The sequence below is a fragment of the Lepisma saccharinum genome, chromosome 10 (genome assembly GCF_977018435.1).
Source record: "Lepisma saccharinum chromosome 10, izLepSacc3.1, whole genome shotgun sequence".
Taxonomy (NCBI): Eukaryota; Metazoa; Arthropoda; class Insecta; order Zygentoma; family Lepismatidae; genus Lepisma; species Lepisma saccharinum.
The window spans coordinates 67,377,868-67,448,293 of NC_139238.1; the positions used below are offsets into that span (position 1 = coordinate 67,377,868).

The window sequence follows — 70,426 nt, forward strand, 5'->3', positions numbered from 1 at the left end:
ATGACGAACCTACCATCGTCGGACGAACTGCAGGTTATTGGTAAAAGCGTCGCGAACATAAAAATTCAACTGGAGGCTTATCAAGATTTTGAACACATTCAAACCACCATCGCTACGCTTCAGGCGTCTCTGGAGTTGATCAACGAAGAAATTAAAAATATTCACGCTGAAGCAAGTATGTTGACGAGTATTCAGGACACGTTAAGCACGGTTCAGCAGAAGATCCAATATTTGGAAAACTTGAACGTCGAATCCAATCTTACTCATTTTCATCACGTACTGGACAACATACAGGGTGACTTGGAATCGTTACGAACGAGCGTGCCTTCGAGCGAAGATTTGGAAAAATTGAAAACGGCGGTGACGGCACTATCCGATTCGAGTGACATCAAAAATTCGTTGAGCGATCTCGAGAGTAGGGTGGGCAATCTCCCCACCTCCAAAGAATTACACGCTTTGAAAAGGAACATATCACGTATGCTGAAACGACTGGAAACGGAAACGGCGAACGTGGAACAGATTCGAGACGATCTTGCTTCGCTGGTGTCGACGCTGCCCACTTCGCAGAGCGTCGCCGACCTTCACACGCAGTTTACAGAGATGCGAATCATCGTGAATGATCTTACCGAGAAGAGCTTGAAATTGAATCAAATCGAGAACCTTCAGAACATTGTGGTCAACATCAGAGATCAAGTTGGAGTGCTGGAATCAACGCAGGAATCGACGCTGGCCTCTTTCGGTGCCAAGTTGCAAGAACTCAACGAAAGTTACAAGCAGTTGAACGTGGAAGTGAAAATCAAACCGTCATTTTCTACCGTAACGGATACCATAGTCGAGCATCTGGTGCCCGTACAAAACACACTGGGTCAGCTTCACAGCAACCTCGTTAGCATCGATACTAAATTCGCTAAACTCCATTCTCTGCAAGCCATCGAAATTAACAGCGTACCCAATCAACAGAGAATCTCCACGTTCGTCGAAGGTAACAAACTATACATGCTGCATCCTTATCATCCGTACTACAAGTTTCTCCTCGATGGCACGATTCAGGTAAACGAATTTTCGTACTGGTCTCACGGCAGAAAAGCTAGTGTTCCCACCATGACTTTGATATCGAATCGTGGTGTCCAGAAAGCAGGAAACATTCCTCTGGCGCGTTGGAACGAAACGCGCAACATATATGAAATACAGGAAGACGAAGACCTTACCGTTTTCGACGTGAGTGCCGGCGATAAGCTGATCGTTCAAAACACGAGCGAGGTGCCACCCTCTTTGAATCCCATCACGCTGGTGCTTCTCTTCAAACGTAATCTCTAAAAAAGAATGTCAAGGCAAGCCATCGTCCAAGAATTGCATAAACCTGCACGCCGCAACTACAAACGTTTGGCTGTGGTAACCAAGGGAATCGACGACCTCTGGGAAAGCGACCTCGTCGAAATGAGTAGCGGCAAGTTAAAAAACCTACATCAATTGAACAAGGGCAACAAGTACCTCCTCACCGTCATAGACACATTTTCGAAATTCGCATGGGCTCTATCTACCTTTGAAGGCGAAAACGGGAACGTGCGTCACGGAAGCATTCAAGACAATTTTTCGCGAAAGCGGCGGCAGACGACCTCGGTTTCTGCACACGGACAAAGGGAAGGAATTTTACAATGCCGTATTCCAAAAGTTTATTCGGAAACACAACGTTCAACATTACTCGACCTTCAGTGACGTCAAGGCCAGCATCGTGGAAAGATTCAATCGCACTCTGAAATCGCGCATGTGGTCACGCTTCACGCTTCAGGGAAGCTACAAGTGGGTCACCATTCTTCCGGAACTTGTTAACAACTATAATCACACACGGCACGGAACGATAGGCATGAAGCCAGCTGACGTTACCAAGTCTGACGAGCAACGTTTAATTTCTAGCGTTTACTGTCCAAAGTACACGCCCACGACAAAAAAAGCTAAATACAAAATTGGAGAACAGGTGAGGGTCAGTAAATTGAAGCGAACGTTCGACAGGGGTTTCACACGAAACTGGAGCACTGAACTTTTTACCGTGGTTCGAGTTCTACCCGGAAACCGTCACACGTATATAATAAAAGACAGTGGCGGTGAAATTTTATTGGGGCGCTTCTACGAGGAGGAACTCTCTAAAACTAAATACCCCGACACGTACCTTATCGAAAAAGTTTTGCGCAAGAGAGGCAACAAACTTTTGGTGAAATGGCTGGGACTTCCGGAAACAAGTTGGATCGATTCAAACGAAGTGATTCTATGAGTACGTGGAATGTTGTGAAACGTTTACCTAATTCGGAAAGTGGAACGAAGAAAAATAACGGTGAATTGCTCCCCGACAGCATCCGCTGTCTGATCGTAGGACCTTCGGGGTGTGGAAAAACGACACTGCTCGTGGACAATTTTCTCCTCGCACCGAATTGGTTAGATTGGAAGAACAGGCACCTGTACGTGTTCTCGAAAAGTTTAGAGCAATCCAAATACCAGCAACTGATGAAACTGTACGATGGTCTGGACATTGCAACGTTCGCCTCGGAAATAAAACCACTCGACGATTGTCGTGAAAATTCAGTCGTTGTGTTCGACGACGCCATCCTGGAAAATCAAAATGAAATTCGCAACTTTTTCACGCAAGGTCGTCACAAAGGAATGGATTGCTTCTACCTAGCTCAAACGTTTTCCAAAATTCTAAAACAGTTAGTACGCGACAACGCTAATTTCATATGTTTGTTTCGTCAAGATCACACCAACCTCAAGCACGCGTACAATGACTACGTAGGCGGAGACATGAACTACAATCAATTTTCGGAACGCTCCTGCTCTACTTGCTGGAACGGTGACGATTTCGGATTCGCTACGATCGACATGACGAGGAAACCCAACGACGGAAAATACAGAAACAAAATCAACGACTTTCTAAACGTTGCAAGGTTGTGAGAAACGACGTGTATAAATAACGTCATGACGAAACGAAAAATCGAAGACGAAAATCTCAAGCTTCGCGATTACCTCGCGAAACGCTTCAAAGGTTGGAAATCCGAGAATCGCGGATTCTACGAAGAGAAGAAACGTCAGGATCAACCTGTGATCGATGCCATCAGCGGTCTAGGTAAAGAAATTAAAAGTGTCACGGAACAAAATAAAAATTTGATCAACGAACTCGTGCCGCTCGCAGCTAAAAGTTACGCCGTACCCACGCCCATTTCGAGCATTCCTTCGACACCGTTCGAACTGAAGGATGCACCGGCACGACGTCGAGCTATTGGTAGCACGTCGTCGTCTTCGGATAAAATCGAAGTAGTGGTATTGACTGTATTATAAACCCGAGAAAGGAAGAGCCCCCCTCAAGCAGATTTGCTACACTTAAAACAGGCTCAACATGCCCATATGAGCTTTTTGCTCTAGTGTGGAACCCCGTCTAATCCAAGATTTTTGTAAAAAATGCCCTCGGGAATTTTTTGTGAAAGGAAGAGCCCCTCAGATTGATTTGTCTATACTTACAAAAATTGCATCAGCCAGATTTTTGTCCATAAATTTGTCAAAAATTGATATTTTTTTGGCCACACCAGAAATTAAGCAAAAACCCATACATATACACACATACACACACACACCCACCCATATACACACATATTCACTTCTAGTTTAAGTTTAATTGATAAACAAGGGGTTCTGGGTTCGAGTCCTGATAGATTGAAATATGTATGGCAAAATAATATTTCCATACGTGAGATTTTGAGAATAATTACTGCTAGTTGATAGCTCCCAGATCTGAAAACCTGGTAAAAGTGTTATACAACAGAGCCTAGTTAATAGCTGTTGTCTGGGTATAAAATCATATTAACTGCTGTTATATTTTTATGAGGCAAAAGTCCCTGATCAATACAATGGAATAGAGGTCAAGCAAACATAATTAATTGTTTGCATGTTCTTCTAATCTTTTAATCAATCCTATGTTTTGGCCGACAATAAATTATGCTTGCCCGGGAAAATTATATTTCTTTTATGCCAGCAGATATAATCTACACTGCGTCTTTTCAGAGAGAAATAACATATTATTCATCATCAAAGAGTAATTGCCTTCTTTCTGTATGCCAGTAGATATAATCTATATTGTGTCTTTTCAGAGAGAAATAACATATTATTCATTATCAAAAAGTAATTGCCTTCTTTCTGTATGCCTGGGAGATTTTATCTGTTGGCTTAACCTGCACTATGTTTTTTCAGAGGGAAATTACATGTCATTTATCATGGGACTCAAAGAGAAATTATTATCTACACTGTACCCCTTTCAGGGACCATCCATCATATTGAGGAAATTCCTAGTATTGGCTTCATGGATATTTGTCATGCAAACTGAATTGCAGGTTTGGTTTTGTTGCAATAATATAGGCTCAAGTCTTTAACTTACAAAATATTGTATATTTCTGTATTTCAGCTTTTGGCAGATGTGTTGTGTTTTGGGTAAGTATAAAAGCTTTTCTGCCACGAGCAGAGGTACTATAAAATTTGGGTAAGTAATATATTTCCTGACGGCAAAGTGTTGTTTTATAATCAAGGGGCTTCTGTGTTTGAATCGGACCTCTAGAATTGCTCTGTGACCCTCTCATTTCTTACATCATAAACATATGATTTTTCACCTATGAGAATAACACTACATATGGTGTCATCAGGTAATGCCTCATGGAATTCACAGATAATTTTAATGTTTGTCCTGTCATTCACCACAACTTGTTTCCTTTTTGAAGTGTTGATTACAAACATGGGTCTCTGTGCTTTGAATTCATCTGGAGTGTAATACATGTCAGTATTGCCAGTAGTGACACGTTTGAAGGAAGAAAATGCTTCATATAATTTAAGGAAATCATTCTTGGACATGTCTAAATTATAATTTTCTCTAGGAAAGACCTCATTTCTGCCATTTTTAAGATATATGTTCTTGATGTTGCAGTTATCAAATTTGCTTGAATTTTTTTCCTGATTATTGTGTCTTCCAGTCTGAAACAATACCACCACAAAATCAGGCATGTCATATTGTATACTGGAGAATGAATTTGTAGCATCAAACTCATAATATGTGCCAGATGCGGGCTTCTGTACACATTGATATGTATAAAATTGCAGAGGAATCTGTGGATTTTTTATTATATCAGCTTTGTATTTAAGAGCATAACTGGCCTCATACTCAACAACCGGGATTCTTAACTCCATAGTCTGAATAATGCATTTGCCTGCATCTGGTAGGGTATTGGGCAGAGCTTCTCCTGTAGGGTTTATTGCACTGTACCTCATCAAAGCATTATTATCATTTGCAGCTCTTCTAAATGTAATTCTTAACCCACCCTTCCACATAATTTCTTTGTAATCCGAGAAGAATCCTGGCAACAGGCGCATCGGGAACAGCACAGTGTGGTTCTTAGATAATATTTTATCACCAGCCTCAAATCCACCTATTTTGTAGTATTAAGCCTCGGTTTTGGATAATTTTAGTGTGGCCAAAGCTGTGGAGGTAATGCCGGGATAATCCACTCTGTTTATAACAACACCATGCTTTCTGACCTCAATTTCAGAGAACAGATGTGGCACAAAATTATCTACCAATCTTATATTTGAATTTGCCGGATAATCTGTTCCATCGAGCTTTACAACATCAAATTTGATGTATAGATCTGCTCTGTGGGGGTGTATAAATCCATCCCCAACATCAAGATCAACTTCAATTTCTGTGTTGGGTTGATTTAAATTTGCAAATGTCCTCCTGTTTGGGGAGAATGATTGTAGCTCATAACTCTCAATATTTTCCATTGTATGTATTTTTATTTAAATATTAATCTCTATGATTGCAGTTGTTGTGGCTCCAGCAAAATCAACTAATTCTTCTTTTTCATTAGTGACCATCAATTCAATATAATCTATTCTATTATGGCACACAGGAAAATATAATGTTGGGGATGGATTGTAGATGATTGGCTCCATGAATTCGGAATTAGGTTTGAATGTTGCAATGATGCCTGTTTGTTTGTGAGTGCCTATGCCATTTGATTTGGTGATCATACCCTCGGCCACATTACAGTGAATATTCAGAGTCTCTATGGCCAAGAATTTAGGTATATTAAGAGCAGTGTGTTTGATGCCTGGTTCAAGTTTTGTGTTGTTCTCAAATCCTAACAGCTCTCCTATAGTACCCAGATCCACTGTTTCTGTAGCAGATACAATCTCTACTCTGTGAGTGACAGAATTTTGACTTAACACTACACCTCTGGGTAATTGAGCATTTAGAGTGGATAGATTATACTGCCCTGGAGTGATGACAATTTTTTGATCCCCTACTGCAATTGTGTTGTTGTGGTGTGTAATATTAGGGATCAAGTACATGCCATAAAATGCTCTGAGAGCTATTGTTTTGGGATACACTATGTCATCATGCAATTTGAGTTTCAATATTGAATTTTGGCTGGTGAGATGGAATACCCCCATGATGTTTCAGATACCACAAGGCTTTTTGAAAATTTTCAATTGATGGTTTATTTATTTGAGACAGATATCTAAGAACAGATAAACACAAATGTCCGCAATTAACATCTTTGAAGTTTTGAACACGGGCATTATTGTAATAAAGATTAGCTGAATTTAGATATTTTATTAAATTTTCAGGTGGAACACCTCCAAATGAATCAAACACAAATGCCTCATTGTTTAAATATTTAAGATAACAGATCCAGTGAGTGCCCTGATTTTTGTACTTATCCAAATTAACAATGCCACACTCTTTGTTGAGTGGTTGTTCCGGTAAAGAATCAGACATGTACACACCTCTAAAATGTTTGATGCCCAGTGGCTTGATTAAAGCTTCAATATCTTGGTTTGTAAGCGGCTCTTGTTTTTTTTTAAACTTATTCATGGCTCTCTTAACACCTTTGCCTTGTTTCTCCATTGCCAGGTTATGGCGCTTCTGCTCATCTAATTCTGCCCTATTCTTCTTGGCATCTATTACTGTTTTTGCTATGGCAGCTGATCCCCCAGCCAAGCTCCCCACAGCCCCGAGAGCAGCTAAGATGGCAGGGATAGTAAATATGAAACCCCCCACATGTGATTTTTTTCTGGATTGCTGTAATTTTTTTAATTGGGGGGTACTAAGCAACAATTTCATACCATGTCCCTTTGCAAGACAAGAGCTTTTTTTCTTGCGCTGCTTTTTGGTCAAGAGACTGTCAACAGTTTTAGGAGATTTAAGACCTGCATAAGGTATTTGATACATAACACCCTTGGCCTTCATTGTAGGTTTATTATATACATATTCACAACCCCCACCCCAATTTTTGTTTGGTGTTCATAGCAATGGTGGTTCCCAATGCTGCTATTTTTTCACTCAAAGAAGCATCTTTGCTTACAAATCTACCAAATGCAGCCTCTTCTAATTTCTTGTCTGCAACATGTCTCTTGCCAAGATCGGAATGTGTGTTGTATGCTATGTCATGGTCTCTACAAGCAGCATCTAGGGGATTAACACCAGGATCACCTCTGTTTAATCTGTGCTCCAATTTTGTGCCTGGACCACAATACTGATAGCCTGGAATGTGTAGTTCAAATGGCAGCTTGTTTATAATGTCATTAACCAGGCCCCGGCCCTCAGAAATATTCCAAAATTTAGGTGGTATAGTATTAATAATTTTTATAAGATATCCAATCCCCTTAGTGTCATTCACTATAAAATTAGACAATTTTGTGCTTATCATGTCCATAATTCCAACCTTTTCATTGTAAAAATTGTGGTTGCCAGCATTTTCCTCCCCAGCTATCACCAATAACCTATCTACAAGTTTCCTGACATCATCAACCCAGACAAATTCTTTGGGCAGGGTGTTGTATTGTTTGATCCCACTGCCAGTCTTGATCTGTGACCATATGGGCTTGATTAAATTATTGTATTTTGCTCCACTGCTTGACTTGACTCTTTTTTGTGTGGGATCATTGTTCTGGTATAGAGCATCTGATTTTATTAATATTTCTTTGTAATGTTCATAATCTTGATCTGTATAGCTGCCAGGCCTTTTCCTAGTCATCAGTTCCCACAATCCAGGTGTTCCGGGGTACTTAACAAAAGCACCTTTTTCTCCGAGACGAGATTCTGAATAAACAATCAGATCATCCCCCATAAAAGTTACTCTGAAATTGCCAATTCTATGTATGATACTGCCATCAAGCTCTGTATCAGCATATAAGCCAAAGACCTCATCTTTATTGTCTTTAGGTGTGGTTAAATATTTTTGTGCAAGAAGACCCAATTCAATAGGATCCTGAGTAGCTTCAATTCTTCTAGGAGCAATAGGACTAGGTGTATGAATACTGGAAAGTGGGGTGAATGGATAATCTAATATGTTTCTTGCAGCTACAGGTACAAGCTCTGTGATCAAATTTTGATTTTGCTCTGTAACAGTTTTGATATTCTTACCTAATTCACTAATAGCATCAATGATAGGCTGTTCTGTTTGTTTGTGTTTTTCATAAATTCCACGGTTCTCTGATTTCCATCCCTTAAATCTTTTTACAAGATAATCTCTTAACTTAAGATCATCAATGATTGGCCTTTTCATGGTTATTTATTTATGTTTCAATGTCTAGAAAATTGTTGATTTTATTTCTGTATTTGCCACTATTAGGTGTTCTTGTCATATCAATTGTGACAAACCCATAACTGTCTTGGTTCCAGCACCTACTGCAAAACTTGGAAAAATCATTGTAGCTCAAGTCCCCACCTACATATTCATCATGTATGTGTTTGAGGTTGGTATGGTCTTGATGAAACACACATATAAAATTGCTGTTGTCTCGGATCAGCTGCTTCGGTATTTTAGAAAAAGTCTGTGCCAGGTAGAAGCAATCAATGTTTTTGTGTGGGCCCTGTGTAAAGAAATTTCTAACCTTGTTTTGATTATCCAGTATAATGTCATCAAACACAACAACAGAATTATCGAGACAGTCATGAAGTGGCTTAACATCTGATTCAAAAGTGGCTATATCCAATCCATCATATAGCTTCATCAGCTGCTGATATTTTAATTGTTCCAAACTCTTAGAGAAGACATACAAGTGCCTGTTTTTCCAGTCTAACCAGTTGGGTGCCAATAAAAAATTATCAACCATTAGTGTAGTTTTACCACAAGCAGATGGCCCAACAATAAGACACCTAATATTTTCAGGCAGCAAGTTGCCATTTCTCTTATTTTGTTGTTCAGGTTCTGGCAGCCTTTTTATAACATCCCAGGTGCTCATATTATCACTTTGTCTGCATCGATCCAGCTGTGTTCTGGGAGTCCTAGCCATTTAACAAATAACTTGTTGCCTTTTCTGCGGATGATTTTTTCTATGAGATATGTGTCAGGCTGTTTAGTTTTGCTGAGCTCTTGTTCATAAAACCTGCCTTTGAGAATTTCTCCTCGGTGGTCTTTTATTATATATGTGTTAAGGGTCCCAGGTTTAACTTGAACCACTGTAAATAATTCAGTGCTCCAGTTTCTTGTAAAGCCTCTTTTGAATAAATGCTTATATTTGCTGATTCTTACTTGATCGCCCACCCTGTATTTGGCCTTTCTTGTTGTTGGCTGGTATCTAGGATAATAAACAGTCCTGATCAATTTTTGCTCATCAGATGGAGTTACTTCAGAGGGTTTCATGTTGATTGTGGAATGGACAGAATTGTTATATTTATGTAGAAGTTCCGGAAGAATATTAATCCATTTATAATTACCTTGCAGGGTAAATTGTTTATACATAAGATTTTTTAGGGTTTTGTTGAATCTCTCTACAATTGAGGCTTTGAGATCACTGTAACTCGAATAATGTTTTATTGACTGACTTTTAACAAATTGTTGAAACACTGAATTATAAAATTCTTTGCCATTATCTGTTTGCAAATAGCGCGGTGATCTTCCACTCTGATTGATGATTGTTCTGATGGCTTCTGTAACACATGTTCCAGTCTTGGATTTGAGTGGCACAGCCCAGGCAAATTTTGAAAATGTGTCTATTACAGTGAGTAGATACTTGTAGCCCTTGTTGATTTTGTCCAAGTTTTTCAACTGCCCACTTGCCATTTCAATCAAGTCGCTCTGCCATAAATCATCTATGCCCTTTGTGACTACTGGGAGTCTCTTAAAATTATGTCTGGCCTGTCTGTGTAATTCATCAACAATAATTTTTCTAGACATAATATGTAAACAAGAATATTGCAACTATAGGGTGTTCAGCAGCTGATACTGCAGGATTTTCTAAATATAATTTGTCCCCTATTTGTATTTTAAATTCCAAAGTGCCATCATCTTCAGTATAGGCTGTTTCTAATATATTAGGATCTGTAAAATCCTCTAATTCTACACTGGTGATTTTTATTTTGTTGTCAGCATTTGTTATTGATAAGGTGGGGTAGTGGTGTGCCTGTGGTTGAAGCCAATATTTGATCTTGATTGGTCTCAGTGTGCCCCCAACAAAAAACTTGTAATAAAATTTTGCAGGGGACAGCATATATATTTTGCCACCTGGTGTAAATGGTGAATCATATTCTTTGTTGGGGATGCTGTACAATTCAAGAATTACTGTATGTTTTGGATTCTCGATTATGCCTGTTATTTCCTTTTCTGCTGTAAGCAATCTGCTTGTTACAGATTCAAGGTGCTCATTGATGGTCCTAACAACATCATCATGGCCTGGCTTAATTTTTATGTCCACAACAAGTTTCTTGTATTGTTGCACAATCTCTTGAAGCTGGGTGGCAAAAACAGACAGAGCATTTGCTTGATTGGATTCCATGGTTCCTAGCTGTTCTTGATATTAGCTACAATTTGTTGCAAATTTTCAACAACTGCCAATTTTGAATTTTGAGCAGTAAGATCATGGACCTGTCTTCTGATATCCTCAAACAGGGCATGCAGTTCATTAATATGTTGATTTGTTGGTAGAGTGGCTACTGTCTGTGTGAGATGTTTGATCTCTACTTGGATATTCTTGATATCTTCTGATTTCAATATCCTATTCACTGCCCTCTTAATATTTTTAAGTTCCTGTGATGTGGGAAGATTTGATACTGTATTTTGCAAAAATTCAAGTGCCAATTTTACATTGTTTAATTCAGAAGCATCAGCCACATTTTGCATAGCATTTTGGAGCAGGGCTATATCTGCCTGAGAGGGTGTGGATTGTTGTAAAATTTCAAGTTTTGTTTGGATATCATCTATCAAGTGATGAAAATGAGATAGTTCAGATTCAGTGTTGAGGTTTTCAAGCTTTGTGATTTGGTGCTGGACACTGACAAGGGTATCTACAATTCCAGGCAATCGGGATTCTAGTACATTTGCCAAATCATTTTGCACTGCTGCTATTGTACCCTCAAGATGGGTTATGGTACTTTGAATTTTTCCAAAATCTTCATATGTTTCAAGTTGCAGCTTAATATTTGCTACACTCCGAGTTATTGCACTCAAAGCATCAGAAGATGGCAAATTGTTCATAAAATTTTCAAGTGTCTCAATTTTTTCTTTAACCTCGGCTATGGCATTGTGCAGAGGATCCAGATTAGGTATTTGGAGTGATTGAATCTGTTCTTTTAGAGTGGAAATCACTAGATCAAAATCTTCTTGTGATTTTATGCTTTTGACAATTGTTTGGAGCTGTGCCTGGACAATATTTATTTGCTCTTCCAATTGCTGTTTCAATTGCTCAGAGTTGTTAGCCTGGGTCTTAAATTTGGCTTGAAGAGCTGCTACAGCTTCTTCCAAACTTTGAAAATTATCCAATGTTGCCAGATCAGTATATTTTTGAAGCAGCGATTTGAGTTCAGAATCAATTTTAAGAAGAGGGTCCATGCATTGTGATTGCAAATTTGTAATTTCTAATTGAAGACTGGCATTGAGTGTGGTTTGCAAAGCTTGTAAATCACTTCTTAATTTCTTGACTCTGACATCAAGCATCAGAATCTCATCACTGTGATCTTCATGTCTTGTATGGCCAAATATATCATTAGGCATTTTTGTTTTAGTGGTTATTTATTATAGAGTATCTGATTCTTAATTCTATAAAAAAGGGTATAAGCTTGTCATATGACCCAGGGACCTCAATATATAAGCAGTCACCAGCAGAAACAGTATATACAGTGCCAGAAACCATGTTTGAGTGCTTAATTCTATAAATATTTCTCCCTATTGAAATCTTGACATCACCCTCAGGGGTTGTAATAAATTGCAATTGCCCACCTACAGGTAATTGGTAATGATTTAAATTATTGTTAAATATGTACAATATTTTGCCCGTTTCATCATCAACATCTGTAAGTATGCTGTTCAGATGAATAATTAACAAGCCACTCAGTTTAGACAGCATATCAGGAGAGGGTTGTGGTGTTGGCAGATCCATAATAGCCTGTTTTTTGAACCCAAATAAGTTCATAGGCATGTTTATTTATTTCAAATCATGCTCTGTAATTGGGCATTGATTTCCATTTTTCAAATCACAATGACCCCATGGTAGAGTATGTATGCCACATGATAAAATGCATCTCTTATCATCATGTGGGTCCAGGGCCACTTTTCTTACAATATTTGAAGTCAATAAGTGATCCATACTCTGAATTCTGGATTCTGATGTTTTGATTAAATTCTGGGATTTGAGGCAATTTTCATAATCTTCAAATACAAGCTCTTTTTCAACAGTCACTCTGCCAATGCCCTTGGCCTTTTTGGCAACAGAGCCACTACATGTTTTAAAAGTATACATCTTGGCACTTAACCCAGCAAATTTCACAATAACATCACCAAGTGTCTCATCTTTTAACTTGCCAGGCACCTTTTTGTTGTGGGGTTGAATTATTGTATGTTCACTGGTATCAAAATATTTAAACAATTCAGGCTGTGACATATCTTGATAAACATCTTCTGTTTTAATATCAAGAATAAAACTATCCGTGTCCATGTACATCAATTTTATATTATCACCATAAAAAGGTTTCAACACATCATAATACAATGTTAACATATGTAATTTGGCCAATTCCAATATCACAGCCCCTACATAAATAGGTTTATCAAATTTGATCTTTGTTTTTTTCATGTTGAAAAGTGCCATGTGCTCATCATAAATTCTTCTATAATTGAAATTAGGCTTTGCAACCAATTTTTTGCTCAGGCTGGGGTCAGTAATTATTTTAACATCGGTATGTTTTCTGACATTTTCAATTGTTTTGCCATACACTGAATTCACCATCAATTTAAACAAGCCCTTATCAAATTGGCTCTTTGCAGATGTTCGAAGCTCTGTATTTGTATCAATGTATGGTTTCAACCATTCTGAGTGCCTGAACCTCAAAACTTTTCCAACTTTGGTCACTTGAACACCATGTTTCATCAGGAACTGGAGGTTTTTGTAATATATGGCATAACCCTGTTTCGGCTCCAGAGTCATCATGAGCTTCTTCTGTTTAGAGCCAGGTGAGCACTGAACCTCGGAAATTGGGGGCAGATCAGAAAATTTATTGTGCAAATCATCAGGAATTATCAGATCAGCCTCTAAGAATAGGCCATAGTTACTGTCATCAAAATTCTTAAGATCTTCAATATTGAAATCTTCAACCCATTCAAGCCCTGCATATGGCAGTTTTTGCATCATGGCATGACCATAGAGGCTGTTTGCATCTACATACACTATATAATTTGATGGCCGTGCTGGATCATAATCAGGCATATATTTGTTATTTGCTCTGGCATATCTCTGGGAACATTGCACCATCCCTCCTCTTATACATTTCTCCATAAGCAGATACTTATCTTGATCGTGGATCAGATCCAATTGCATTTTAGTGTTCAAAAACGTTGCAGCCCATGCTAGGCCCGGGGCACTGAAAAAATATATTGGATCCAGTCTATAATTTTGCATGGAAGATTTTCTGAATGCTTGCAATATATCAGCTAAGAGGGTGACATCAAGTTTCAAATATGCCATGTGATAATCACCAAATGTCTTGCATTTTAAATTGTTCCACATCAACTGAGCATGGTGATAATCATCATCAGTGATTCCAGATCCTCTGATTCTGCTGTAAAACTCTTCTTGTGGTGGCAGAGAACACTCATCAAATTTAGAAAAATCTGTAACATAGTCATATGGATATACACCCTTCCGCCTAATTAATTTCAGGTCCTGATTTGGAAACAAGGCACTTGTGATTTTGAATTGATCATCAGATAATTGATTTGCCAGTATAGGCAGGCTAGCAGATAAAATTCTGTAAGAATCAAGAAATCTTATGTGAATAGGAACACTATTAACTTTAATTATTTTGCTAATAGATATATATTTCTCATCATTTTCAGCTAAAATATTTAAATTCTGCTTGTCAAACCCCTCGTATCTGATCAGATGATGGAAATCATAATTGGATGCTCCATGGCAAAATATGGGGACAAATCTTGGTCTCTTGATCTGAATATTGCAGCTATTACACAGGGCCATTTTAAATTTACCATCTGTATGAGAATGGTGATGAACCTTGATATTTGCATATGAAAATTCACAATCACATACCGGGCATTTTTCTGCATTGTTGAAATCTTCAATCTGTTTCTCTGTTAAAGGCAACATAGGCTTTGATTTTAATATATTGTTAGATGCTATGTCACGGCACTCATTTTTTATTCTATGTGCAAATATTTTGATGGCATCTGCTCCCATGTATGAATATTCTTTAATAACAACACCATCCTGTATAACTATATAACAAAAGCTGGAAGGTTCATGTAGCTGGTATGGTGTAATTGCAGATTCTTCAGGATCTGGATTGCAGAATGCAAGAGGTTTGAGGTTTGATTCAAAATCACAGACAATATATGCTGGGTGTTCCAACAAGGCTTCAAACTTTTTGAATTTGCAATTTTCACTTGGATTAGGCATCACCATATGAACAGGTTTATGGTTCCCACAGTATTTCAGATGCTCAATTAACTTTTTTTTTGCAATTTCTGCACTCTCTTCACGAACCCCTTTTACCATTTTTTGACCATAAAATACAGTTAAGCATCTTCTGCACAACTTGAATATTGTATTGGATTTGTCTAGTTGTTTTCTGACTAAAGCTTCAAGATTATGTATCAGAGTGTAATGATATGTGCCATCCCCTTCAATTAAGAGCAGATCAATCGGAACAGCAGAATCATCATCAAATGTACTGATTCTGAGAGGTGCTATCGGGCAATTGCCAGTGGAACAAATAAATACATTAATAGATAATTGTTTGCCATTGATGTGCCTGGCCCTTTTTTCAAATTTATCAATATTCTGAACAGACATTGGATATTCTAAACCCTCCATTGCATCGTCAAAATCATGTTCATGCTGTTTGTAATAACTTATTCTCTCAGGATGCCTTGAAACTGGATACAAAGCAGCTAATATACACCACAAAAAGCATTTCTGGTCGGTATTTTCAATATTAACCACGGCTCTTTTGTTTTTAATATTGGCAGGTAATGGCAAATATGTAGATCCTTGCAATGGGCTGAATTCAGAAATATTAACATATAACTTGTGTGGAGAGCCGCATAGGCTCCATCCAGACTCTTTTGCCGCAAATTCAGAGTGTTTAATGTTGAGTTGATCCATCAAACTGCTTATTATTTTGTCCGAATTTGCATTTGAATATACCGGTACAGTTTCTGTTATGTGGGGCTGTGTAAATTTTGTGCCATTTGGCTTCTTATATTGTACAAACAATTTGAGGGACAGCTTATAAGACCCATTTTGTGCATTTAGAATTGCCTGCACATTAGGATTTACACTGTTCAAAAAATTATTAATACCACATCTTGGCTCTGATACAAACCGGTGATCCCTTAATTGGCCGTTAAAACTGCTACGGATGGGTTCATAGCGTGGCTGCTTTGCTGCTCTAGCATTAACAGGTGCTTCATGCCTTCTTTTCAGACCAGATGTAGATGGTTGTGTTGATGATTGTGCAGAGCAAGTATCTTTATGTGTATATGTGAAATATTCCATGCTGTATTTTCTATTGCATTTGGGGCAAATTTTTGTGGGAGTTCTGTATTTGTCTGGGTTACAAATCTTTTGGTGTCTGGCCCAATTAGAGCTAAATATATTTTTATTGCACTGATTGCAATATTTTTGATTCGGCATTTTTGCTGTTGTTTATTATATACAATTTCCTGGGTTTCAATTCAAAACTTTATACTGAATAAAAAATATCAGTTGGGTTCAGCACTGTGCTTTGTGTGTGTGTGTATGTGTGTATGTGTGTATGTGTGTTAATATTTTTGGCTTTGGTATTTATATAAAATTTCCTGGGTTTTAAATCTAATCTCTATGCTTATCTTATGACAGGTTGTAAAGCCAATAGCCCACAAGTGGAAAAAAAGAATAAATATTCATTCACACTGACCCAGCACAAATACCTGTACAGACATGCGTATCTAGAATGGCAATGACCTTGTTATGTATTGATTTTTGTATAACAGGCTGGGACAAATATAAGCTTGACTCTAAATGTGAGTAGATTACAACAAATATCAGATTTTATATTGTTCAATATGAATATTTAAACCAAACAGGCCTGTAAGTATGAGAAGCACTGTATCAACACATCTGTTCTCCTCAGTCACTCTCACAATACTGGCTGATGCAATACTCGGGAATTTCTGTAAGTACTGGCGCTGAGGAGAAACATGCAAAACAAAAATCAATACTACCGTCTCGGGAATTGTACACACTGACATAGAGGGGAATTACTTGAAACATGCAAACATATAATATAAGAAATAAGAGAGTCACGGAGCAATTCTAGAGGGGCTCTGCATATTGCATTGTTTTAATATTAGATAAGCAAATTGAACCTGGTATCCAATTAAACTTAAACCAGAAGTAAATATGTGTGTGTATGTATGTGTTTTTGCTTAATTTCTGGTATAGCCAAAAAAATATCAATTTTTGACAAGTTTATGGACAAAAATCTGGCTGATGCAATTTTTGTAAGTATAGACAAATCAATCTGAGGGGCTCTTCCTTTCACAAAAAATTCCCGAGGGCATGTTTTACAAAAATCTTGGATTAGACGGGGTTCCACACTAGAGCAAAAAGCTCATATGGGCATGTTGAGCCTGTTTTAAGTGTAGCAAATCTGCTTGAGGGGGGCTCTTCCTTTCTCGGGTTTATAATACAGTCAATACCACTACTAATCGAGTTGGGACCTTTGGCACGAGACTACCTGAGCACGGGGAAATTCGACAAGGATGAAGTGTTCGGATTGTATCCCAGCATGGAAACCAGCGAAGGCGGCGGTGTGGTGTGGAAGATTGGGAAATCGAAGGTGACCTTCGAAGGCAACGACATTAAAGTCAATTTAGGCGACAAGGATAGTTGGAACAGGTATCCGGGTACGGTGGGACTGTGGGAACTCGTCGCCAAAAAGCAGCCGAAAGATTACACCGACGAAGATTACCAGAGTTACAAGGAAATTCTGATCATGACGGATGCCTTGTACCAGAACAACGACGCCTCGCAGAATAGGGTGAAATCGAGCAGCGGCGAGAAGTACAGGAATCTCATCAAACCGATTTGGAACCAGGTCAAAACAGGCAGCGGCGTCAAACGCTACAACACGTTACCCAAAGAATTCGTTTGGGTGGACGACGTGAGGAAGCTCGTGGACCGATTGTTGGTGATAGTCGGCGAAGAGAATGCAGGCAACCGTAATTTCTACAACGAGAAGGTTGGCATCGTGGACATGATCAGCACGAAACTTTCCAACTTCATCGTGAACGACGACAAGGGCATAGGTTACCTCATCAAAATCATCAACACGCTGCCTCCGAAATTTTGGAACGTGGCCGAAGGAAAGGGGCTTGTGAACGACATCATCAACAAGTTACCTTTCGAGATGCATCTACCTGGCTACCAGTACTGCGGACCGGGTACCAAACTCGAGAAAAGATTGGAGAGAGGAGACAAGGGTGTGAATCTGTTGGACGCGGCATGCAAAGATCACGACATCGCTTACAACACCACGCAGACGGATCTGGATGCACGTCACGAAGCAGACAGAAAGTTAGAGCACGCAGCTTTCGAAAGATTCGTGAGCAGAGACGCATCGTTGGGTGAACGGGTCGCCGCACTGGGTACCACCATCGCCATGAACACAAAACAAAAATTGGGGTGGGGTATATAAATAACATCCAGTAAAAAAAAACAACATGGCTTGCATAACTGATTTGCCGCATGAACTACTATCTAAAATATTCAAAAAGGTAGTTAACGGAGATGTTAATAAACTTGTGATCCTAGCTAAAACGACGCCGGCATTTCACATGGGATGCGAAATAGTTCTCAAGGACCGTCTTCGGGAGATCAGTGGAATGAGGTGCGGTGATCTCGACACTCTTCTGTCGGCCGCGGGGGAGAAATTGAACGAAAGGTTGGATGAACTGCACGAGGCGAGGCAGGGAAGAAGACGGTATACTGATGATTGGCGTAAGTCCAAACAGGAAACTGAAGAAATCATCACGCACATCATCGCATTCTCCGAAGCACGAACTTTCTTCCTTTGTTAAAAAAATCTTCGATACAAATCGTGAAAAAAAATATATATATATAAATAACACGCATCGTGAAAAAAAAATAATCTTCGGTATATATAAATAACACACATCGTGAAAATAAAAAATTAAATTTCTCTAACACACACACTGAAAATTTCTCTTCTTCGATATGACAAGTGAAAAAATGAGTGACCTCCAAGCATTAAAACAAATGCTAAATTTGTCAGTCGAGTATGTAAAAATTCGGGAATTGGAAGTCGACAAACCTTACACGATAACTTCCGGTTCAATCGTTTCTACCCAGTATGGTCCCAAGGTACGCCTGTTGCTCAACGCACAATACAGTCTATTTTTACCAGATCGATACGCTAACATGTTATCGGACGAGAAGCTATCTATTTTAATCGAGAACAAAACTCGAATCGTGTACAAGGGGACAAAGGAACTTCTTGGCAAGAAAACAAAGCACGTAATAGAATTTGTGTAGCGACTGCGGGGCCGTGAAAAAAAAATCTCAGAATATTTATATATAAATAACATACCGTAAAAAAAACTACACAAGAAAAAATATCAGAATATATATATAAATAACATACCGCGAAAATAACACATAGAGCATCAAGATGAAGCCCAAGGGTGTCGTGTACCAGATACCATACTCCAATCTGAAAAATCTAGGTGCCCTCGATGGGTTACTCACCAAGAAACAACGCGAGAAGAAACGTTCTTGCTTGTCGAAAGGACATGGAATGAAATTGCTGCTCAGCACACCTCAATTGAGACGGTTGCAGCGTTCGCGGAAACAGCAAAAGATCGGAGGTTTCATATTCAGCATCCCGGCCATCCTAGCAGCATTGGGGGCCGTTGGAAGTTTGGCTGGCGGAAGTGCCGCCATCGCGAAAACCGTCATCGACTCGAAGAAGAACAAAGCGGAATTGGAAGAACAGAAACGTCACAACCTGGCCATGGAGAAGAAAGGGGGGAAGGGCGTGATGAGAAAGTTTAAAAAAAAGAAACAACGGCACTCACCAACCGAGACATTGAATCTCTGATCGGACCGTTACAAATCAAACACTTCAGAGGAGTTTTTATGTCCGACTCGTTACCTTCAAGCGTGAAAAGAAGAGAATGCGGAGTAGTCAACTTGGACGGTCAAGAAAATCCAGGCACGCATTGGATATGTTACCACAAAAATGATGATAAAGCATTTGTTTTCGATTCTTTCGGAGGTGTTCCACCTACAAATTTAATTCATTATCTGAAAACGAACAAAACCTCTATATACTACAACGACGAACGCATTCAAGATTTCGGAGACGTGAACTGCGGTCATCTCTGCCTCTCCGTGCTCGTGTTTCTCTCTAAAATAAATAACCCTACGATCGAGGATTTCCAGAAAGCACTGTGGAACCTGAAACAGCATCTCTAGGATGGGCGTGTTCCATCTCACGAGCGAATCTTCAATCTTGAAACTCACGCTGCACGACGACATCGTCTATCCTAAATCCGTGGCTCTGCGTGCATTCTACAGCATGTACCTCATACCTAACGTCACGCAGCACAACAACAAAATTAGCGTCGGAAGCGAACACATTGTCGTCACGCCAGGACAATACAATCTTTCCACTTTGCAAGCTCAGTTACCCAAAGGCACATACCTTTCTCAAAATTCGGTCACGCACAGAGTGGAAATCCTATCCGCGACGGAGACCGTGGACCTGGGCACCATGGGAGAACTTTTAGGTTTCGAGAACGACACCAAACTCGAAGCTGGCATCAAGCACACGGCAACCAACATTCCTAAATTCTTGGCCATAGAGACTCTGAACGTACACTGCAACGTGGCGGAAGGCATGATCACAAAATCTTCGGACGGATTATTAGGAAGTCACAAGCAGACGGGAATCATAGCCACTTTCAAACCAAGTTCCGAGTTCATGGAACCGATCATCTACACGCCCTCTTCGCCGATCTATTTTCCAGTATGTCGCAACCGCATAGACGACATAGAGTTGGTGGTGACGAACGAGAAAGGAGACGTGGTGGATTTCGCAGGTGCCACTACGACGGCCATCGTGGAGATCAACGTATAATAAATAACCATACATGTAAAATGGAGCAAATCGAAAGTTACGAATTGCAATCTTTCCCTCCCAACCGTCGCACGTTCGCCAATCTGAACGAAGCGAACAGGGAGATCGAATACGACGTGGACGTAGGCGACGGGTTCGTTCATCCTCACAGAGCGGACCTCTACCTTCAATTCGACGTGGTGAAGAAAGAAAGCGGAGACGCGTTTCCCGCAGCAGCAAACTTGATACTCGTGGACAACTTCGTGCCTCACCTGTTCTCGCAGGTGGAGGTGAGGAAACACAACACCGTCATCAACAGAATAGATTATCCAGGCATCACGTCGACGGCGGTGGGAACGTTGAAATTATCCAAAACGGACGCAGCGTACTACCAGGCCGGGGGATTCGAAGCCGGAACCAAAATATCGACGAAAAGTCACACGGTGCTCTTTCCCATGCGTCTGCTGCCTGGTTTCTTCTCGGACTACAAGGAGATCATGTGGAAGGGAGGACTGAGGGTTACGTTTCGAAGAGCGGCCAACGACAACGACGCACTGATGCGATACGCTACTTTGGGTCCGGACGGCACCACGCCGATAGCCAACACTTTACCCGAAGCAGCGAAATGCGTCATCCGGAGCATGGAATTGAGAATGCCAGTGGTGGAATACGAAACAAACTACGCCCTCAAGTACAAAGCGGAGATCTTGAAAAATCCGCAGGTGCCGATTCACTTTCACGGTTACCAGTGCGTGCAGAAGATGGCGTCGGGAAGTTACATGGAATTCGACGTGACGACGCAGTTCAACAACATACAGTTCGACATGCCAGATTTCGTCGTAGTGTTTTTTCAGACCGGGCGCGATAACAACCAGGAGAAAGATTCCAGCAAGTTCGACGACTGCAAGATCAAGAACGTTTATCTGAAGAACGGTAGGAACGAAGTGTTCCCGCGCGAGAATTACAACCTCGACATGACCAAAAACGATTATCTCAAACTTTACGAAGCGTTTTCGGCTTACAAGCGCGTGACCGAGGGAAGCGTGGACATGTACTACACGCCCAGCGAATTCAAAGCCCGGAGACCCATGACCGTCATCAATACCACGAAAAGAAAGCAGGTGGTGGTCAACGATCGAACCAACATCAAGATCGTCTGCGTGTTCCACGATGCCTTGCCCGAGGACACCCTGTGTAGCGTCATCCTGATTGCAGAGAAGTCCTTCGCCTACGACGTGAAGAATGAGAGGGTCACAGAGCAGTTTTAACAAGTTTTTAACATCTATTTTCTTGCACAATAAGAAATTTTTAGTACTAGCACAATCAGTTACAATGGCACAATACGAATTTCACTAGTTCAGATCAGTTACAATATCAATTTCATCAGTTATCAGTTACAATATCTTTTTTTGCACTATAGCACGAGAGACAATCAGAAAATTTGCACAAAAAAAATTTGTTGTTGTTTTTACACGTGAAAATTAACAATAAAATTCTTTCTTTTTATCGTTTCAGATGCTGTCGAAACATCAAAAACACATACACACACTAGAAAAAAAAAGCATGCAACTTTATTTGTAACACTCACATATTCTCCATCTTCATCAAGAAAATATTATAATAAACATAATTATTTTTATCTATATCTCACAATAAAACTCTATATCCAAAAATATCACAACATCAAATAACACTAGAGTCGTTAGTACACGTTGCATGCATTACGGAGGTCCTCTGTAGAGTTTCATGGAAGTTTGAGAGAAAAAAAAAAAAAAACACGTGAAACTCTACAGAGGTGCGGTAATCTATAACCGCAGCCGTTAGAAAACCTTTTTCTTTTTTGGCTGGGCACCACGCACCCTGGCGAGGTTATAGGGGCCAGGTATCCTAAAAAACAACAATTATTATTTTGTTTGTTTGTTTGTGTCACAATACATACGCGCGCGCGCGTGTGTGGCACATCGTTCCCTCCCCGAGAGAGAGGTTTACGAAGATCACGATATATAAACATTTGGCCCCGGACTTGGAAAATTACGATAAGATGCACTCATCTTTCAAAAGATGAGAGGATGAGAGGATAAGAGGAGAGGTTTACGTAGGTCACGATATATAAACATTTGGTCCCGGACTTGGAAAATTACGATAAGGTGCACTCATCTTTCAAAAATGAGAGGATGAGAGGATGAGAGGATGAGAGGAGAGGTTTACGTAGGTCACGATATATAAACATTTGGTCCCGGACTTGGAAAATTACGATAAGGTGCACTCATCTTTCAAAAAATAAGAGGATGAGAGAATAAGAGGATGAGAGGATGAGAGCGCGTGCGTGTGTATATGCCACATCGTTCCCCCAAGAGAGAGCTTTACGAAGATCACGATATATAAACATTTGGTCCCGTTGATTCCAGCACTCCAACTTTATCTCTAATGTTGACGACAATATTCTAAAAATAGAGAGGATGAGAGGATGAGAGGATGAGAGGATGAGAGGATGAGAGGATGAGAGAATAAGAGAATAAAAAAATAAGAGGATGAGCGAATAAGAGAATGAGAGAATAAGAGGATGAGAGGATGAGAGGAGAGGTTTACGAAGGTCACGATATATAAACATTTGGTCCCAGACTTGGAAAATTACGATAAGGTGCACTCATCTTTCAAAAAATAAGAGGATGAGAGAATAAGAGGATGAGAGGATAAGAGGAAGATGAGAGGATGAGAGGAGGATGAGAGGATGAGAGGAGGATGAGAGGAGGATGAGAGGAGAATGAGAGGGATGAGAGGGATGAGAGGATGAGAGCTCATCTTTCACTCATCACTGCCTTTTGCCCCCCGTGAAACATCGTCAGCGCAATAAATAAGGCACGGAACGGAGAGAGAAAATAAGTTTTTCAACTTTTTGTGGTCGTTTGGTCAAGAAATCAGAGTTGGCCTCAAAGGCATATTTTTGATCTACTCAAATGAAAAATGTCAATATTAATTTGAAAATTAGGTGAAAACATCTGCACTTGTTGCACTTGGCCAGCCGCCACTTACTCGTCCAAAAGGGGAGTTTCATTAGTTCATACCACTTCGAAAGTTTAGGTGGTAGTTTCAATTTAACAGTGTTTCATTGTTGGATAAGGCAGCTAACTCCGTGAACAATAACGTTGTTTTCCGAAAGTTTCAAATAGTTGTCTCTGGCAATACACCCTCTTAAATGAACGCATCTTTTAAAGTGTTAATATAACACGTTCCCTGTGAGTTCTTTCTGAATATTTTTTTTTTCTCAAATGGCATAACGTTGTCGCCTTATAATGAAGAGGTTCTGGTTTCTACTGCCCCCTCCCCTGGTGGAAGCATCTGCATATTGCACACTGGTTCGGACTCCACACTAAACTGTAGGTTTAGTCCCGATTAGCCTATCGGAGCATAAAATTCGACTTAAAAACAAATAAACAAAATTGTCTTATGGATACTTCGTGATATACCTTTTCTTCTTTACTTCATCGCCATCTACAGATTCTGTTGACCTTTTCGGCTAAACCTCTGATGCTTCTAAAGTTTAAACCATTCTAAAAACAAATCCCTTAAAATAAAGCTTTCCTTCCAACAGCTTCTTCTAATTCTACGTAAGTTAAGCACAAGAAAAATCGCATGTTTACGTAACTGATAGGCAAAATTTATGTCTGGAACCAGGATTTCTAAATAGAATTAGCCACCCATTATCAATTCAATAATTCTGTTGCTTTTTCCAAACCCACATAACTGTTACATCAAGATTAATATAACTCGGTATTGTAGTGGTTATTGTGACTGCTTCTTATTAGTATTTATTAGTAAGACGAATACAAAGTTGTTATTTTGTATACCATGTAGATATTTGAAAATGACAGGCTAATGTAAAATATAAATATAAAAATTGTAATGAAATAAAGAAAGAAACACTTCTGGAATTTCAATGTAGACCCAGTGGCGGCGATCAGGGGGGCAAGGGGGCAGTTGCCCCCCACTTTTCGCCACTTTTGCCCCCGCACTATGCTAAGCCTTATCTACAAAGGGAAATATACTGTCTTTGCCCTCCTGGTTTTGGAACCCATTCGCCGCCACTGTGTAGACCTAATTAAAAAGTCGAAATAATTTATTGTGTTGCTAGAGGAAGCAACGCTGAGGTTCTTATTTGTTTATTTAAATATTATTTTAATCATACGCAGGCCGGGATTTATATATATGAAGCCCCGGAGCTTACATCACCAAGACCTCACCCCAATCCCCTCCACACTTTCAGTTATAACATTTCGCCAAGCTACATGAGGTGGTTAGTTATACGTATTTCTACATATTTTTCATCGCATCCGAAGTACCTAATTTTTTTCTGTATGTGGTACTTTTCAAAGCAGTTTTTCCCCCAGTGAAGGCCCGGAACTGCAGCCCTCAAGCTCACCCTAAACCCTGATCTCATTTTGACCATACCCCGCATAATTTTGCGCCTCCTAAGCCCACTAGCTGCTTCTAATCATAGGAGTATTCAATTGGTCACAGTTGTCTTGTTCCAAGATCTCTAGTAATTCCTTTTGCTTTCTAATGACAAATTTAAATCAGCTTTTTATGGGATGATGATATGTGAACATTTCTAGTATAGATAATATTCATTAGTAAAATATACATGTAATGAACACCAGAATACACTTATTTATTGCAACATTCACATATCTCTCAGTATATGTATTTAGTGAATTTGTTTGGGTGGGCAATCGGGGTGCCACCCCTGTCGCCGTCCCTGCTTGTTTCCATATTTAAAAAAAACACTAAGTTGCTGACCATTGCATTTTATTATGATATAAAAACACTTAACATGTAACGTTTCAACCCTGTATCAGGGTCTTCCTCAGACGAAGAACTAAACTAAAATTTTAGTTTAGTTCTTCGTCTGAGGAAGACCCTGAAACAGGGTGAACAAGAGTCTGAGAGTGACCTATTGATCGGCATATGTCCCCTTCTTGAGCCAAAGAGGCTGAAAAGTTCCAAACGTCAACAATTCAAAAGCGGATATTTTGGGAGTGATTCTTGGAACTTGACCGCAATTCCTTCCAGACAGCTGTAAGTCGACCGTGCCTTCAAGCCAACCGCGAGTGTAAGTAAGTAAGTAAGTATTTATTGCTCGTCTCATGTGCGAGCCATCGGCTGTGCGCACTACATCTATTCGTATTACACAACTATGATTTTCCTTACAGACTACACTTTCCATTACATTCCTTTATAGGTGTTAAATAGAAGTTCTGGTCGTTTTAACTGTTCTCACTTAAACTAACACTTATTCCTCTTCCTTATCCCGTCTCTGTGCAACACTTCTTTTCCCCCTAACTGTAAATATACCCCCACTTTTTCCAATAGTTCCATGTTCCTTTGCACTACGATTGATTCGAACACACTTTCCAAGCTTATGTAGTGTAGCTTCTCCTCCTGCAAAACCCGCGTGTCCTGACATAAGAATAAATGTTCTGTCCCATCATCACCATTGCATAATACGCATTTATATATCCCTTCCTCATTTTTTACTGTGTTGTGTCTCTTCCCCCTAGCCTGATCCATGCCAACCCCTTTCTTGCCACCATGCTCACCTTCTTGATGTACGGTACCTGTCCCCATTCCCGCGGTCCCCTTCTTTGGAGATCGAGCGATCTCTTGGTTTCACATTCCGCTATTGTTTCCTGCCTATCTATATCCTCTAATCTTTGTTTCACTAATTGTAATGTCCCCTGGTCGACGTGTTCCCCCTCCCAGATCCGTCCCAGTCCAATTTCGTATAGTTTACCTCTGATCTCTTTCGCCCATGTTCCCATTTCCTCCCCTTGTACCTGTTGCATCAGCGCTTGCCCTTTTACAGAGTTCTCCCTTCTCGATATTAATGTCGCCCAGTATTTAACCCTTCTCAACATACCCCACGTATTCTCCCGTAGTAAGCGCCGCAGTTTGCAGTGCCCATGCTGATATGCAAAGCCCTCTAGTAAATTGTGCATTGGATTCCGTTTAGTACATCGCCCCCCTTTGCTCCCCATATCTCGTTCCCGTACCCTATTGACCCTATTAATAATGTACGATACAGTTTTTCCACAAAATGTATATCATATTTCTTCAATTTCCATACTGTCCGCATTATTTCATTTGTTATTGCCCCAGCCTTTCCTTGTACCGTTTGCGGAAGCGTTCTGGCAGGAAGGGGAAAATACACACACACACACAAAAAAAACGAAAAGTAGTGGATCCAGAAGTTATAGTTGGAAGGGACGAACTTCATCCAGAATCTATAATACTTTAACATACACTTGTACTGATTGATTGATTGATTAATTTGGTGCTTTAAAAGTCCACTTTAAGCACAGTGAGGCTAATCGGGACTGGACCAACAGTTTAAAGTGGGATCCGAACCAGTATGTGTCTTCTCCGAGTATCGAACTCTGGACTCCCTTGATAACAAGTAGACGATGCTACCACGGCGCCATCAGTGAGGCCTACACTTGTACTGATTTATGAACAAGATATAGTACTGTAAGTAAACAGGAACAAGGCTGACTTCCCCTCCATGCCGGTGATTAGCAAAGTGCGCTACAACGCCCGAGGATCCGGGTTCAAATCACCGTCATTGATCATGGGTGTTCTTTGTGAGTGTCCCTTCACCAATTTTATCATCACATCCTCATCGTCGCGATTAGCCAAAAGTGGCAGAAAAGCGAAGTGAAATAAAACAAATCAATGAAATCATCCAAGTTGACTTACACGTTCTAGAGATTAGAGAATGGATTTGCAACAAAGGTGGATTTAGAGCTAGAATGAATTGTTATTATTGTAAGTAGTTATCATAATCCTTCCCAATGCCACGGTAAACTGACATATTAGATGACAAGTGAAGTAAATAAGTAAAGAAACCAAGAAGCTATTCTCTCAAGGGGTCTTGGGTTGGATCCCCTTTTGAGGCACGTTGCACAGGGCCTGTAGATCCAATTCCGATGATCTTATCATGAGCGTACAGTGGACTTAATATTAATATTAGGCATAATAATATATTCGAAAACCTGGCAATTGGGACGAGCGATTGCCCTTGTCGCCCTTCCCGTGAATCCGCACCTGAACTATAGTTGCATCAAAGCGCATGAAAAATGAGGAGAATATTTGGTAGAATAATATAAGGGACCAGCGGTGGTCTTTATTGGCGTGGAGTGGTCATCTCAACCCGCTACGACGGCAGAGGTTCCGAGTTCGAATCCTGGTTCGGACATGGATGTTGTTTGTCTGTCCTAAATGATTGATTTGCTTGATTTTACTTCGCTTCTTGTGCCACTCTTGGTAAATTTGCGAAGATGGGGATGAGTGATGATATGATGAAATTAATGAATGAACACTCACAACATCCATGCCCAGGCCGGGATTCGATGTGCTAACCACTCCGCCACGGAGGCCGGCTATCTGTCCTGAATGAAAAACTCGAGAATTGAATATATTATATGAGTTTGTATGGGGAAAGCTGGCGCTTATGGCCTTTACTTTAAAAAATATTAAAGAGGTGATAGGGTGCCTGACTGCCACGCGGGAGAGTCGGGTTCGATTCCCCGGGTGGATGGTCTAAGGTCGGAATTTTCCCCGGCCTTGTCCCCGCATAAATGCGGCTCTGAGGCTCACCTAGCCTGAATTCAATGGGTACCTGAGGGTAAAAGCTGCTGGAGCATGGTGATGATCACATTACCTTCAAAATGGTCGAGATAGATAACGTGTGGGGCCCTATCCCCACATGCCCCCAATGTGCCTTTTATGGTGTTTGCACTGGATTCAAAATATTATAGTGGCGTAAATACGTGAACTTACTGACTATAATATTTCCTTACAATAGTGATAGAAAGTTGGATAGTATTGATATAATATAATAGTCAGGTATTAGTCTTGTACCATTTATGTAAAATGCATACAACAATCAGAAGTATTCTGCTCTGAGCAGGCACGTATCTAGAAATATGTTTCGGGGGGGAGTCCGAACCAAGTGTCTCAGGAGTAATAATAATAATAATAATCTTTAAATTAAAATAATTTTATAAAATCAAATTAATAAAAAGGTAAAGGGCTCCCCTGTGCTCAGCACCACGCCTTGAAGGCGTATAGGGGTGTGGGGGTAACGCCCCACACTTACTTAATCCGGTCGTGAGAACCCCCCCGCCAGGGTTTCCCCCAGGTACCCATGTCATTCGACGCTGGGTGGGCGCCGGCCAACGTTAGAAATGTTCCCGGATTTGAACCGGCCGGGGTTCGAACCCGGGACCTTTAGCATGATAGTCAGACACGTTACTAACTAAGCCACCGCGGCCAAATTAATACTAATTACAATACATAAATTAACATTATATTATTGTTACACGATTAGGTAAAAAGGCTGAAATTAGAGATATAATAGCGCATATTCATTACGTAGCTTACCTGTAGTTAAGATCGGAATAATTTACATAAAAACAAGTGCCCTGGCAATGAAATTAATGTCAAATATAATAATAATTGAATACTATTCGAAAAACAAAAATGATGTTAAATGTAGTTGGAGAAAAGTAAATTTCTGATTAAAATTTTATGCACATTATTTTGAGCAATAATGTATACATAAATCATCTTTGTAATGTCATTCAAAGCCGTATGATCCCAATTTAATCCTCGCCTTCTAAAAAGTTCAGAGGAAATTAATAACCATCGATTATGCAACAAATGCTATTTTCATTACTTCATTTAAGTTCTTCCTAAGTCTTTCGGGGGGTCCGCGCCCCTGGACGTCCCTAAATACGTCCTTCGTATCCTTCAAACCTCTTTAACCCCAATATAATCCTTTCTGTCCAATACGTTCAGAGTAAATTATACAACAAATGCTAAACGAGTATATTTGCATTATTTAATGTTCGTACTAAATAAGTCTTTCGGGTGGGGAGGGTCCGGACCACCTAAATATGTCCTTCGTGTCTCAAAGCCCTATAATCCCTATATAATCCTTGTCTTCCAATAAGTTCAGAGGAAATTATACAACAAATGCTAAACGAGTATATTTTCATTATTTAATTTTCGTACTTAATAAGTAATTCGGTGGGGGGGGGGTCCGGGCCACCTACATACGTCCTTCGTGTCTCAAAGCCCTATAATCCCAATATAATCCTTGTCTTCCAATAAGTTCAGAGGAAATTATACAACAAATGCTAAACGAGTATATTTTCATTATTTAATTTTAGTACTTTATAAATCTTTCGGGGGGTCCGAACTCCCTGGACCACCCCCCTAAATACGTCCTTGGCTCTGAGATACAGATTCGGGTACCCGGTTCTATTAACTGGATGCGGATCCTAGTCTGGGAATTTTCGCAACCGGTTAATCCGAATCTGAAAATTGTTGACCATCCCTCCCTAATATAAAATTCACCCTCAATTTAGCTTCGAATGCATTAGTCATTCAGCAGTTCTCCAAAGAGTTAATATATCACTACTAATCTACATTTTGCAAACTCTTGGGATTTGGTAAGATAAAGCCCGCATCACACGGAACTGGCTTTCCATTAGGTATGCCCTAGTTGGCGCTGGACTGGCTACCAATTTGCTAGTTTTCGACTCACACGACACTTATCAGCGTACTTGTCGATAGACTTCTGTTCCCATTGATTGATTGATTGATTTGTTGTTTTAAGTCCACTTTATGCACAGTAAGGCTAATTGGGACTGGACCTACAGTTTAAAGTGGGATCCGAACCACTTGTGCCTCCACCGGGTATCGAACCCGGGACCCCTTGATTACAAGGCGACGACGCTACCACTGCGCCATCGGGGAGGCCCAGACTTCTGTTCCCATACGAGGGAAGTTGTAATGGCGGCCGCGTGAGATGTAAACAATGTATCACTTCACATTTTTAAAAGCCGATAACTATTCAATAATAAGAGGAATAACGTTTCGTATAAAACGTTATTAGGTACAAAACAATGACGTTGCTTATATACATACATTACAACGTTTACTGTACAGGTATGGAAGAATATTTTCGTTGTTTCAAATGTAAACACCGTGCACACGGTGTAACTCAACGCGCCTTTCATGCTGTATACGTCATACATTTCACATGGCGAAACTTTGCTCTGATTGGCTGTTCCACAGAATCCAGTCGAGGAAAGCAAGTAGCAATTAGAACATGTCCTATGGACCGTGTTAAAAATGTAAACATAAACATTGGTGATGTCTTGCCCGGTCCCCCCGGAACTTCCGGTTTAGGCCAGTTTCCGTTCTTTCCAGTACAGATTCATCGGCATACGAAGTAAGAAATGAGCGCTTGTTTTCATCAATTGTGCGACGATAGTCAAGAAAGGTATTTGTTAAAGTTCTACTACGAAGGAGTGGGCGTCAAGAATCCGTCAGATGATCAACTGCAGAGCAGATTATTAAAAAGAGGTGTCTTTGCGGCCGCCAGTTGTATAGCTCATGTACACGCACGACGAACTCAAAACGCACGAAAGTTTAGATATATTCAATAATTTTGTAAATGGAAAAGTGAGGGAAAGAGAATTCTATAAAACTAGTGATATTATTATATTATAAAGTATGCTTAAGTGAATCTTTGCCAACAAATCTGCAGAAGTAATGACACATGCAAATGCTAGTAAATATATGTGCTTTCAACTTCGCCTTTCCGCCTGAGGGATTTAGGGAGAACCTATGATGTGGCATGCCACTTTCACTTGCACGAATTTACTTCAATCAACAAGGGAGTTTTCAGACTGAAGCGGCAAGCGATATCGAGATTTCGCACAGAAGCATTCGATCTAAAGCAAACCATTCACCACGCTTGCGCAAATAACAGGCCGGGGCAACACAATGCACAGTATTGATAAAACGGCCTAGTCCGAGCGACATGAAAGCGAGAAGCGACACCTGTAATTTGTCGTGTCGCTTTAATTTTAAAGGTGTTGTTTATTTTTTAATATTGGTTTTCAAGAGACACGTATCGCTTCAGTCTGAAACTTCCTTTCGAACCAATTCACCACGAGAAAATGCAAGTGTCGCTTGGACTGGTCTCTTTTCTCAGTACTATGCATCGTGTCGCCTCGGTCTATTGTACTCGTATCAGGGTTGGCATGTTTAAAACACTTTGTTTTAAACGTTTAAAACACACGGTCCCCAAGCCCCATGGAGTCGGCGCCTATGCCTGCAGTAGAGGTGTGCGGGATCGGGAAAGAAAATTTCCGTCCCGATCCCGACTTCCGGAAATGACTTCCCGCCTTTTTGGGATCCCAAGCAGTTTGGAAATTCCGAATGGTCATTTTAAAACGTCGTCAATTCTAGACGTTCTCTGCATTGTACCAGAAATGCAAAAACAAGCACTTAAGATGGAAATTACGGGTAGAATTCGAGATTTCAAGAGCTTTGGGAAATTTCGAACACATCCCGTCCCAAAAATTTTCTGACTTTTTCGGGAAATTGAGAATTTTCCCCGTCCCGAATGTCGGGATTTAAAGAATTTCCCGTTCCGACCCAAAAAATTCTGTCCCGCACACCCCTACCCTGCAGTATGGTAAACCTTATCTCCAAAGGTAAATAAACTGTCCTTGTCGCCATTGTACTCATAAAAATGAGTATTTTTTTCTCTTTAACTACTTTAAGTATAATTTACTGGGAAAAGGTTGAATTTGTTTTGTTTAAAACATGTTTCTTTAACTCATGTTTAAAACTATGTTTAAAACACAAAAAAACAGTTTGTTTTGTCCTTTTTTTAAAAAAAACACAAATTTTGCCAACCCTGACTCGTATGCAAGGTGGATTGTTTCCTTTACAATAAGGGACCGTTGCTTGTCGCTTCGGTGTGTAATCTCCGTGCCACTTGAAAGTGAATCCTCAGTAATCAACGAAATGTATCGAACCAATGGAACGCGACAAGCTGCACGTGTCGCTCAGATTCCCAATGGCGTGTATTGTGCCGATTGAGACTTGATTTCCCATGCGCGGGATAGGGACGGGAATTTTTTTCCCGATCCCGACTAGTCAGGATTGAAATTTTTCAGTAATTAATTATTCCGAGAAGAAAAACTCAACTTCTTCTTTATAGTACTTACTTGGTGTTTACATTTTTCAATGTTTGTGTCTCACTTATTGCACAACGTATTGAACACCGACGTTTACTGACGTCATCGTAGAGTTGGTTTGTTGTTAGGTTAGGTCTTTAAGATTTATAGTTATCTTGGCATAAATTCACTTTAGTTTTCTTGTACTTGATAAAAAGGCAATATTTACGCTAATAGCTGTAAACCTTAGGCGCATAACCTAACGACGACTGTATTTATCGTGACATCAGTAGACGACGGTGTTCAGTATGGTGTCCAATAAGTGAGATCCTCATTATTTACAACAGAGGGTGTTGTCGTCAAAAAGACGGTGAAGGAGTGTCCATAAAGTTGAAAAGTGTACAAAGAGAATACATTTGTATCAACATTTGTGACCTGTAAAATATATATAGGCATTAAAATTCGCAATGACGAACGAAGGAAAACAAGATTACCCCAAAGCATCAAGTAAGTGAAAGAACTTTGCGTGAAAACTTCTTATGTGAATGTCATATATGTTTAATTGTTAAATTTGTCTATATTACAAATAAATGATAGGTCGTGCCCTGTAATTGTGGTGATACTATGTTAATATAATCGATTTGGGCCACCTTTACAACTTAATTGTCCGAGTATAATGCACGAACTGCATTTTAGTAACCTACCATATCTGCTGAGATAATATATTTATTGTAAAGTGTAGACGTAAAAATTAATAACATCCGCAGTGCGTTACTTGCTTCAGTGTTGAGATTTGTACATTACATGCACACACACACACACACATAAAACGTGCACCCCTTATGCTCCACCCATAGAAATACATTGATGGTGAAAGTTATTACTTGTATTGTTTATACTAGTGCACTAAATTGTACCAGCGTTTTTGAATGTGTAGTATCATTACACAATGAATGTCTCATTTACCCTCTCCTGTGAGGTTTATTAAGAATATATCATCTGCTTTCCTTAGTTCCTTAACTCTTCCTTTCGGAGCAAATACAGAATACCGAAAGTATCTTCAATTGCTTTCAAATTCGGCATACTCACTAATTTTGACCTCGTAATCAGGAATCTGCAGTTAAAATTTGGCGGTCACGTCTAGAAATTGTGAAATAAGTCGAGAGTAACATTATCGTATGAGGGAAATGGATTCCTTCAAATTTACAGGAGAAAGTACTTACGGAAATCGTTTTCTTTAGCGTTGTGGAAGTTCCTATTTTAATGAGAATGCATGTTGTTTTCTGCGAAAATCTATGTCCGACACACTGTTTCTGCTCCCGCCTTTTGCTTTCTGTACGAGAGTGCAATGTTCCGTGTGTTAAGATGATGCAACCCCGTAGCCAGTGTTTCAGCCTCGCCGTGTTTTCACTAGAACATGACGTGTCGAATATTTATATATATATATATATTTTTAACTATGCTAATGTGAATGTTTTTTGGGGCTAACGTCAGTGGTTTGCGATGTATTTGCATAATTTCAAATCTGGGCACGAAAGTAGATATTTTCCGGTGAACGAGGTTGCCACACTTCATAAATCGACAAAACACTCTCAGAACGCCCCCTAAACCTGTATGCTATCACAGCCATAATGTGTTACAGATTCAAAACAACAAGTAACAGTAAGTACTCGTAAATCTAAGAAATAGACATTGATGTGCATTATTTCACTTTAGGAAATGTTCCACATTCGAAAATAACAGAGTGAGATTACTTTCGTAACATCTCTGGCTGTTTTGCATTGGCAGCTTTGGAGCGAGTCATATGTCCCGGAGCAGCCAATCAACAAACGAGCCGCTGACGTCATCTCTACCCAGCACCTATCGCTATCCCTGTTGCTCGCACTCTGGACTGTTGGTAGGCTCACTAACTGGACTCGCGTGGTCAGCTGGAGTTGTTATGAAAATAATCTGACTCTAGCAATGTAAAGAAGTCCGAAATATATGATTCGTAGGTGTTTCCCTCATACGATAATAGTACCAAGTCGAGAAAAGTGGGTCCGTGAACGGAGAAAACACCGTTGATTTTTGAAGAAAACAACTATTTTTGCAATGATGAGCATTTCAAAACTATGTTTACGATCACCCTTAATTTTTACTATGCTTGCCTAACTTAACCTTACGTGAATGGTTCGTGAGGTAAACGTATTTTTCAACTTTACGCAAGATGCCATTTTCTCACATGCAAATGAACGCTCCATGGAATGGGTCTCAATTATTGCACAACACTTGAGCAATGTTGTGTAATGACTACGGGAGCAAGACTGTTGTGTGGACGTCTTCATATCAGAAACATGGTTTCCATGTTATTGCATAACGGTAATTGACAATCTTATTTTACAATTTGTAGACATGGCTGCCAATTTTTAACTGCAGATTCGTGATTACGAGGCCAAAATTAGTGAGTATGCTGGATTTTAAAGTAATCGGAGATACTTCCAGTATTCTGAATATATACCTTCCTTTCGCCCAAGGCAGGTTGGTCACTAGATTCCCACTTGGAGGTCTAGATTTTCTGCTACTCAATGGTCTGTCTGTCCTAGATTTTCTGCCACTGAATGGTCTGTCTGCCCAGACAGTATCCAAATCTCTACCCAAAGTAAAATATTATATCATCTTCAACTTCAATATCATTGCCATAATTGACATCTGAGTCATCAAAAGTTGGTACCTCCTCATCGCCAGCGAGATTCTTTTCGTAGTGTTCATCTCGGGTCCGTGGTCATCTAACCCACCCTCGATTTCGCAAGGATTTTTTTTTTTATGAAGAATATGTGTTGCTAAGTGTGAAGAAAGAAATTCTGGAGCGCGGAAAGAAGTATTTAGTACTATACAGCCGTCTATAGTTGATATATAGCCATTTGAAGTTGCGTGGGGTACTTGCGGCTATGTTAGTTTCGTAGCATCTGTACTCTACTTCCGGCCATGTTAGCTTCGGATCACCGATACCGATCGATGTGGAAGTCTGTTTTTCATGGCTGTACCCCAAGGAATGTCATGAAAATTGCTGTCAAAGTTTCCTGCGAATTCCGGGCTTTAAAAGCAATTGATAATATGGCTACAATACTGGCAGGCCAGTTCAACTTTTGTCTCATCCTTTGTTACAGTGGTGTGGATTTTTGTAAGGCAAGATTATCTTGTAAGAAATTATTAATTTTTGCAGTTGTCACAAAAATTTGGTGAGAAATTGCCATAGTGAATAGTTTAGAAATGTTCATTTCCCATTGAGTCTGTATGAAACTTTTGCAAAGTGTAATTATCCTGAAAATGACGCAGTCTTCCAAATCTTCATTTATTTTTCACCACTACTGTGTGAAGAAATGGATTTTGTGATTAACTGATGGCCATTTTTATGTATTCCAATACAATTCTCTGAATGTTTTATCAAGCTAAACTGTGGTAAATTTATCCACATAATTTTCAGCGGAATACTTAGCATATTAATGTATTGAGTTACTTTTTATTGTTACAATTCAAGCATTGGTATCTGAGAATCGCTAACATGCACATAACCTTACACAGTCAGTCACTCTACTGTGCATATTTGGTGCAAATATGAGTGAAAGGACTGAAAATGTTGCCATGTGATAAAAAAACAACTTATGTCTCCTGAAATATTCCCAGTAGATATGGCTTTGAAAAATATAAGCTTTATTTACGTTTATCTTCTATTCTCTTCCCAGATGCTTTACTGTTTGGGGGAATTATGACATATATTGCTGGACTGCTTCTAGTAATGGCCTTTGCAAGGTGAGTACTGTTATTATCTTTTATGCTTGTGTTTCTAAGCCAAATGTTTCCTGAATTTATTTAAATGCATTGGTTTACAATAAAACAAAACCATATATTTCGTACAGGGCTCCCACGTATCCAAATGGTACAGGGCTCTCGCCTTTGGTGCAAGTTGTCCTGTGTTTGATTCCTGGTGGGAGCCCCCAAAATTTTGTCATTGATCCAGCAACGTGAAGACAATTGGGGGAGCTACCTGAAGAAGTAGCGGGCTCCATTCACGAAAGCCAAAACACTGCTGCGATGGAACAGCACAAATGAGAAAGTCGTTCTGGCAGGCCCTTAGAGGGCTGTCACACCATGAAGTTTAGTTCATATATTTCATACTATAATGAAATTTTAAACAATGGAAGTATTGATTGTATTTTTCTACTACCACTTTTGGCTAATCATGATGAATTGATGAAGGGACAGCCACAAAGAAAAATGCCCAAGCTGGGACTCAAACCTGGGAACTTTGGTGGAAAGTTTGAAAGTCAACCACTTTATGTGCTCAGCCACCAACCCGGCAACTCAGTTTACATATATCTGCAATTTCAGTCCTGAGTTCGTTAGCATTTTATTTCTACATTTATTTCTTGGTATTGCAAGGAACATGGAATAAAACTGCAATAATAATAATGGAAAAAATATAAATTTACAAACATTTTCATTATTAGATGCAGGTTTTAAAATTATTTTTTTAGTAGTTTTAAAAATGTTTTAAACAAATAAAATGGTTAAAACATAATACTAAAACTTATTTGCTAAGATTAACCTTTTGAGTCCCAAGGCCATTTTCACTGGTAAGCCCCTCAGTCCCGAGCCGATTTTGAGCAAAATGCAGAGTTTCAATTAAATGAGTGTAGATCGGAGACTAATTGCCCTAGAGAGGTGAGTGATATACCGTTGTACGCGGAATGAACCAGAGATTCAGACTATATGAAATTTATGCAAATTCGGCGTATATGTGGCAGGGGGAGGGGCTAACTCTCAAAATTCCAAAATTTCGGAAAAAAAATTGGTTCCCCCACCCCCCCCCCCCCCTTAAGAAAAAAGTACATGACAGTGTCGACATGCACATGGAAATGATCGCTGACATGTAAGGAACACAAAAATATTTGCATTATTATCATATGACCAATGTAACTTGAGTTGTACCCCCAAAAGGAATAGTCTGCACGCCACTGATTCAAGCTTCAAAATGCAGCGGTACCTTGAAATGACTTTAGCTCAGAGACTATTTGCCCTGGAGATATGAACGATATACCGTTGTACGCAGAATGAATCACAGATTCAGACGATATATAATTTATGCACATTTGGCATATATATGGAGGAGGAAAGGGGGAAATTCCCTGAAAATACTTTTTTTTAAAAAATGGGGTTTCTCCCGCCCGCCCCCCGAAAAAAAGGATATGAAAAGTTCAAAATGCACATAGAAATTATCGCTGGCATGTAAGAAACAGAAAAATATTTGCATCATTGTCGTATGACCAATGTAACTTGAGTTGTACCCCCAAAAGGAATGGTCGGCACGCCACTGATTGAAGCTTCAAAATGCAGCGGTACCTTGAAATGACTAAAACTAAATGCCTTAGAGATATGAAAAATATACCGTTGTACGCAGTATGAATCACAGATTCAGACGATATATAATTTATGCACATTCGGCATGCATATGGAGGAGGAAAGGGGGGAAATCCCCTAAAAAATACTTTTCTTAAAAGGAATGGTGTTTCCCCCCACCCCCCGAAAGAAAATGTCAAAATGCAAAATTTATGCAAATTTGGCGTATATATGGAGGGGGAAGAGAGAAAACCCCCAAAAATTATTTTAAAAAATTGTCACCACCCAAAACATGTCCTCCCACTTGGGCACAAAACGACACCTACGCACAACATTCACGGACGAAAAGCTAGAACGCAGTGAAAAATGAACGCCAATTCTTGCAGCTGCTTGACATTCTATTTTTAGACAATGCAGGGTAACCTATGTTCAACCTTGTGGAACACTTGTGCTCACAAACAAAGGTTTCCTTCAGCGCGCTTCAAAATTCCATTCTCACAACGCAGATTCAACAACCAGTCTTCCCCCTCCCCCCACTCACCACCCCCTGCTTGCACCCTCATGGAAAACTTTCATTTTGACATGGGATACTGATAAACAAGCTTCCTTCGAATGCAGTTAACAGGAGGGAGTGAAAAAAGCATTGCTTTAGAACAACAAAGCCGGTCTTCCTTTGTCGGCAAAAATTTGACCTTGAAAAGAGACGCAAAAATAGGTACCCTTTCCCGCATTTTCCGACAAAAAAAATGCAAAAAAAAAAATTCTGTTAAATACATGTGTTAGGAACAATATAAAAAAAAATCGAAATTCTAGCCAAAAGTAGAAAAGTTATAATGTAAAAACTACGACATTGACACAGGGTGTCTCAATCGAGATACTTGGGACTGTGAGGCTTACTTTTGGGTATCTCGATCGAGATACCTGGGACTCAAAAGGTTAATGGTTGATAAGAAATTCATTAATCATCAAAGGAAGTACAGTAGAACGTTGTTTATCCGAATTAATTGGGACCAAAGGTTATGCGGATAATCAAACGTGTTTATTTAACAAAGAAAAGCTCGTACAGTACTGGTTATTTTATACATACAGTACACAGTACTACATACGTATACATGTACAAGAAAACAAAAGACATGAGAAAATGAGAAAACACTCATTGAATCTTGCTTTTTTGAGTGTGCAGATAATTGACATGGGGATAAACGATGTTCTACTGTACTGTGTTTTATACTATAAAGCAAATACTTGACTAACTTCTCAAAATACCTTTTTATGTTACTTGTAAATCTTGTATGTAGGCTGTACAAGAAGGTTCAACTATTCCACAGTTGCCAGGTTCCACTATTCACATGTTAGCTACTGTGTTTTCCGAAATTACATTTTATTGTGAATACAACAAAATACATTGACATTAACAACAATATATGTTATGTGCAGAACAAAACTGTTTCATGCATGTACTATTCAATTATAAAAGTGTTTTTTAAACGCTTGTAAAAATCATAGTCATGTGGTTTAAACATACCAACCCTGAAGACCTTATAAAGCTCTTATGAGAATCATATTGCAACGAGTCACTGAAGATTTTTGAACTTGCTTCTCAAGATCTTTCCAGAAGACTATGCTGCCTTAAGCGATGAGCACAGGTAACTGTTCCGTGAGAGTATTTCTGCTGTGGAAGTAATACAGAGCGATCCATTGAAGTGTAGACCACCACATCGGGGTGTTTGCGCTATCAGCAAGCGAGGCACGCAAGTTTCCGTAACTAGTTTAATTAGTGATTTATTTACTAACCAACTTATGACAGAAGGTGCTGAAACTGGTTGCCTTTAACACCTCTTGACAAAGTTACCCATAACTCGATGCAGTTCCAGTTGATTAATGTTCGTAATTTCTTGGTGGATGTTATATTTCAGTTCTTCCAGGGTGTGTGGTTTTGACTTGTATAATCTACCCCAGACATAAAAATCGCATGAACTTTTATACCCGGGAATCTTGTTTAAATCACCTTTGAAATAAATATAAACACGCTGTGCAATAGAAAACATTTGCTAAGCCATAACACACTTTGCTGTTGGATACACTAGAAAAAACACAATATGTAACAAGTACACTATCACTTCACGCTCGCCAGACTAATAAACAGGCCACACAATACAAAACAAGGACCCTTATCACTTCACAGTCACCTGTCTACTTTCAGGACCTCTGTAAAAACCTGTTTCTAGCCCCCCTCGCCAGTTTACATTAGTGGGTGTCTTAATATAGATGTATCAAAAATGTGTGCGCATTGAAGGAGACTAGTTTCAATACCTCCTTTTATAAATCTGGTACGTAAATCACTTTTTAAAATAATTACGGAAACTGTTGTGTGCTTGCTTGTTGGACACTCTATGATGCCGACAAATAGCTGTGAGTGCCTTGCTTGCTGATAGCACAAACACTGATGTGGCGGTCTACACTTCAATAGATTCCATTGTGCAATGTTAGCACTTAGCAATGAACGCCTGCTTCCATAAAAAAATCGATTTTTGATTATTTCTGCTGGAGGTTAGGTTAGGTTAGGACCTTGCAGGCAGTCACCAAAGGTTTGTACTAGAGGCAGGCAAAGAGAAGACAAGTGTTAATAAAGGTGTCCATTGCCTTGCATTCCACACAACACAATATCATACGTATTTAATGGAAATGTCACTTCATCTTGTAAACTACAGAATTTCGATTTTCAGTTTTGTAAAAAAAAAACAAAGTGTAATCAGTGACTTTCCAACAATGTCATTTTATTATATTAATTGCAAATTATTTTGTGTTCATATACTTCATTCCTCTCTGTCTTCCAGTCCCTACTGGCTGCAGTCATATGAAAATACCTTCATAGACTTCAAGAACATGGGCCTGTGGGAATTCTGTTTCCACCGATTCCGTTATCCAAACTACCAGTTTGATAAGTTGTTTGATGGATGCCACTACATCTTTAGTGAGGAATATTATGTAATAAGGGAATGGTTGCTGCCAGGTACGTAAGCTGTATATCCAAGTGTTTTTGTTATTTATTATATACGTAAGTTTAATTATATGTTTTGCTGATGCTGATTATAAACAGATGATGGCATTGCAGACAATTTAGTAAAGAACTACCTTAAGGCTATATTATACACAGAGGACTGGTTGTTCTTCTGATAGATGAAGAAAAGCATATTTGTTAATGCAGATTGTCAGTTTCCCAATTTTACTTTCTTTATTATCCTTCTATTGGACATGAGACAGAATAAGTCGTGGTGTATCAGTTTATATGTAGGACAAATTGCTGATGAGTAGGGCTCGGATAGTTATGCACTAAAAAAATCAAAATATGCACTAAAAAGTGTAAAATATGCACTTTAAAAACCCGTTTCATTTATGAATGCTGTATATTACAAACTATGAAAGATTACATGTCAGGCAATGAATGTGCATTATTCTGAATGCTCATTCGCTACACAGATTTTTTTCAATTAATATGGTTCTGCGTTAAATGAAAGACAATACATTACAGATCAAGATCATGTTTGCACTTGATAACAACATGATGTGTCAAATTTTCGATCTTGAAACTCCTTCTGTTTTCAGCTAGAATAGTCTTATATTCAGAAAACACACGTTCCACTTCGCAAGATACAAGTGGACTGTATTTTAGGGCAACAAAATTGAACACATCAAGTTCCAGATCACCCACACGTCCATTTGTATGCAGAATTTAGCAAACTTTCACCGTTGTTGCATACCCACTGTTCTTTTTCAATACTGCACCCAATTTCTGTACATACAAAGGATCTTCAACCTGGGTGAGGGCCTCTTTAACATCTATAATTTTGATGCTTGTTTGAAGTTGCAACCCTTTGTTTTGTAACCGACGAATGGAATCTTTCAGGCAAGATAAATTAGCTCGGATGTAGGCAAGTTCCTCACGAATTCCCTCTGTGGAAAGTATTCGCTGGCCTCCCCAATGCACACTGCTTCCTAGGCATCAAGTCTATCAACAACCTGTTTCACCATTGCAAAGTTGTCGGCGTAATATCCAGCAGCCTCAATCCAAGTGCCCCATCTAGTAACCACAGGAGATGGTGGAAGTGGCACGTCAACCGCTACTTCCTGGAAAACTCTTACACGACTAGGTGCTTTGAGAAACACCTTTTTCACACATGATGCAGCACATGTGCAAGACGTGTAACATGAATAAGTTTCGGATACAATATTTAAGACCGGCCATTGCTTTACACATATATGGAGTAGCGTTGGTACAAGCAACTAGCACTCAGTCGTAATATGACCCTACACTGTCTGGCCACAATAATTGTAGATAAATATTAAAGAAAGCTGCTATTGTGTTATGGTTCATCTTTTCAAGTTCTTCAATTGTTGACAAATAAGATTTTGACTTTTCTTCTTCGACTCCCAATACACCGAACACGAAATTTACAACACACCCTTTATTTACGTCAGTTGTTTCATCAAGTGATACCCACATCTTATTTTAACCCACTTTTTGCCTCATTTTACTTAAGGCGAAGAGGGACAATTACGCACCAGGCATGCATTTATTCCAATATCGTCGGAATGAGCAATGCTACTAAAAAGATCTCCGGCAGAAATGAAGAGTATGAATTTCTCCCCATGTGGCAAGTGGAAGCGGTTTCCTAAGTTATACGATTGTTGAAAAATATGATGAATTAGTATTTACCGAATCCCATGTATTCCTTATGGGACATCAACTTCAGCTTCAAGTTACGGCTCATCAAATGGGAGTTTCGACTTTTCCTACTGCTATGACATAGTTCTACGTGTCCTTTTTCCGTCCATGTACTTTTCTACGTCATCGGATGTTTGATATTCCCGAGAGAACGAATAAAATAATGGTCCCATAAGCCTAGTGCATTTCTCCTTGCCTCCTACGGCCATCCTGGCAGTGTTGCCAAACCTGATGTGCATAATAGAGCTAAATTTCACCATTAATATAGCTAAAGAGGACTTTCAAGGAGCTAGATTCACGAAGGCTGCATAAAGTGCCTACTAGGGTAATTTTAGTTGTCAGAGGGGTAGGGGTGCTGCTATTACCGTTAGGTATAAAGTGATGACAATTTATTCTTAGTTTCCACCGCCTAGATTTGGCGGCATCACCCATCTCAATAATCCAATGATGTTAATATAAAATCGAAAATAAAGGGTTCCCGGATAACAAAATTGTCATCTTCATCTTAGCCACAGCGCTCTATATAAAATACATGGGGAGGAAAGAAGAGGTGGGTGACGCAGCCTATAGCTATACGAATATCACGCCACGTGCAAAATGTATATTCATGGCAAAAGTTGGTATTTATGGGCCGGAGCCAGTGGTGGCATCATAGTGGGGCAGAGGACGGGTGCCACAGTTCACAGTCAAACGAGTGCACGAAAGAGCCAGATCTGGCTTCCAAAGAGCGAAGTTGGCAACAGTGATCAGCAGCTGCCCCAGCGAGAAAGACCAAGGGGAAATTGTCCCTCCTCGCCTTAAAGTTCCCTGATACAGTTCCGGAACATAGTTTTTTCTAGTGGTTGATTCATCAGGTACATGATGATGTGTTTACTTCTCTAGAAAACCAACAAGGTCTTTGTTTTGAAGCTTGTGCAAGGAAATATTTGCTGAGACGAAAGCTTTACACAAATCTGCACTGAATTCAGACCAGGCTAGACCCGGGTGTGACTGTAAGTTCAAAAGTGTCTGTTGCTTACCTGATGTCCTGATTTTCACATGTTTCCCCATTTGCATGTGTTGCTGCGCTTGACATTTTCTTTCGCACGACACAGCACACTTGCAAACTTTACAGAACAACACTTTTACATCTGTGCTGAAGTCCTTGTCCAGTTTCACGTATGACTCCAAGAGGACACTCAAACATTTCTTTTCCTTAGGCATTGTCTTCTTACACTAGAAAACGGATTGTACAAAAATAGAAAACTTCTCTCACAGTACAGGTTTAACGGACGGAGAGAAGAGCTGTGTAAAAGCCACGACACAATGGTAGCTAACATATCGGGTTTCGCTCGCAGGAATTAACCTACAAGTGATAAGAAACTTGCACGTGGCGTTGCTAGTTTAGTCTATTGTTGAGGTGAGAATGACGTACTTGCGTCATTTCATACAATCCAGGGAAAAGGAAAGAAGAAAGACAGAGAGAAGATAAAGAAAAGAGAAGAGAAGCAAGAAGAAAAATAAATACAGTAGATGCTCGGTGTTGGTTGTGGGTACAAATATATGCACAACATCTACTTACTTTCATACAAATATGCACCTGCATATGAAATATGCATTTTTAGTTAAAAATCCTTAAATATGCATTTGCATATGCACTTGTTTTATGATTTTTTTCTAATTCTCGTAGCAGGAAGACTAATTATTATCGTAGAATTTTGGCAATCATTGTCACACGAAATTTGAACTTTCCTTAAAGTAATGAGCACTGTTTGGATTTCGAATATAAGTTATTTATGTTGAAAAAACAACTTAAAACTTACCTTACACAAACATGCGCGCTTCCCATGGACAGTGTATTTTCCATTGACAAGCGACTGTAAGTATCGTGGAGTAGTGGGAATTAATGTAGAAGGAAATCTGAACCTTAGTCGAGTGCATTTAGGGACTTTATTTTAATGCTAAGAGAGCCAAACCTTAACTAGGGTTACCAGACGTCCGGTTTTTCCCAGACATGTCTTACATTTTAGCCTTATGTCCGGCGTCCGGGAGGAATTTGAAAAATATCATAAATGTCCTACATTTTGAGCATCACATAATATTAATAAGGAAAATATGTGTTTCAGTTGAACAAAGAAGTTATGGAAGTTACAAGTCTATGGACTGAGCTCCCAAACTCAATAGTGAAATTTATTTTGATTCAGTCATTGCCAAAAAAGAAAAGAAAAAAGTTGTCCCGCTAGAGAACGAACGGGAAATCGGAAGCAATTAATTATAACACCATTAAGCCTTGTTTCCATGATTATGAAAAACTAAATATGCTGACCAAGGCAGTAATTTATTTTATTAAAAACATAAACTAAAACGTAACGTTTCAACCTTCTAGCAAGGTCTTCATCAGACTCTGTATCAAGTACAAAAGTAACAAGATACACAAAAAGGGCATTATATATACACAAACATTACTCCCTCCAGACTATTAGAAAGTTGTTAGGAACTTTCTAGCAGGTGGCTTTCACTTTCCAACTGTACTTTCACCTAAAAGGCTAAACATAATTACTTTAATATAGAATGTGAAGAGATATTCATATAGAATATCTCACGCTCTTTTTCCTTCATTTTTCTCCCTTCTCCTCTCGTCTTTCTCTCTTGTCCTTTCCACTCTAACACCTTCTTCCATTCTTTGTTTAACTTCAGTCCCCCATTGCAGTTCATTATGTCTTCTTCACCTTTCTTCTGTATTTCCTTGGCTTCCTTCCATTTTCTCACTAGCATTCTCTTCTCCCTTCCTATCTTCTTAGCCTCATCCCACTCTATGTCATGTCCTGTTTCTCTCGTGTGTGTAAATATTGCATTTCTCTCCCTCTTAAGTCGTACATCATCCCTATGTTGTTTCAACCTGTCTTTCAGCCTTTTTTTCGTTTCTCCTATGTACACACTCTGACATTCTTTACATTTCACTTCGTAGATAATCCCTTCCTCTTCTCTGTTCTCCTTCTTCTTGCTTGCATTCTTTGCTATTCCTAAGATGCTTTTGCTATTCCTACGTTACGTTTTAGTTTATGTTTTTTAATAAAATAAATTACTGCCTTGGTCAGCATATTTAGTTTTCCATAAGCAATTAATGAACAAAGTTTTCCTGCCACTTTCTGATGAAGTCACTGTTCAATACCTGAGCGGAATGTCTTGCCTTCGGGTTTATACTGATGGGACAAGGTGTTTCCCATTGTCATTCAATATTTTGATTGTAAAGCAGGGGGGATATAGAGAACAAAGTTATTGAGGGTGGCTGCTAGTCAAGAAGGTCATGAAAGTCAAGAGAAAGTAAAGAAATCAGCAAGTAGAACTTGAAGTCAATAAAAATTCGAGAAATTATTCTTGTTGTCAAGAATTTTTGCTAATACATTTGCTATTTGATTTGGTTTATTTTACTTCACTTTTCTCACCCTTTGGCTAATCGCGAAGATTAGGATGAATTATGGCAAGATAAGATGGATGAAGGGACAATCACAAACATAGGGTCGACCCCCTTCCCCCAAATCAAGCCTCACGTAAAGTCCAAACCATAGAGCCCTCGCTAGTCTGTCAAATGCAGTTTACTTAATTACTAATTTCCAACTTTACCTAAGTAGGGGTTGAATAAATAAACGTTAAGAAAAACTAAAAAAGGTTAAGAAAAGTCCTGAAGAAGTCAAAAATTTTGGATGTGTTATCTTGGGTAGAAACCCTGTTGTTGAACTAAAAACTGCCCAAGATGAATCTTTTGGAACCATTTCAAATTATTTGTTTGCCATTGCAGGTCATAATGCAAATGTTGAGAGAGTACTTTCATTCCAGCAGCACAATGGACTCATGAAAAAAATATTTTATTCATAAATTCTGTAAAATGTTTGGGACTGGTCCCTATAATTTCAAAGAGTTTGACTGTCCATTCTAACATAATTATATTTTGACTAAACCTGAAATTTTGAGAAAAATTGGCTTCTCTGAGAAGTACCAGTTAGAACATGTAGTGAGATGCATTGTTTAGTATGATTACAAGTTTTGAAATTTTGCATTTAAAATTTCATTAAGAATTCATTTTTTTAAACTGAAAAGAAAGTGTAATTTTTAAATTACTTTCTAACGTGTTCTATAGATAAGTATTATTTATTGCGAATGTTTTGTGTCCTACATTTTGGGACAGCATGTCCTACATTTCCCTTGTAGCGATCTGTTAACCCTAACCTTAAGCAACAACAAAATCTTAAGTAAACAATAAAACTCCACAGTATGTGTTAACAGAAGTAAATCGAAATGGAACCATGTTAAAATTGCATTCGTGGCACAATGAAATCACAATAAAATAAAAAGAACTTGTGCACTGATAATATTGCCAATGCAATATGTCTATACTAGACTTGATTAGTGCAAAAATCTGACATTTTGATACATTCATTATGAATTTAAAGGTACATTTCATTTGTGCTGCTTTTATAAAGTTCGATTTATTTTTTGGTATTTATGCCAATTTGGACATAATTAACCCCATAAAATCATCTGCAATGCATAAAATGCCTAAAAATTTATTGATAAATTTATTTAATAAATTATTTGATAAATACCCACAGAAGCCATCGATACACATTAAAAATTTTTGAAAGCAACTCCACAGCTGTCTTTTATGCATGCTTGTTTTTAATTTGTACAAAAACTTTTTACATCTTAGTATCTTTTTTCCCCATACTGAACATTCATGTAATGTGTAGAGCATGATTTTCTTGTTTAATGTTTAAAAAATATCTACATAGACAAAGTTAATATGCCGTGCAAGTTTTGTGCCTCTATCGCTTTTTGACAAAAGTTTCTTTTCATGTTTGGGAAATAAAGGAAGTGGTTCATAATAATAAAATGTAAGCTAGTTGCTAATTTTTTTCCGCAAAAGTTACTTGTAGAGGTTCCAGTGTGAGTGCAATTCACGTTACATTGGCAAATCTATCAGAACCATCAATGAGCGTACAACAGCACTTATCTAATGCAAAGATATCCCAACCCAGTAAACGACTAGCAAAACACCTCAAGTTCAACAAAGTCAATGTTAAAAAAGTTTAGCCAGGCATACATTGACAACAAAATCAAAGAGACACACGCAATTGTGCGCTTTCCACACGATCTGAACATTGACGGTGGCCAGGTACATCACGTTTGGCTGGCTATTGCAAGAACTTAAAGCCATCGCATGCAGCAGATGAACTGGCTACACTGACGCTCCTAGCGGCACGCTGAGAAACGACAGTAACCGGAAGCCAACCCAGCAGTGAAGCAACGAGTTCCCAAGCAGATGGTGGCAGGGGCCACTGAAATTAATAGAACCTCTACAAGTAAGTTTCGCAGAAAAAAAATAGTAACTCGCTTACGTCCAATTAGAAGTTTTTTTATGTTCAAAATCTTGCCTGCGTGAATTTTTGGACACCCTGTTTATCATTATTACTGTACAATGTAGTTGTCTTTATGGGAGTCCTGGTGGTGAGGAATGCCAACACTAACATCACACATGTTTCTGCATATTTCAGGTTGGCTAATGACGGTTCAGGCTTTTGTAACCTTGGCTCTGATGTTGTCTTTCGCCTCACAAGCAATTATTGCCTTGGAGTTGATCCGTTGGCCCCTGCGTTTCGTTCTCACTTACGAATGGCTGTTGTCTGGCATTGCAACTGTAGCCAACTGTGTCGCAGGTAAGTGTTTGTAAAACTTAGTAATACAAGAGGACAGTTTGTTATAAATTCAGCAGATAACAGTCCCTTTAGTTCAAACTTGGTATACCCTTTGTGCCAATATTATCTTGAATAAATTATATGAAGAATATTTGATTACAAGTAATAGTGTTTAAGCAGTTTAAGGGCGAAACAGTGAACTCCTTGCTGCAACAGCTCTTTCTGGACTAAGGTCCTGCAAATAGATTTTCACTGTGTGATGCATGGTGAGTGCATTTGAACCCCCTCCCCCTCTTTTTTAATGGGAGTCTGCTAGCATTGCTTCCAAGTAACTCCCAAGTTGTCAACACCAAACCTTTTGGTTCTTCCACCACAGATCAAACCCAGGACCAGTTTATAATCTTGCCTGGGAATGAAGTGGCCAGTTTCTAGAACAAGGGTCTATGAAAGGACTGTGTCCTGGTCTGCCTTAACACTGTACCAAGAAGCAGTTTATGTTGTAAACTTTTCTGGACATATTAAATTTGAATCAATTGGTGTGTCCTTTATTTTTAACAAACTACTGGAATATACTTTCTGAACACCCCATACATTATTGTTTTTTCGTCTCAAAATTTCACTTGCATGTTAATTTGTTTTGGATATTATTATTTATGTGAATAACATGCAAAGTTATGGCTTTGACATGTATTTATTACATGTTAAAGTGTTGTAGAGTGAACTGGAAAGTTATTTTAAACTACCTGGAAAAATCAAGGAATTTCACTTGGCAAGGTGAGTAGAAGTCCTGAAAAATACTAAGCATTCTTTATGCCAAATATATTTCTGCCATTGTACCATGTAATTAACATGCTGTTGTGTATATATTTTTCTTCTTCCTCCTCTTCTAAGGTTGTTGAGCATGTTCATGTTTTGAGGAATGAAAAATGCAGTAGCAAATTAATACACTAAAAGGAAATACTTCCTTTTTCTTCTGTGGAACCTGTGTACAATTTTGCTTGTACAACAGGTTCCTGAGATGTCAGGGCTAGCTTAAGGGCTGCATGTTACCCTCAAGGGTGCTAAACTGGAGTGTTTCCCTTGAGTAGCTCCAAAACCTTATTTCTTATTACATAATCATTACTACCGTATTTACGTATGTGTAATGTGCATACATGTATAATGCATACCCTGGTTTTTGATGGGGAAAAGCAAAGAACAAACAGTTATGTCTCGTATACAATGCACAGTACAATTCAGGTTCAAGGAATGGCTTTCTTAGGTTGTAAAACTGTTGCTATGCTGATCAAGAGATAATGACATCGTACCTATTCAATGAGTCACAAACCTACACCACTTCCTCTCTCTTTCCCCACTGTGTTTAGCATCCTAAAACATTCACTTCTCTAACCACTTTGTTTATTCTTTAGTAGAAGAAAGCGAAATATTTGCAGCGCTCAGGAAGTTATTTTCTATTATTTCTTTCCCGATCAATACCGCTGATATACATCCTGTATGATGGAAGATGCATGATCGAATTCTGCCAGATAGGCATGGCGCTGATTTTCTCTGTGTCGCAAAACTTTCTGTTACAAAGTGAAAATTCATGGAAAATGGACATTTCACTTTTTACAGTTTTTTTTTTTTTTCAAAAAAATATATTATGTATTACGAGGTGTGTCAGGAAAGTAAAGATACAACAGATATATGTCTTAGGGAAAATATGTCAGGCATAAATTGACAACACTGACAGGAACATTGATCCTTACTCTTTCCAGTAGCGTTCATTCACAGTGCTGCGCCGAGGCTTGTGTGAGTCTCACGTGCTGAAAATGGCTGCAGCGATAAAGAATCCCGCCAGATGCGAAGTGCGGGCTGTGATGCGGTTTCTCCAGGGACATTCATCGTCAAATTGTGGCAGTTTATGGAAACATTATGAATCGTCAAAATGTGACTAACATAAGTGGTGTCGTGCCTTTGTGGGAGGTAGGACAGATATCCATGACGGACACAGGACGGGAGACCGTCTGTGATCTCTAAATGACCTTCTTAAAGGAATTGAAAGCACAACACAACTTCCTCCCATTATGACGATTCATCATATTCCCATAAACTGCCGCAATTCGATGATGAATGTCCGTTGAACATTCGCCTTTTGCCTGGAGAAATTGCATCACACCCTGCATTTCGCATTTGGAGGGATTCTTTATTGCTGCAGCCTTTTCCAGCACTGCAAATGAACGCTACTGAAAAGAGTAAGGATCAAGGTTCCTGTCAGTGTTGTCAACTTATGCCTGACTATTTTCCCTAAGATGTAACTTTCCTCACACGCCTCATACTAAAGAAATCCAACCTGGTAATTTGTATTTGTGCCTGTTGATATATTCATGTTATATGCAGTGACATAGTGAAAACATGCATGGTTTTAATGTTGTATGTCCGAAGTATTCCATGCATAATATGCACCACACTTTTTGGGGGCAAGAGTTTTGGAAAAGAGAAAGTGAGCATTATTCATGAGTAAATACGGTATTCGTTTTAAAACAGGTGAATTTGTGTTGACAAGAATTAATTGAAGTTACTGCTGCATAACATAATATGCATTTTGTGAAAAAATCATTTAGCAGTTAAGCTAATAGATTACTGTTATTTTGAAGTCATTAGGTAGGCATTAAATAAACACATACCTACAATAAATGCATTCTTTATGAATAACACTTAAATTATTTTAAAAATAAGGCTATTCTTTTTTGTAATTAAAAACATAAATATATGACATGGTCATGTTTGTTATTAGAAGGAAGCTGGAAAGTAGGGGATCAGGGTAGAAATGGGGGGGGGGGGGGAAACACTTCTGCAAGAGAATAATGGCAGTGGTCACTGAAATTAACAGAACACAGAAAACCAGTTTCACAGATAAGTGAGTACATCCTTTTAGTGTATTAAAGTACATAGTTGTTAATAACTCTCTTCTTACAGCTGTTTTCCTGCTATTTGCTGTGTCCATATTTGGTGGAGAATGCTGGCGACGTGATTGGTTGATGTATCCCAACTTCAACTACTTGTCTTGGTCATATGCTTTTGCTGTGATCTCGTTTTTTATCCATGGACTGGCAGCATTTATGCTCTTTCTGGTAAGATTATCCTTATGTGTCTCTAATTGATTATAGAATTCTGTTCATGATGTACAAGTTTTAGACAAGCAGCAATCTTCTTTTGTGACTAATATCAAATTGTGTAAAGCATATAATCAATTCTTACGTCTAAGGAATAAAAGAAAGAAATGTAATAGTATGCTTTTTTGTTCCTTAACAACAAATTATTGAAAACAAATGAAGAAAGATAACAACAACGTTTTGCATGTAGTTGTAATCATAGTAAATGAAACATAATTTAATGTACTATTTTTAGTGCAAATAATGAGTATACTCACTAGAGGGCGGTGTTGTGATTTAGAACTATATACATTACTGTTATTTATATAATTTGCTGTGAAGTGGAGAAATTATTAACTGAGCATAATGTAAATGCCCAAGCCTCTACAGCATTAGCACTTTTGCCATGAGTAACTTCTATTTGCAATGATTGATTGAGTTGATGTTTTAAGTCCACTTTATGCACAGTAAGGCTAATTGGGACTGGATCTACAGTTTAAAGTGGAATCTGAGCCACCAAGTATTGAATCCAAGACCCCTTGATTGCAACGCAATGACGGTACCACTGCACCATCCGGGAGGCCTCTATTCGCAATGAAACACTAGTGGTACAGAAAATGTTAACTTCAGGTAAACCAGGTAAACACATTTCCGATAATTATTGCCTTCCAAGAAATGTGTTTTCTTGTATGTAAGACCAGTCAAGCAGTAACTCTTTTTGTTGCGAAAACGTGACTAGCTGGAATACAGTATTAGCATTTTGCAAATATTAGGGTTTATCATTTTCCAGTTGTTGCAACAGGTGAAGAATGTATGCCTCATATAAACCAAACTGTAGCACAACAAAGAACATATGACATTGTTTTTGGTTTCAGTCAGTGGAATTAACCCTTCAAATGGGTATGGTGAATATATCCATCATGTCAACTTGCAATGGGTTTAACGGATATGTTCATCCTGGGCATTCGTCGCTCATATCTCCTGAGTATGACGAGCTATGGGCCAGCTTCTTTCACGGTTGATCTTTCCACCAAAAGATCCCACTCTTCAGAATTTTCATAGTATTTAACTTGCCATAATCACCATGAGATTGAGACACTGCTTTCATGTTGGCACTCTGCTAGTTGTGTTTATCTTGCACTTGCATATAATACTATATTATTGGCTCCTATACTATATTATTATATCATTATTAACCAACTCTCTAGCCTTCTAAAACCTGAAGATTTATGGCTGCAGCAACACAAACCTTCCATCTGTCCCTATCCTGGGCAAGATCAGTACAATCTTTTCCGTCCTTACTGATTTCTTTTAGGTCCATCTCAAAGTTATCTCTCCATCAGCAATCACGCTCTCGCGACTCGACATAGATTCCTGACCTATTTGGTAGCCTCCTTGCATTCTCCTCCTGAGACAGGTTGTGTACCCCTTTTGTAGTGCTCTTGGAAGTTGGGTAATGCTTTGGATAAGGTTTCCAGGTGTGGCCGGTTCCAGTTCATTCTGCATTTTTCACTTGAATTCACGTCTATTCATGACAAATTATGGTAGGAAAATATAAAATTAAAAAGAAGTAAAGTGCTCCCCTGTGCTTTGCACCATGCCATGAGGGCATATAGGGGGTGTGGAGCTAGGGTCCCACGCTTTCTTGGTCACGGCCGGAGGTGGGAGTGATGTGATCAGCACAACGTCCCTGGTCACCTTTACCCCCCAGAGTTTCCTCCAGGTACCCACTTTATACGATGCTAGGTAGGCACCAGAGCTGCTTGAACAGGTGCAAAAATTCCCAGTTCTCCCCCGCCAGGGATCGAACCATGGTCTCTCGCATGGTAGTCAGATTAAAAGGTAAGGTTACAGGGTGGCTACTCACCGTGAATTCCAGGAATTCTGCATCGTGAATTATTAACTCCGGGAATCATGCGTGAATTTTGCTTGAATTTATACATATTTATAAATGTCCTAAGGTACATTTTTCAGTTTACTTTCAATTTTTGTCGAGGAAGGAAAAGAATGCTGTGTGGAAAATAAAACTGAGTTCTCTCAGTCCGTTTACTTTGTTACTGTCCTTTGTAGAGCAATCTGACAGACGGAAGATTATTGCAAGATATCTTGAAGATGATTAGGTAGATTTGAGTTTGAAATTCTTACACAATTAACAATTTTTCACAGATTAGAATATATACCGTAACATTTGTGACTTGTGTTTGTAGATGTATTTCGAGTCTGAGTATGTGATATGTGAAATGGCAAATGTAAACTATGGACCTCAAATTAAATGTTTTAAAAATTCAATGGAATTAGAATTTTTGAATACATTGGAATCACACAGACCTTTATATTGTTACTATATTTGTGTGTGTGAGAGTTGAGAGGCGGTTACAGTAAGGTTGAGATAGAGAAGACATCTGCTTGTAGCTTTGAATTTTTGGAAAATTCGCCTTAAAAAACATGAATTATACTTGAATTTTATCATGGTCCTAGAGTACCCACCCTGTAGTAGGAAAATATAACTCTCACATTTCATGTTTCCATCAAAAATTAAATACAACTGTCCGTAGTTATCGTCTACTTAAAATAAACTTGACAACCATTTCTGTTACAGGACACGAAGAAGGGATATCACCAGATGAGGCAGAACCATAACTTGGTTGTGCAGATGCATCCTAACCCTGGTAGGAACGGATATGTCTGAAATGACGAATAAGGAGTTCACAGCAACGTTCCATTATGATTTTTAGTTGATATGGATGCTCTTGAATCTCAAGCAATTTGAGCAAGACTTATACATTTATTTCTTCACATTGGTTTAGTATCGTATTCAGAGTATTAGTTTTATAATGGTTGTTGTATAGATTGTGTTTGCAGATTTATTTTTTTCACAAGAAGATGTAAGCAAATGTGTACAGTTAACACATTTATGAATATATATTATGCTCAGCAATATTGCCTTAACACGATCATGATGAATTTGTACATTAGCTCAGTATTGTATTTGTGTAAGTGAGTGCAGAAGTACATAACACATGGACACACTTAGGAACGTATGTGTTGTGGTTAATGATTTCTCTTAGAATTTTTATAAAGGTCTGTTTTTACACTAATTGTACTTTTCTATATATTTTCCTGTACCTAGTATGTGAATACTAGTTGTATTAACGAAGTATACATTTTGTATGTACACAATATTGAGCTTCAAATTTTTTGCTTTTTTGTCGTAGCCCAAGCTAAGCTAGTAATGATAGCTATTAAAATTACAATTGGACAAAACGTACACACACATAAAATACCTGGGTCATTATTTATTATAAATCGCTTTAATAATATACATTATTTGGTGTATAATTTTAAATTACTGATGAAAACTCTGCGATTTAAAATGCAAGGAGTTAAAAGCAAACTTAATATAGGTGATTCATATATGTGTAAACGTGTGATCATGCTTTTTTTATTTTATGCAAAGTACTGTGTAATGTAGAAATATGTTTGATGTATTGACAACATATGTGTTATATTATCTTACATATCTTGCAGCATAACTGCTGTTGTGACTTAATATTTTGTGTGTATCCTTTCAAATTCCTTTATCTTAAGTAGAAAGGACTATATTGTTATAATTATCGGTGAGAATACAATTTTGACAAAGCATGAAACATGTGTGTACTTCGTAAAGAAAACGAGAACCCGATTACTTCAGTAAAAATGGATTGAGCATTTACTAAAGTAATGAAATGCTGTAAACGTAATGATTGTACTCACCTTTTTTCAGAATCGGCTTCCCTTCCTGTTATCACTGTAGTTTGTTTACAAGTAAATTACTCATACTGGCCAAAAGTAATATATAAGTGAATGGATAACAATAAGAATGCCAAATCTCAATTTTCCTACATTTTTATTGCTTTATTCTTTCCTATTACCATATGTAGTATTGCTCTCTTTCCATTGTGACTTTTACCTGTAGTTGTCGGTCTTCATAGTGTTTTTCTGCCATTGTAGTTATATCCATTTACTGGCATATATATATATATATATCTTCCGTCCAACCGTAATTATAATGCACCTGAATTCTCATCAGTATTACTGTAAAGTTGAATGTAGAGATTTAAAGGGAATTGAATTGTAACTGTTAACACATTGTTGACTGATTTGCTATTTAGCCTTGTTTCTTATTTGACTGGCAATTTTTTACTATATTTTAAATTAAATTATCTGAAATGTAGAGTAATAGTACTTTTATGCAGCATATTATTCCTACAGAAATGCATGGTGGTTTGTTCAAAAGTATCTTGTTTAACTCTGATAACTCGTCAGAATGCAATTTATAAACATTTCAGCTCTGAATGGTCATATCTTTTTACAAATTTTCGTTTTGGCCCATTGTTGTGTTGCAGAACCACACTAAATGCATGGCCATGAAAATAGGGGGCTGGGCAGAATTGCGAGAAATGCCATGTACGAGAAAAGCAAAGTGAGGGGGGGATAATAGCAATTGATTCCCACGCACTGTATGGCAACATCAACCATGCTGCATTGCCTAGTTCGAGCATCAGACCAACCTCTCTCCGGGGCATACAGTTGTCATCCCTAACCTTCTGAGCAAATACTGTCAGTTTGTATCACATGGATTACAAAGACCAACTCTACAACCAGATATTTCATTCTGTTAAACCTGCGAACGCACAGAGTTGTACTTCGATGTGGCAACAGTGCGAACTTCTGCCACCCTCCTAATTTCATGGCTCTGAGTTTAGGAATGGTTGTTCACTATCCAATATTTGAAATTTTTAAGATTTAGATCAGCACATTTCTTAAATAAAGTGATGAATACTCAAACGTTTGTCATATTACAAAGTGCATATTCCCGTGAAACTCGAAATATGGTCAACTTTGACAATCAACACACACAGACATACATACTTGATAGAGAATTAGAAAAAAAGTGAGACAACTGTCAGTGCAAGGAACATATCTAAATTTAAAAGGGAGGGGGGTGAAAGAAGTGTCAACAATGTGTTAATGGAGCGAGAGAAAAAGTTTGTTTTGTGGTACAATGCATACTAAGCACTTTATCTGTTTAATTTAAGGTATTGTTACACAACATTCATGATGAATCTTGTTTCAGAAAAATAGTGTTACAATAAAGGAGATGCATGAATATCATAGCAATAACATATAACAGTTAATATTTTTTATGGACTTCAATGTTACTGCTATTAGTAAAAGGCCTGTTTTGTATTTTGTAAGTATTGTGTACTTAAATGTTTTGTATGGTGCATTTTGTTAGATTTTCTTTACTTTTTTAAAATTTCATTAGTTACGAAAATAAATTATACTTTTAATATGCTATGTAATTGATATTTATGTAAGAATTTAGTGAATATTTTTATATTACCTGGACTAAATATTTTCCTTGTTGTCTCTTAAAAGAACTATACTTTTAGTGTTGTTATTTGGTATACTTTAGTTCTATTTTTCAGAATTTGTTTATTCAACAATGTTTCTAAAAATTATTGGTTACATCCTCGCCCTATATTCTTTCTATGTTTATAAGATAGTTTGATTTAACACTGCATTATATTTATGCAAACTTTTCTTGTAATTTCACTTTTTTTGCATCAAGCAAATTTCTAGAAAATTTGTGTTGTTTCTCAGTAAGAGTTGTAAATCATAGTCTGTAATGTTTTTCTCATTAGTCCATTATACTACTAAAATTTTATTGACTGTCCAAGAGAAATACAAAGTGAATTGTGATATACAAATATACTAATTTGTATATGTATAGATCAAAGTACCCTTCTTTCTATGCAATATTAGCGGAAAACTAAAATTGTAGAAAACTGAGAAATGGATTTTCGTTAGTTACTTTACCATACTACATTAAAATAGCCCCTAAACTTGTCCCATAATCCAACTTATTACAAATGAAGAAAAAGTAAAATTATTTTCCAATTCAACTTCACGTGTAATGCTTTCATCAAATTAAATCATTAATAATTGAAGGGCTCGGGTGTAAAACATGGTAAATGTCATTTTGATCATTTCTGAGTTCATTAAGAAAAAAAAGGTTATTAGAAGCTATGCTCTAGATAAATTGTTTTTGTGTTGTGTTTACCAATTTCAGAAGGGCTGAATGAGTCCAATGCCAATTGTATTATGACATGGCAATTTCACTCGAAAATTGAAGGATGGAACATTTTACTTTGTAACTCAAAAATGACCAAAATATCACTTACCATGTTTTACACCCGAGCATTTCAATTAGGAGTGATAATTAGTGATGTTGACAATCAATGTGCATCATCAAAAAATATTACTTAGCATTCTAAATGTTGAATGACCATTCTAAATCTTAGATTTAAACTGAACTCAACCCCATGGGGAAACAACCTTCTGAAGCTTTTCACTAGATAAAGCAAGATCGTTGCATTGACTTACATTACCTCTTTCTTGCTTTCTGTCTTTGGAGACATATATTTGACACGTTACCTTATTTCCTTTTTCAATGTAGGCTTTGGTAACTAAGTATTTCACGTAGATTATAAAAGATACTTCCAGTATCTCTTCCTGGATCTATCATCGTAATGCTACCCTTATAGCATCAAAAGCCCCCTCTAGTTCACTGCACTTTTTGACACTCGGTGTAGTGCAGGTGTTTCCTGGTGTCAGACTACTAGACTGAAAGCGGTGTTCAAGTTCAGAAGATTCAACAAGATTCAACAAATGCCTGGCTGCTGCTTTAAACATTCATTTGATTAGTTAGCAATCACCACCCACTACATCGCTCCATAATGTAGTGCAAACGGTGCAGACACCAAATACACTACTTAACACCAAATCAACGAAGTAGACGAGTTGGTGTTGCACCATGTAACCAACTATATGCTTGAGTGCAGAGAGAGGAAAAAAGTGCAGCGAACTAGATGGAGTTAAAAATAGATATAATACAATATGTGCCATTTGTCTTTACTTCTATTTTATGAACCTGCTTCCTTCTAGAAAAAGTCAGTGGATTTTGAAACAAATGAATTTATTTATTTTTATATAATATATCTCCATTGAAGAACTGAACACTGCTTTCTCGTCCATTCCATATGCATTCAGTAAACAGATTTCCCATTCAGATCATATTTTCTGAAGAAAAATAATTTTTAAAAAATATAATCTGCTTACCAAACAGTAAAACACTACTGCTCTGTTCCTAAGTAAAGACATTCAAGTCGCATGAAATATATTCCAAAGTACAAATTTAACCACTATTTTGTGTGAATAATTTAATTCACATTGCTGTCAGTCAATTGTTCTAGTTTATAGTATCCTTGTAATGTAGAAATGTTAAAATTTATAACATTGGATTACGTTCTTTGTTGTAAATTCTAATCACCAAACATAAAACCACCATTAAGCTAGAAAAACAAGAAAAATCTTAAATGTTTAATATGTATATATATATATATGGTATATTTTTCCTAAGAGCTGAATAAATAATATTTTCATGGCAGAGATATTCCAGAATTTCCATCTTTTCACTGTTATACAAAACCTAATATGTTTCATAAAACAAGGGTATGTAACTAACATTAGAAATAATGAAAATAACAATAACTAATTTTGCCATCATCTGTTGGTTAAATTAACTGTTCCATATTTTCATTATTCCTATATTTAACAGAATTAATAATCTATTTGTATTAAAACATTAATACACTGAATGTAATAACATAATGATATGAACTAAAACTTACCTGCAAAAATAATAAGTACATATTAAATATTTCACATCCATAAAATATATTTTAAAAAAATATGCTATCCTCGAAAATTAAGGGTCCATATAATTCAAGGTACGGGTTCTTCTGATACTATGTTACTATGTAAATGGAAATTCTAGAATGCAGTTTTGCTTTTATTGTGCAGTGTAAACTGAATCTATTCATAAAAATGTTAGAGGATGTAATCATAGCAATTTTCAGTGGAAATGTGTATCTGAAAATATTTGCATTCCTAGCACTTTATAAAAGAATGTATTTCTTTGAATAGCTTGTTTCAAACTTTTGTAGATTCTCAAGGATGTAATAAAATATTTATTACTACAATAATGTTGATAATTACTAGTTTTTTCAAATTCTAGTGACATCTGCTAACCTGTGTTTGTTTTGTTTGTTTAGCAGCAATGGCATATTCTGAAAATTTGACCTGGTTTACCACAACATTTCTTATTTATTGTATTAGATATAATAGAAATAAAACACCCATACAGACATGCAAATAAAACAAAAACAAAAGTCCGGCAATTCCAATATACAGGGTAATTCAAAATGAATGGTGCAACTTTACACAGTTATTATGACGTTACTATTTATGACAGAAAATCAGACAAGGCCTCAGTATAAAGAAAAACTCTGGAAGTTTTCTTCTCACTAAGTGGGCTTATGCTGCTTTGCCACTGTTCCACCAGAAAAGCCAGTGTCGCAAAATGGCAAATGACCAGTAGAAGACGTATTGTGTGTTAAAGGTATCGAGAATTGATTCAATCACAATGGTGGAAAGACATTTCCACATGTGTTTCGGTAGTAATGTATATGTCCCGAAAGATTTATTTATTTATTTATGGGAGCTATTTTTTTTTATCACATTGACAATCCGATGAAGCTGTGCGTGGATGTGTTGCACAGTGTCTCTAGTATGCCCGTTGATCGCGTCACGTGTCAGTTCGGAGCTCGCAGTGAGCACGGAAACATGCCTAGAACATTAAGAGTCGCATGCCAAGTGTGAAGTCCGTGCAGTCATTCGATTTCTTCTTGCTGAGTGGGGGGGGGGAACAATGCAGCTGAAATTCATCGACGAATGAGTGCAGTGTATGGTGAAACTTTCATGAGTGACAGCAAACTGCAGCAATGGTGCAGGACCTTTGAAGCAGGACGTACAGACGTTCTGGATGCAGGCGGTCAGGGAAGGAAGCGAGTGTCAACGGATGATCTTGTTGAGGGAGTGGGTCAGGCGATTCGAGAAAATCGTCGGTTCACAATTTCTGTGTTAAGTGAGTTGTTTCCTGAAATTTCAAGGTCAGCTCTATATACCATCGTGAGTGAGAGACTTCAGTATCGCAAACTCTGTGCGAGATGGATTCCCAAGGTGCTGTCCAACCAGCACAGAAGACAGCGAATGGACGCCGCCTTAACATTTCTTCAGCGCTACAGACATGGGTCCATTTCGAAAATGAAAAACTAAAGAGCAATCCAAACAGTGGATGCATTTCCATTCCCCGAGTAAACCAAAGAAGTGCAAGCAAACCTTCTCCATCAGAAAGTGTATGTCTACTGTGTTCTGGGACAGAAAAGGAGTATTGATGGTGGAATTCATGGAACGTGGCACGACCATCACTGCAGCCTCATACAGCGTGACACTTCAATGTCTACGAAGGGCAATTAAGAACAAGTGAAGAGGAATGTTGTCATCAGGCATTGTCCTTCTTCATGACAATGCTCAGCCACACACTGCAGCTGCAACACAGACGCTCCTGCAGTGTTTTCGATGGGAGGTGTTTGAACACCCACCTTACATCCTGGACTTGGCTCCCTCAGATTGTCATCTCTTTACGCACATGAAATGCTGGCTAGGAGGACAGCATTTTCGCACAGACAACGAGCGCCAGACCAGCGTAGAGATTTGGCTGAAAGCACAGGCGGCTGCTTTCTATGACGAGGGTATTGGAAAGTTGGTACCACGCTATGACAAATGTCTAAATCTGGGCGGCGACTATGTAGAGAAGTAGCTGGAAGGTGTAGCTAAATGTTGCAAATAAAAACATTTTTGATTTCACTGTGGTTTTTATTTCGCGACCGATCGGACCTTGAAAAAAAAAAAATAGCCCTCGTATTTATTAAACAAATTATGCCACAGAACATTGTTCCATTGAGGCATAAATACATTTTGTGCATTACATATATTTGTACATTATAGTTGTGCATAACATAAATTGTCTCACTAATTACTATACAGACGAACCCCTCACTTCTTTCTCCACTGATCCAGTAAGGCTCTTTTGAATGATTGAAGTGACAGACTGTTTATATCAACACACTGTTCATTTGCTACAATTTCATTATAAGTTTTACCCATTTTCCACATCGGAGATATCTTTACAAAATTTGTTCTAGATTTTGGTACATGAAACAACCCGAATTTCGGTCTGGTTCTCATTTGAGGTACATGGTATGTAATGCAGATACTAACCCCATAGTGTCTATTTTGTTATTTACAATTTTATATAGCATGCTCATCAAATTAAGAGTAAACCTTTCTTCAATTTTTTCAATATTAAACTGCGATACAAGCTCAGAGTACGGAGTGAATTTAGGGTACACTTTGTCTTCTTTTTACTTTATATACCTCAAGAATTTGGACTGAATCATTTCTATTTCCCTCATATGTTTTTTGTCTAAGGGCGGCCATATTGCCGATGCATATTCTACGAGTGAACGTAGAGACGTATAAAGGTATTAATATTGATGTACTTTCCAGATCTTCCCCACATCTTTTTATGAATCCTAATTTCTTATACACTTGGTTAACGATATGATGGGCATGCTCTTTAAAACATAGGTTTGTGTCATATGTGACACCAAGATCCGTGAATTTAGTCACCCTTGATATTTGATTTCCTCCCAACTGATACTGGAAGTTTGTTATTGTTAGAGTGTTTGTTATATACATTACATGACATTTATCAAGATTAAATAAAAGTCTATTATTTTCGCTCCATTGTAGTAATCTATTTAAGTCTGCCTGCAAGTCATGGCTGTCTTCGTCGGAACAAATTGTTCTGAATATTTTTACCTTGTCAGGAAATATAAGGCAATGCAATTTCGTAATAATTTTCGGGAGGTTATTAATAAAGAGTAAGAAAAGAAGTGAGCCCAAATTGGATCCTTGCGGCACCCCAGAAGGCATAGGGTATTCCCGAGATATGTATCCTCTATAATTGACAAATTGCTTTTGGCCCATTAGGTAAGATTTTAGCAACATAATTACGTTTTTAGAAATAAAAAAATATGATAGCTTCTGAAGTAAAATGTCATGATTTACCGAATCGAACACCTTGGCTAGGGCAGCATAGAATACATCTACCTGTCTCCTTTCGTCTAATTCATAAGTAGGGACCGGATTTTCATGCAAATGCATATTTTTTTATTGCAATCGAAAAGTATTCACACTTTGTTAAATGTTCGAATCAAGTCATTCCCCACCTTTTAGACATTAGTTTATGGTGCCTATAAATGCATATTTTAGTTTTTTGCTAACGGGCATAATATTTTGGAAGATTTCATTTTATACTGCACATTTCCCTGATAAAACTATTTTATTTTACATTTTTCTAAATATTTGTGTGCAAATTTTAATCCTGGCACTAACGCAACATTTTTTCCTTCTGAAAGCGGCCGCAATCTGATAATGCAGTCTGGAAGGCTACGGTGAGTCATAGAGATAGCAAATTGAGCCCGAAGTTTTGCTGTCTGCAAAATGTGGCTGTGAAGGGGTTGTGAAACTGCACAGCATATTTTCAAAAAACCAAGGGTATAAAGAAGTTTGTGACATTGAAGAAATTTTAGCTGGTAAACGCAGTGGACCCTTAGCCACAAAGTCCTTATCAGTGGAGCAAATTGCTGCTTTCCAACATGCACCTGCCGGACCCTGTGGCCGAGTGGTTAGCACATCGCATTGCGACGCCAAGGGTCCCGGATTGGAATCCCGCTCAGGCTTGGTTGTTTGTGAATGTCCATTCATCAATTTCATCACTCATCCCCATCTTTGCAAATTAGCAAAGAGGCACAAAACACGAAGTAAAATAAACTAAATCAATCAATCAATCAACCAACATGCACCGGTAAGTTCCTGTGAGGCGGAAAGATATTTCTCCCACTACAAGGACATCTTACAAGACAACAGAAGACGACTGATGCTGGAAAACCTTAAACATCTCCTAATTGAAAACTGCAACAGAAGAGAATCCGAAACCTAGGAAAATTGAATGTGAGCACCTCACATCCTTTTCCTAATGAGTCAAAGTTCCTCTGCTGCATGTTTTGTAGTCCTTTTCTTTCGTTTGGAGTCTTTTCATTAAAATTACATGTACGTAATGTAATTTGAACATTTAATTTGTTAGTTAAAAAGTTGTGTGGAATAAGTTTTTACAACCTTGACGAAAATTTTGTGTGCATATTGTATAGCAAGCATATTTTGCATTTTTTTCTGCATAGTTTTTTAGTGCATAAAAATCCGGTCCCTATTCATAAGCTAAAAAATGTGTAAATTCGGCAAGGTTTGTGATTGTCAACCTCCACGATATAAAACCATGTTGCATGAGAGATCTAGCTGGTCATACGTTGGCCATTATCCTCTCGTACAGTATTTGTTCAAACACTTTGCAAAAAGCTGGTAGAATTGACACTGGCCTAAAGCAATCAATGTTCTTTGCATTTGCCTTTTTTGGGATGGGATTAACTTTAGTGATTTTCCATTTTGATGGAAGTTGTTATGTTTCAAAATTTTATTGAATATTATACTCAACGGTTTTCTTAGCGCTTCAGCGCACCCTTTGATCACATAGGGAGGAATGTTGTCCTTCCCCGCTGGTTTTTTGGGTTTCAACTTTTTAATTGCTTGGTTGATCTCGTTCGATTCAATTCGCAATATATCGAGTTAGGAAAGCATGCCGGTTTCCCAATTCCGATTCAACTATAGAATACTGTGAAGCATCTTTGTACACTGATAGAAAATAGGTAGCAATTGAATTTACAATATTGTGACCATTGGGTAAGATTTGATTGTTGTATTCAAAAGTATTACTACTCGAATCCCTCTTTTTATTTCTAATATAAGCCCATACATTATTTACATCTATCCTTATGTTTTCCTCCGTCTCATGGATGTACACTTTGTACGCTGCTGTTAGCCCTTTCTTTATCTCTTTCCTAAGATTCCTGTATTTCCCTTCATGATACTCTGCATTGCAATTGCCTTTTTTCTACTTTTTGTAATGATATAATTTTGACTTTATTTTCCTAATAATGTCACCATTGAACCACACAGAATATTTAGGTACCTTGATGCTTTTCAGTGGTACACAGTCATTCAAAATATTATAAAAAATATCATAAAACGTATTAGTTAGTGTATCGACATTCTCAATATCGCATAGATTTGCCCAGTTATAGTCTGCTAATCTTCGATATAAAGACTCAAGTTTGCTTTTTTTGAAGTTATATTGAGAATATATATTTTCCGCTCGAGTTGAAACATTCCGCACCCTGTTCCTAATCTCAATCAACAAGTGGGGTTGGTGAGCATCCTCGGGTATGAGAGCGTCGGTTTCTCTGTGCACAGAGACATTTCCTGCATTAGATAACACGAGATCAAGTGTTGTACCCCTAGCATTAGTGACCCAATTTAGAGTTTTTAAATCAAAGTAACCGATAAAATTTTGACCCTTGGTCACGCTCCTCTTCTTTCCTGGACCAAGGGATGCTTGACGTGGAGGGGGTCACTTGATTATCATGACAAGCTGAATGGAATGTTGACGTTGTTGTTGGATTTCACATTCCTCCAGACATTGCAAGATTTACATTCTCTTGTACCATAAGGGGAGCCTGCTTCCTGGAATCGGAAGAACTATATGGAGCTTCTTGCACCTCGAGGGGTGGCTGGTAGTCTCATTGACTTTTCTCTAAGTCTCATATCGTGTATTTTCTTCCATCAATGTTCAAATACTTGTACTGTGAGTGCGCTTTACAGCCCTTTGCCAAAGTTACACTTCGAATTGTTAGTGCCTTTGAAACGGTTGACAACAACTTGCTCTCTCGTGCATAGCAAGTACTTGATTATCGTTTGGACCTTTTCCACGTTACACGTGGTTCTCATGTTGAATCTTTATAATGTGAGTAAAACTTCCAGAGTTCTTTTTTATATTGATGCCTTGTCTGATTTTCTATCATAAATAGTAACGTCATAATAACTGTGTAAAGTTGCACCATTCATTTTGAATTACCCTGTATATATGACAGGTAGTTTATCGGTGGTAAACCAGTTAACATGGGAGAATAAGCCACTGATATTTAGCAAATTATCGATGCCTCTATGTATGCATTCTCACGTCTATTTTGTCAATTCGTTTTTAGTGTTAAAATATGATTAATTTGGAAGTAAGAATAATAACAAATATAAATATATGCTATTTAGCCAAAAATTACCTACACCCGTGTGCAGGGGCATGAAGGGGTGCCTGCAAAGTCCTTAATTTTCTTCTGCACCCCTTTTTAAAAACCTATTTTCAACCGAAAACACTATTAACTCTTGTAGTGTCAAATTACATTATGACTTATTAAAACCATATTGTCATATTTTGCACAGAATCTTACATGTTGAAGTGAAACCTCTATTATTCCCTACAACAGTCAAGCCATTGATCTTAATCTGAAAGAGAAATCTTGTACTGGGGATACTACTGTTGTCTTTCCTTTGATAGTACTATTATTAAGGATTGTTTCTTCTTTTATGAGATACTATAAGGGATGAAAGCGGAACAGTGGATGTATTGGGTTATATTTATGTATGTGTGTGTAGAGGTAGAGCGGAAGGTAAGGAAGGAAACCCCTACTGCATAATGGACTTGCCCTAGATAGTCGCACGTGATATGTGTAGCTGGTCCTGCAGCATTATCGTCCAAGCAGCATATCAAGGCCAAACGCCTCAGCCTGTTATCCTCTGGAGTGGATTTGCTGCATGGCAACGTGCAGCCACATACGTCAGCTGTTACAAAGAACACGTTGGTGACGTTTGGGTGGACAGTGTTGGAACACCCACCGTATAGCCCTGATCTATTGCCATGCGACTTCCATATCTTTGGTCCATTGAAAAAGGCATTGATGGGTCGGCGCTTCCACTTGGACAATGAAGTCATGGACAATGTTTGCAACTTGTTCCGATCTCAGCCAAAGGAGTTCTCCGAGCAGGGTATTCACTGCTTGGTGAAACATTTGGGAACTGGGATAAGTGCTTGTGTTAATTTGGAGATTACGTTTGAAATAAACCTTGTTTATTTCATTCTGTGACCCCTGTTCCATATTCATTTGATCCATCCTAATATATGTGCCATTGACCTGCCTTGAATAACCTGTGTTTCTTTCAAATTACAAAACACATGGTTATTGTGGTCAAACCAATCAAAAATGATGCAAATCAATGATCAGTTTCATTGGCATATTTTCAGAGAAGCCCACTATAAGTTGATTTATTTTTGATGTGCTGACTAAAGCATGCATGCATGTTTCATGTTTTCTTTATATTCAATATTGCACCCCCTAAATTTTATTCGGCACCCTAATATGATTAATTCTAGCGATGCTGGTGCCCATATGCTTCAAGTGAACTTATCCAGAATGACATCAACACACGTGACTAATGCTATACAGTGTGTTACTCATTTATAATTAGCATTTGCAATCGATTCCATTTTTTTCAAATGTACGAGGAAAACTAAAAAAGTTTCTGCAAACTACCACCAACAATGGCGCTAGTGTTCCACTATTATAAAAATCGGAAGAATAGACCCTTTTCATGTTTAAATTATCTTTGTTTGTTTAAGCCTATTCGTTTATTTTTCACAGCAGTTTGAAGAAGTAGTTTCGTGTGAGAAACGGGAATTTCTCGTGAACAATTTCGGGGAATGTTTTTTTATCATTTTAAATGTAGTTTAACACCGAAACAATGCATCGAGACACTTCGTTTTGCTTTTGGGGACGAAACACCATCCGGAGCTTACTGTTCTAGTGCTTTCTGGCAACTGATTCCATAGTCTTACAGCCGATATAGAGAAAGAGTTGGAGAAGAAGTTTGATCTGTGGACGGGGATAGAGAGAGATGAGAAGCTGCGTGATCTGGTGTCGCTATCGTGAAATTCGTGAAGAAATTGGAAGTGAGAGAGGAGATAGGAAGGTGACTTGAGGTTGAGAACTTTGTAAAGTAAAATCAGTGTGTGCAGCGTTCGTCTTTCTTGCATACGTAGCCACCCCAATTTGAGAAAATAAGGTGATAGGTGGTCCCAATATTTTAAATTAAAAATGTATCGTATGCAGGCATTTTGAACACTCTGCAGACGTCTAGCTGACTCCCCTGTTAAGACGGAATACGCTGCTACGTCACAATAATCTAAATGGCATAAAACTAGGGACTGGCATACATAGTGTAGTGTGACCATATGAATAAGCATAGGATTTAACAGATTCAGGGTTCTCCCGTGAACTCTAAAATGCATTTTCCCCGAGTTTTCCAGAATTCTCAATATTTTGCAGAGTATTATACAATGACCTCCTCCATTTCATATCATTGCCATACCATTATGGCCTATTGTTATTATTATTATTATATTGTAGATGGTTGTGTAAGCATATCCGTGTACAGGTAACTTGACCAATAATTTTGCTGACCTGATACATTTATAAATAGCCTGTAACTTATTGCAATATTGTGCAATTTTGTTATTATTTTTACGAATAAAACCACAATTCATGTCATGGTTTTTTAAAGCAAATATTTAAATGCGCAGTGTGTTTTTCAGAGGCAAAATCCATTGCAGACACCTGCTTACATAGATTAATAAAGCAGGTGAATTAACCATTCATGTTCTTCAAGGAACATTTGCAATTTTATATTGGTATCAGTAAATTTTATATCGGTATTGGTAAAAAATTAATATGAATACACTTTTTGATAGCAAGATCAAAACTAATCAAGAATAAAATGGCATATCTGCACATATAATTAAGGTTGCAGATTTTTGTTGGAGTTAAATATGTTTTCAAACCGTTTTACGGTACATAATATATAAAACCAATATATTCACACTTTGGACAAGCAGTTTACTAATTAACAATATATATTAATCTGTAATGCAAAATAAACCTATCTAAAGCCTGTATCCTCGAAGTAGCTTGTGTAAAAAAGTTACGTAATGAAGTTATAATTATTAATAATTATTATTATCAACAAGTAAGAACAGCATATTCTAACCCTCAGATGTACTTCATTGGGACTCAATCAAATAATTTTCCTAGAGATTTTAATATTTTTCAAATTACCTGAGATATCCACGTTTTCCAGGTGTGTGGGAACCCTGTGATTATATGCGAGATTGCAAACTGCAGTTTCTCTCAGTACATGGGCACAGAGAATTTGTACAAATGGTGTTACTTTATTATTTTGTACTCAAAATGTGAATAATCACAGAATTTCAATCATTTTATGTATTATATTCTGTTATTAGAAATACTGACAGTGTAAAGTATTTCTGTTAACCAGCCAGGGTTTTGTCCCCATTTTCAGCATTCTGGTCTAGTGTGCACTGGTTGGAAAAATGGTGAGAAAATATGTCCTACCTTTAGAAGAATTAAAAAAAAAAAATCATCTCGCCGGGAATGTATAAGAAAATTAAAAATATCACAAATTGCAGTCACAAAAAAAAACTGACTTTACTAGCCATACAAAGGATGTCCCAAAATTAATTCAGGATTTAAATTGTCCACATTTTTTTTTCCAACAGGGTTGGCAGCATTCTGCGAGGTCACATGTTGTAGAAAAAACGTTGTAGTTAGTCAATATAGAGCACCACAACGGATGAGCGAATGAAAATCATTAAAATTAATTATAAGTGCAGAGTCTGTGGGCAAATTACCTGATATTTTTGGTAGGTGAAGAGCCACAAATGAAACAACTGTACGACCTCATACCGTGATATGATCCACATTTTTATGTGACGTCACCAGTAGAAGATATGTCACTAATGTATTTATTTTTGTAAAATAAAGCGTAATTTCTTTGTTATTATATGTAATATTGCACCCTGTTTGTAATGTATATCTTTTGTTTAATGTTTATTGTATTTTATGCTCTGTTATGAGTAGTTTAATGTATCTTCATGTTTGCAAGAGTGCACTATACGAATTTGTATTTCTAAAGATGTATAGATGTCAGTTTTGTTGATAGTATCCTTTTGTAGATAGTGAATGATTCATCTGTACTTTAATCTGTGTTCTCGAAAATAGTATAAAAGCGAGGATATCCCGTAAGAATCATCACACTTTTTCGCCATGGATCGACGAAGCTTTTAAACTTAAAAAGAACTCCTCGGTGTTGTGCATACATCTTGGTATGGTAGTTCGGGGCGCAAGCTAGGCCTATGTGAACATAGGTACGCCAATAGCCATGCATTGATGATATGCACAATACTGCAACCATTCTACGTCAAATAATAAAGTTAGCCTAAAGATTAATTTGGAAATAAAAGGGTAAAGAGCAAATATTGGCTCAGTTATCATTGCATATCTCTTGGTGTGGTAGTTCGGGGCGCAAGCTAGGTCTATGTGATCATAGGCTTGCCGATAGCCACGCATTGAGTTTTATGCGTTTTAATTGAGTCAATTCATCGACAAAGCGAAATCCTCGCCTTCGTCTCAAGTATAGTTGCATTATAATTGCAATAAATAAAGAATAAAACTTTTCAGTTTATACATACGGCAGTAATGTGGTTTTATTTCTCTGTGCTGTGAATATTGTCTTTGCCTAACACTATCCCTGTACCTGAGAGGAGTCTGTGTACTTCACCGAGTCTCATCGTTCACCGCAGAGTATTATTAAGTTAATATTAATAGTAAAATAATACGACGCGTGAAGTAATTGTGCTTAGAACGTATCAAGTGGCAGCTCAACGTGTTGGCTCGATTTTGTAGTGTACAAGGGCAAGACAATTGTTTAAAGTTGAGATTCATTGT

General features: G+C 38.1%; 1 protein-coding gene across 1 annotated transcript; it reads left to right on the forward strand.

Moving 5' to 3' along the window:
• The first annotated feature begins 33,042 nt into the window (after nt 1-33,042).
• On the forward strand, nt 33,043-59,701 carry pck (Claudin superfamily protein pickel). The gene is made up of 6 exons (XM_083129875.1): nt 33,043-33,210; nt 36,426-36,492; nt 40,917-41,092; nt 48,337-48,498; nt 51,436-51,590; nt 54,211-59,701. Exons 1-6 carry the CDS (start codon nt 33,171-33,173, stop codon nt 54,298-54,300), a joined length of 690 nt encoding a protein of 229 aa, XP_082986001.1. The 5' UTR covers nt 33,043-33,170; the 3' UTR covers nt 54,301-59,701.
• The last annotated feature ends 10,725 nt before the right edge of the window (nt 59,702-70,426 follow it).

What these genes read in the sequence shown, in the direction of transcription:
- pck (XM_083129875.1), top strand. Translation starts at nt 33,171, where the DNA reads ATGACGAACGAAGGAAAACAAGATTACCCCAAAGCATCAA. An exon ending in CTAGTAATGGCCTTTGCAAG is followed by an intron (nt 36,493 to 40,916) that starts GTGAGTACTGTT and finishes TCTGTCTTCCAG; the next exon opens with TCCCTACTGGCTGCAGTCAT. An exon ending in AAGGGAATGGTTGCTGCCAG is followed by an intron (nt 41,093 to 48,336) that starts GTACGTAAGCTG and finishes TGCATATTTCAG; the next exon opens with GTTGGCTAATGACGGTTCAG.